We start from the raw sequence: 72,089 nt of genomic DNA, 5'->3' as shown, positions 1-72,089 counted from the left end.
GACATTAAACCTTCACATATGCAGGACTGAAACTGTGCTTCCCAGGATGAGGCTTAGATATCAAGTTAATTACAAATGCAGACCACCTTAAAACAAATGGTCCCAGGCTATAATTTGGTAGATGAACAGACTAAAGGACTGGACTGGACAGAGCCACTGGGACCGAGAGAAAGAACTTCCCACCCATCTCCTAGTTATTATGCAGAGAACTTAGTTGCTTTTTCTTTAGGAGTAATTAGTATAAGTGATGCCAGCAGCAATCACTCCCAGGTACCAGTCAGATGCTTCTCAGAGGCCTTACAAGGTTGCTGTGGAAGTTTTAAATGGAAAACAATAGCCAACATTGGTTTGGGGGGAGTTAGAGAGACGACGTGCTGGCTGTCATAGATTACGTCACCGCCTTGGTGAGAGTTGACCTCGTCCATATAACACTCCTCTCAAGCACACATGCAGGTTTGGATAGCTAGAGTGCCTACCAATTAACCTACTAGACAGCGACTGTGGCAAAGCTCAATCCCTGGAGTCAGGCAGCCCAGCCCATGAGAACCGGGACACGCCGAGAGCTCACGTTGAGAAGGAATGAGGGGACGTACGTTAGGAGCCACGGAGGGCTCAGTGTTATCTGGAGAGTGGCCAGTGGCATCTTTGCCCAGATAAAGCTCAGTGAGAACAGATCCAGTCTAGGAAGCGGTTCGAGTTTCTCAGTGCTGAGGGGTGGGTTTGCCATCAGCTTTTGACCTGCAACCTGGAGCTAGGGAAATATCAGCATGATGTGCCCACCCAGATGCACCTTACGGGGCTTCTGGGAGGAGCAGGCAGGGGCAGCTTCATGTGGACTGAAGGGCCCAGGGCCCCAAGTGAAGAAAGTCAAGTGTATGTTGGAGGTCTGTCACCCTCCTGCTCTGTGGAGGTGTGATGTGCAGTCGGTGGCCTGTCGTGCAGTGAGTCACTGTCACCTTGGAGAGAAAAGAGTATGTCGTCTGTAGGGCAGCTTCTAATTGCTCTCTAGAGAGCTATGCAGGTTAGGTGGGCTGTCTCGCCTACAAGCCTGGGAAGGGAAGGTGGTAGGAGAAATGGCATTGTTGCCCACAAAAGGTCAAGCATGACTTCCGGATGCCTTGACTGAGGTGATTTCTTTCTTTCCATTGTCTTTTGATGACCTCTTCACCCTGCCCTGGAACTCATGAAGTCAGGGTAGAATTTGTTCATGACCCGGGGTGGTGCTTAGCAAGCCTCTAAAATAGGTATGGAATGCAGAATTGGCTTGCTCGCCCTTGGCTTTCTCTGAACACTACCTTAAGTGGCGTATTATTCCTTTAGCTGTTATTATCCTCAATCAGATTACTATGCTCAGCATAATGAGCCCGTGTACCCTGGCTCCAGGCAATACAGATTGATTGTGCTGCACAGCTCCGGGTATTTCCCAGTAGCTGTCAAAGGCACATCGTCTCATGCTGTCCCTGGTCATGTCATCTAGGAGTAAAACCAAGGCTAAGACTGGGGACATAGAGAAAGGACAGAATCAGTGGTAAAAGACAAACAGACCCACTAGGTGTCCAAGCATCAAAGAGCCCCAAGTCAGCCCAGCAGCCTGCTGTAGACCCCCACCACTCAGAATGAATGCCGCAGAACTCCTGGGCACCCAGTGTGGACAGTTAGAAAAGCAGGCGCCCAGTCCTTGAGCTCAGGCACTGGACTATGTGAACTTGTGACCAAGGTGTGCTTAGCAGGGCATCGATGGCATCACCAAGGAACTTAGTAAGACTATGACATCCTTTGTGTTTTTCTCTCACTTCCTGTTTTCTCTCTTGTCATTGTCTCCCACAATTTTCTTAGAAAGAGCAGGGGTTCCTTTCTTTCCTCTTTTCAAATTCTCAGCCCAAGCTCAGTGTCATTTCCAAAGCTGTCCCTTTTATGCCTACCGCACCCACAACCCTTGGTGGCTGTGGCACATAAAGTTACCCCTCCAGTCTGTTATCATGAAACAAAACTAGAACCAAGGTCCAGAGCCAGGTAGACTTCATGTGTCTGACTTCCGGTTGCTCAGGAAAGCTGAGTGATTTCTTGGAGCCTCTGTTTCCAGATCTGTCAAATGGGAGTGCTACTACTTACTGGAGAGATCGTAACAGAAGTGCAGTGCTTAGAATGGTTGCTGGGCATGAGGATGGGGTGTAACCGGTGGACAAGAGAGCTCGGGAAAGATAAGAAACGCCAGAGTACAGCTCACGTTCTGTGCTCTGAGCCACTGGTTCCGTTCATGTTTCCTCTGCTAGTCTCTCGACAGATCTCGAACTCCGCTTCTGTTTCCTCTGTGTGAGCTGAACTCGATTCAGAATTGTTTTCTGTCTCCACCTTATTTTTGCAGACCAGCAGGCACCACCCTTCTCATGAAGAGGCATCTCAGTCTTGTCTTTACGCTGTTTGTATTAACGACCTTTTGCTTATGCCCATTTGATGCAGAAGCTAAATCACCACCTTGGTATTGTATGATTCCAGCCAGGAGGCAAGAGGAGAAAAATGCCGGGCTACCTCAGAAGCAAAGAGCTTTCGCCAAGGCACTCAGAGTCTGGCTCCTCCCACACCCGCTCTGTAATCGCAGAACTGTATTTAGGCAACACATTTAGGTAATTGCATGTTTATATGGCTCGTCTTCCCTAAGTCATAAGATAGTGTCTGGTCCATGTTCTGCACCTCAGAGCTCAGAAAACGTGTCCAGTCTCTTGTGGGTGTAAAGTGCAAATTGTTGACAAAGTGAGGTTATTAGCACACATCACGTCGAATACAGCATAAATCAGACTAAGTTTTAAAATATATAGTCTGTTAAATTTACACACGTTTTCCTACTTTTCCCCCCAATTCTGGAGGTGGGACCCAGAGTCAGTTCCTGCCAAGCAGATTGTGCCACTGAGCTATCACCCCACCCCCTTCCTTTACATTTTGTTTGTTTGTTTTAAATTTTGAGACACAGTTTCTGTAAATTTCCCTAGGTGCCTTTGAACCCACTTTGTAGTCCAGGGAGATCTTAGAACTGCAATTCTCCTGCCTCAGTCTCTTGAGAGTTACAGGCCTGTGCCGCCAAGTCCCGCCGAATGGCAAATGGGAGAAGGAGGGGTGGAAATAAGGATAAATATAATTAGTACTCATATACGGGATTTTCAAAAACTTTAAAATTTTAAATTAAACAGTTTTAAATGTCAAAGATTTAAAAATAAAGTTTAAAAATGAATCACATTGTTTATAAATAATTGAGTTATTAGCATTATTTTAGTTTTATTAACTATTTACTCATTTATTTTGTGTGTACGGATGTTTCACCTGCATATATGTATGTGCACTTTGCGTGTGTCTGGCACCTGCATGCAGAGGCCAGAAGAGGAAATCAGATCCCCCTAGAACCAGAGTTACAGATATTTGTGAGCCACAGTGTGGGTGCTGAGACTAGAACTTGGATCCTCTGAAGGCATAGGCAATGCTTTAACCACTGGGCAATCTCTCTGGCAACTTAGGGGATTACTTTAAATATCAAAGTTGCCATTGTCAAGTTTCCAACTCAGGACACGTGGCTGAAGTGCCTATTTAACATATCAAAGCTGACCAGGCCACCAGGCTTCCCAGCATCCCTCAGTCTCTACCTCTTACTGTGTAAAGCTGGCATTCCCTGCCCTCTACCCTGAACTCTCCAGCCCAGGGGCTGGGGTGCTCTTTCCCCCAAAGCTCTTTATAAAATCCAGATATTTCGGTTACCCACCTCTTTTGTACCTTTGGTTGTGTTTATGAGGTCAGCCATAAGTCACAGCTATCGAATGGAGCTTGAGTTCATGAGAGGCTTGTGTGATGAAGCATGCTCCACCAACGATGGTTCTGAGAGACATCGTGAAACACTTAGAGGTGGTGACTAGCTAAGGGGGTTAGCCCGTTGTAAGCCATGCCTTTCGTGGACTGTGGGCTGGTAGTCGCCTCTGTCCTTTTGTTCCTGTGTCACTGTCTGCCTCACACCAGCTGGAAATCAACCGAGGAGAGTGACTCGGAGTGGATCTCTGAAACCATGGGTCAAAACAAACTTTCTTCGTGTTGCGTTGTTCGCCTCTAACCCTTTGTCACAGCGACAGAAAACCTGATTGACTGATTATCCTGGAGTATCATTGCTTTGAGAAAGATTAGACTTTTTTACCGAACCAATCATTAACACTTACTATGATCCTTAGCAGTGGTTTCTAAATGCTTCTTACCTTTCACGCAATCATAAATAAAACACTGAATAGCAATCTCCAAGCGAATATTTTTTCATTTTGTTCTAAGCATGTTGCTGTATTAGTGCATTTTATATATCAAACACACATCAAATAGATACATTGAAAAGATGAACTAAATTAGAATAAACTAATGATGGTCTATTAGTTTTATTTATGATGCTCATCTTTTCCTAAAAATGCTATCATAGCCAGAGTAATAGAATTGACTGGCTGGCACTGTTTTTGAAAATTGTTGGCTGTGTATCTGTGATAACTGCAATCCAAAGGTCTGTGTTTCCATTTGGTTTCCTTTGTCATTGGTTTGAGTGGCTGTCATAATTGAAAAATACATTTCACAAACACAATAGAAACTCGATAGGCACAGCTGAATGAGATGTATTTATATGATAGCAGATACACTTCCATATCTCTGTTAGTCAGCAGAACACTTTCAGTTTTGGGGAGCAGCCTCTTGTCAGACCTCCTTAGGTCTGAAGTCAGAACTTTGTGACCTCACTGAGACAACCTGGTCTAAACACACAAAGAAGCTCACTTTGTTTACTTTAATACAATTTTCTAAAATATACTTGTATAAATTTATTTGTGAGTTTTGCCTTGCTTGCATAAGTGGTCCCCCTGTGCATGGGATGTCCTCAGAGGACAGAGGAGGACACCAAATCCTTGGAACTGGAGTCACAGATGGCTGTTCACCACTATGATGGTGCTGGGAACCCAATCCATGTCCTCTGTAAGAACAGTATATATTCTTAACCTTTGAGCACACTGGAGAAACAGGAATGTTCTGGTTGCCCCTTTGTGCTGGAAAGCTCTGCTCCCCACCAGAGAGCTGTCCCCCGCCTGGCTGTCAATCCATAACACGAATATTCATATTGCATAGTTTCCTTATTCTTAGGATAAATTAAAAATATTCCAATATTTGTTCTCATACTCCAGTGATGGTGTGAAGAACTGGCAAGATGCACACACACACACACACACACACACACACACACACACACAGACTTCTCTTTGGAGACCTTCAAACTAGACAGCAGGCTGTCCTTCTACAGAAGGGTCAGGGCACAAGAACTGGGACAAGACACCCTGAGCTCAGGAAATGGCCCATTTTCCCTTACACATAAATCCCAGCTCTCTACAGAAAACCAACCATTATGTTTCAACTCCACAGCTTTATTCTTCCTTTCCAGATCTTTTGGATAAAATATTTAGATTTCTTCTGCCCAATTCCCCAAGGTTCTCTAAGTCTTCTTAGCTTTGCATTGGTAGATCCGTTAGGTGTGAGATTAATGCTCTCTCTCTTCCCTCCCCTGTCCACAGTGTGACACACGGCTCCACGGCCTGAGGAGATCCATACATAGTCTTCATGCTAACATGCCTAAAGAGCAGATGGAGAGCCTGTGTCTTCTGTCTTTACTTCTCCAAATGGAATGCTGTACTCTTTAGGATTCCACAGAACCCAGGACAGTCAGTCATAGAACTTGCTGCAGCAGAAAAATGTTATATCTTTGGCCGGTCTCTGAACCCCAGATGGGCCCCCAAATGATCTACCACACAGGGCATTCTTTACATCCTTGAATTGTCTTGAGCACATTGGTATGACATGAGCCGTCCGTTTCATCTCTGAATTTAGTAACTTTCATTGTCTGTCACCTAGCAAACAGGGGTCACATTTGAATCTGCTGTTAGCAAACTTTTTCTAGTCAACAGCTCTGGTGAGAATCTACATAACTTGTAATAATGGGAAAATGTTCTAACACATCAAATACATGCACACTGTAGATCACCTTGTGAAGTTCACCTTAAACAAGGATGCTTTCCTCAAAACTAAATTTGTCCTAGGAACTGATTCATAATGGAATTGGTTGTTTTAGAAATTATTTAAATTATTATTTCAAATTGTTTTTAAATTTATTGCCTTTACTTTCTGCCTCCCTTGTTTTTAACAAGTTTGAAATGTCTAGGGTATGTGTTTTTACACTGCCTTGCACAGTTAAAGACTGTTCCTTATGGCAGAAAGTTTATCATTAGACAGAGTTACAAAGACCCCCTGCTTCGTGATTTGGTTCTCACTGAAGCTTGTACACAGGCTCTAAATGTTTACCCCAAATCAACTTCTTCCCTTCTTCCTTACCAAGGAACCTTGATTTTGTTGGGGGTGGCAGTGTGCCCAGCTGAAAATTTACATCTGCTGGCCTCCCTGTGGACAGGGGTGGTGATGTGGTTAGATTCTTGCCAGTGCAAATTCAAAATGCTCGTCAACAGCGCTGCCTCATCTGAAGCGTGCTGCTGTGTATCCACTCTGTGTATCCATCCTTTCTTCTTATCCACAACTCAAATGTCATGGCTGCAGCACCCGAGGATGCCCTGCTGCTGTGAAGCAACCTTAGGAAGCCCTGAGTGCAGACTGCTGGAGAAAGAGAGTGGCAAAAACCGAGAAGCTCCTCAGCTCAGATCTCTCCCCAGCCCTGCATTCCCCCCACTCCACTGCTAACTGGTCTTCAATTTACATAAGGGGAAAACAAATCTCAAGTTGTAGGTCAGATAAATAAACAAATAAATAATGTACATGCATATGTCCACAAAAATAGATAAATTTATACTAAGTCAACCTCCCTATATATCTTTTTAAAAAATTATAAACATTAAATACAAAGATATTTCCCCAGGAATCCAAAATTTTAACCAAATTTAGTGGTATGCTTTGAAAGTGAGTTTATAAACAGCTCATTTGTATGACAACAGCAAGAATATGTTTCAAATACAAGTAGCATGTTTTAGAAAAATTTCCAGTTTGGAAGAATTAGTGTCCGTTAATCTAGTGTTCTTCCACAAAAGTCACATCCCAAGAGTAAACACATCTTTTTTCTGTGGCTGCTATAACAAACTACTACAGACTTATAATTTATACATCATACACAAACATATACACATATATAATACATACACACATATATACTCAAACATAGACACATACATATATACACAAACACACACACATATATACATACATACATACACACATACACACACAAACACACACACATATATACATACATACATACACACATACACACACAAACATACCAAGTTTATTTATTATCTCACAGCCCAGAGGTCAGGAATGAGAACCAAGTCTTCCTAGTCTGGGATCCTCCCAGAAACTATGTGAGAAGATGCTTCCTGCTCTGGTGACTCCAAATGCTGTTAGTCTCCTGGCCTGAACTCTCCTCCATCTATGAAGCTGACATGGCATCTTTGTCTTTCTCATGCTACATTTCTCTGAACCCAGCTCTTCTGCCCCCTTGTTCACGCAAACAGGCCCAGAAATAACGTCAGCTCCTCACACAACCCAGGCTAATCTTCCTTCAAGACCCTGTATTTGCTCATGATCACAGACTTCCTATGGCCGCATATCATCGGAACACAGTTGGTAGGTTTGCAATGACCAAAAGGGGGGCACGTTTTAGAACCACTCACAGCCCTCTCCCACCGTGACTCCAAGTTAGGTGTGTCTCCATGAAGACTCTCAGGGTACATATTCAGTTGTATTTGTAACATATTTTTATCAGAACAGGGTTCCACACTCTCTCTGCTCGCTTGTTTTCCATTTAACAGCAGATGACACGCAGCATTTCTAGGTTGACAAAGACCCAGTGCGCTACGGTTTCCCTTTTGAGAATGTGAGGAAATATGGTTTGTGCTATTGAAATGGAAAAAAAAATGAGTAGAAAAAATGGAGAAGAAAGATTTGGGGAGCTCCTTCCGAGGTAGGTTCCAAAGCATCATCTTCACTGATCTGCAGCCCCCAAGGTGACCTTGGCATTTTGACACACAGCTCAAACTGTATTGCAGTCCCCAACTTGGTTGCAGAAGCTGGAAGCCCTCCAGTGTAAGGTCTCCCTACTCAGAGCATCTCAGTTCTCTTGGAGATTACCATTTCTCAGCGGAAGCTTTATAAAGGGCTAAAATAGATGCTTTGTGCAGTCTCCTTAGACCAGGGCAGTCATGGGGCCTAAGCTATGACAACCAGGAACTCCTCTTAAATCTAAAATTTAGACATATTGACAAACTGAGAATGATTAATGTTCATACCTTCATGGTAAAGTATTAAGAACGAGGGGACTAATCAGGGAAGCATAAAGCAAAATTCAGAGGCCAACCTTGAAGCAAGTCTCCAGAACTGTGTAAAACATTGTCCTAGGAATTGTCAGTCTTAATGCTTAATGCTAAAGTGAAAACTGCAACAAGATCATTCATTCACTTTTGGGGTAGAACCATCAGAGTGGGAATTGCTTAGACACTCCCGAGAATGTCGATGTGTTTCAGTCTCGGTGACAGAAACGGAAGTGATGGCATAATTTCTGCCATGGTGCCTGCATGGGGCACTTCCTCCTTGCACTCTGAGCCCAGTGGGCAGCATCTTATAGCTTAATGCTCATCTGACCTGAGGGGCAGCAGAGAAAGAACACCAGTGGAGAACTACGGTAAGCCATTTATTAGAAGCCAATGACTATATCAAAAGGAAACGCTATAGAATTCTTGTCCAATTAAGCAGCTGGTTTTATAACTATTTAAATGAAACAGCAGAAAATGTCAATGAGGTTTCATTAGTCAGAACTCTTGCCTGTAAGGACCAGCAACTCAGTGTTGTGTCCTTTGAGCAGAAAAGAGGGATGATGGAACAGATAAGGGAGGAGGTCATAGGGAGATAGAGGACTGACCAAACCCAGAGAGTCTGGTGGAGGCAAAGATGGGCTGTGGGAAACCTCACACAGTAGACCCAAGTCTCCATTCTGGTCCTCAAGAACCTCAGCAATACAGCTTCTTCCCTTAATGCCAGCTTTCTTTTTGTGGCAGATGTGACCATTTCAGCTCACATCACCAGAAAGGAAAGAGCTCCCCTGTCCACCCAGATTCCCAGAGAAGACCTTGAAATGGCTTAGCTTTCTTGGCCTCTTGAAGGAATAACCGTGGTATGTACATAGTGTGCGTGGCCATCTGTAGCCCTGCTCTTGTGACACAGTTGTCCCAGTAAATCAGAAGAACTTTGCACTAGCATAGAGCAGTACCGGTCAGACAAGCCACTCAATGAGGACTAAGCATGAGGCGTCTGAGTATCCCTTAGGCCCATGGGCGGGCTAAGCTGCCATCACTGGGTCCAGACTCACACTCAGCCAAACTGAAAACAGGCGAGATGTGATTTAACCAACAAATATTTGTTTAATTTCAGACAAGCCCGGTTTCCTTGTTCCCAATGTTTGGCCACTCGATGGCTTTCTCTGGACACTGCTGACATTTTCCTCCACGAATGCCTAGGCCCTTCTAAGTTTTCCTGAGTAGCATCATTCCTGGAGGGTTTCCTAATATGTGAGGGAGATAAAGAGCTACTGTGGACTTGCCCTTGGGGTGGCTTTTTATGCAAGTTACATTCCAAAGCTAATACTGTCTGTACTGCCACAGGGGAATGTATGAATCTACAGAGCCACACTTCAAAAATGCTCAAAAAAAGTATGTGTCTGCATGAAAGTGTGTGTGTGTGTGTGTGTGTGCGTGTGCGCATGTGTATGCATGTGTGTGTACATGTGTGTGCATGTGTGTGCATGTGTGCATGTGTGCATGTGTGTGTGCATGTGTGTGTGCATGTGTGTACATGTGTGTACATGTGTGTGCATGTGTGTGCATGTGTGTGGATGTGTGCATGTGTGTGTGCATGTGTGCATGTGTGTACATGTGTGTACATGTGTGTGCATGTGTGTGCATGTGTGTGGATGTGTGCATGTGTGTGTGTGTGTGTGTGTTTGAAATCTTTTGTAAAGTGAATGATAGAGGGATGAGTGGCAGGACAAGAAACCTAAATAGCTCTGCAATTTTAAAGGAAAGAAGTTCACCCACTAAGACTGACTCACTGCATTTATTTTACCACCTCTCTGAAGGTGTTGAATTCATTAATCATCATGGTTGGTCAATGACAGCAATTTCAAAACAATCTCCTAATAGTTGACAGTCTTGCCAACTATTTATATAGTTAATAAAGTATTCCGATTTCTTTGGGATAAATGTACATTAACGAGCCCTGTTAAATGCCCAATTTCTTCATCCTCTACAAGCCGATAAGAACAACTGCACTCCACATTTTTACTAGAAGTACAAATATGTGTAATTTAAGCCTACCAGCTAATAAAGTACTAATTTTCTTGTCAAATTATTGGCAATGTTTATAGCAAATAGCAAACAAACGTGGGCAGATGAACCAGAAAGGAGAACTTACTGTCCTCACTTGGGTTCTCCAAATTCCATCCCATGATGAGGATTTTCCTGTGGATATGAAATTTATGTGGGGAAGCTGAGAACCTCATGAAACAGAGGAGAAAGGAAACGTTTTGCTTGTTTTATTTTATTGTTACTGTTACAAAGAACATTTGAACCAGAGCTTCTCCTTCCCTGAGCACCCAGAGTTCATGTCCATAGTTCTTCTGAGGATTTAGTAGGTCACATGTCAGAAAGATTATTTCCTTTTTTATTGGATATTCTCTGTATTTACATTACAGATGTTATCCCCTTTCCCCCAACCCCCAACCCTCTCCCTCCTCCCCGTCCCATTACCTCCATGAAGGTGGTCCCTCTCCCAACACCCCTCTCCCTCTAAATGCCTTGACAATCCCCTACATTGGGAAAACAAGACGTCGTTGGACTAAAGGCCTCTCCTCCCATTGATGTCAGACAATGCCATCCTCTGCTGCACATGCACCTGGAGCCATGGGTCTCTCCATGTGTGCTCAATGGTTGGTGTTTTAGTCCCTGGGAGCTGTGGTGGGTTTGGTTAGTTGATAATTTTGTTCTTCCCATGGGGTTGCAGACCCTTCCAGCTCCTTCAGGCCTTTCTCTAGCTTCTTCATTGGGGTCCCATGTTCAGGCCGATGGTTAGCTGCATGTATTCTCCTCAGTATAAGTATGACTCTGGCAGAGCCTCTGAAAAGGCATGCATATCAAATTCTGCCAGTAAGCACTATTTGGCATCAGCAATAGTGTGTGGGTTTAGGGGCTGTATATGGGATGGATCCCCAGGTGAGGTAGCCTCTGGATGATCTTTTCTCCAGTCCCTGCTCCTCTCTTTGTCCCATTAGTTCTTCTCATGAGTGTTTTGTTCTCCCTTCTAAGAAGGCTGAGGCATCCTCATTCTGCCCTTCTTCTGATTGAGCTTCATAAAGTCTGAGAATTGTTTCATGGGTATTCCGAGCATTTTGGGGCTAGCAAACAACATCAGCAAAGTGGCTGGATATAAAATTAATTTTGAAGAAGGAAATTGAAGAAGATCTCAGAAGATGGAAAGATTCCCCATGCTTATGGATTGGAAGGATCAACATTGTAAAAATGGCCATTTTACCAAAAGCAATCTACAGATTCGATGCAATCCCCATCAAAATTCCAACTCAATTCTTCATAGAGTTGGAAAGAGCAATTTGCAAATTCATCTGGAATAACAAAAAACCTAAAAGAGCAAAATCTATTATTCTCAATAAGAAAACTTACACAAGAATCACCATCCCTGACCTCAAGCTATATTACAAAGCAACTGTGTTAAAAACTTCATGGTATTCATACAGAGATGGGTAGTTAGATCAGTGGAACCAGAAATTAACCCTCACATCTATGGTCACTTGATCTTTGACAAAGGAGCTAAAAACATTCAATGGAAAAAGGACAACCTCTTCAACAAATTGTGTTGGTTCAACTGGCAGTCAGCATGCAGAAGAATGTAAATCGATTTATTCTCATTTCCTATTACAAAGCTCAAGTGCAAGTGGATCAAAGATCTCCACATAAAACCAGGTACAATGAAACTATTAGAAGAGAAAGTGGGGGAAAGCTTAGAACACATAGGCACAGGGGAAATTTTCCTGAACAGAACACCAGTAGCTTCTGCTCTAAAACCAAAGATCGAGAAATGGGACTTAATGAGATTGCAAAGTTTCTGTAAGGCTAAGGACATTGTCAAGAAAACATAATGGCAGCCAACAGAATGGGAAAGAATCTTTACCAACCCCACATCAGATAGAGGCCTAATATCCAGTATATCCAAAGAACTCAAGAAGTTAGACTCCAGAGAATCAAACAATCCTGTTAAAAAATAAGGTACAGAATTAAACAAAGAATTCTCCATTGAGGAATATCGAATGGCTGAGAAGCACCTAAGGAAATGCTCAGTACCCCTAGTCATCAGAGAAATCCAAATCAAAACAACCCTGAGATTCTACCTCACATCAGTCAGAATGGCTAAGATCAAAAACTCAAATGACAGCAGATGTTGACAAGGATTCACAGAAAGAGGAACACTCCTCTACTGTTGGTGGGGTTGTAAGCTGGTACAACAACTCTGGAAATCAGTCTGGCGGTTCCTTAGAAAATTCGACATAGTACTACCTGAAGACCTAGTTATTCTAATTCTGGGCATATACCCCAAAATGCTCCAACCTATAATAAGGACACACGTTCCACCATGTTCATAGCAGCTTTATTTATAATAGCCAGAATTTGGAAAGAACCCAGATGTCCTTCAACAGAGGAATGGATACAGAAATTGTGGTACATTTACACAATGGAATGCTACTCAGCTCTTAGAAACAATGACTTTACAAAATTCCTAGGCAAATGGATGGAACTTGAAGCTATCATTCTGAGTGAGGTAACCCAGTCACATACACAGAAAAAAAAGCCCGACATAATATGCAGTCACTGATAATTGGATACTAGCCCCAGAAAGTTCTGAGTACCCAAGGAACAATTCTCAGACCACATGAAGCTCAAAAAGAAGGAAGGCCAAAATGTGGAAGCCTCAGTTCCTCTTAAGAAAAAAAAAGTGTATAGCACCCTCTTAGAGTGTGGTATACCTAGACCTTAAATCATTAATAATTCAAGAGCTAAGAATGCAGTATTGTGGCAATCCTCGGTATTTAAAATTTCTTATGTCTAATCTTTACACATTAAAAAATCTTTAACTATTTCCATGTTACTTTTTGTTTTCTATGTAATTTATGCTCATTGTAACTAGTAAGTTTTCAATGCATGCTATCAAACCTTTAAAAATTAAGTACTGACAAAAAAAATACATGCACTGTTTTATTAAAGCAACCAACACATTTTCTCCCTCCTAAAAAGCAAGTCCACATGTTATTCTGTCATTTATCTAATGTTCTATAGGATGTCAAGGTGATCCGGGTCCATTCAGACTACACAGTAACAGAAAAAAGAACCCAGGGCCAGGGAGTGAATGCTGTAGTCCTCTCTCCAAACAGCAGCCTAAGCCAATGAGTGTGAGGCTCTTCCAAAAGCAGCCTGTGGCCACAAAACACAAATGGGAATTCACATCCACCACTGGCAGCCAGTTCCTTTGCTCTTGGTGTGGATTCCACTCAACAGTGTGGCTGCTTCAGGGTAGGTGATATTCTTACATGGTACCTCAGCCACACAAAGGCAAATGTCTACTTAAAAACAGAAGTTTTGTCAACTTTTAGGACCCTGCCTTAGAAAGCATGCAGTGTGCTATTTGGTAGTCAAAGCAAGTGAAATCCCATTCAGGTCAAGGGGAAGCAAATTCAATTTCACTGACCCTTCAGGTGAAGGATGAGAAAGTGCTCTGGAGAAGAGCAATTGGGGGAAGGGATACTGTTCAATCCGCCATCCCTCCTCTAGCAGTAATAGCTGTGTTCTCTCACTCTGGTTACACTGAGGCCTGACCCTAGTTTCCGAAGACGATGAAGACAGGTAGGAGCTGCCCTGAGGGAAAAGGCACTATGGATAAGCCGTCTGCATCTGAGGAGACTCAAGGCCAGAGGACAGTTCCTCAGCTCACAGGCACAGACTCTTTCTGCAAGTCTGAGACTGTGGTCCCAGGTTTTCAGTCTCAGAGGACTATATCTTTTCCTCAGGACCTTTGACCTCTAAAGAGGTCACCTTCCCAGACTGTGTCTTCCCAGCTATTTCATCCTGGGTTCAATTTTTAGGACATTCCCCCTTTAGTTGCAGGCTATGCAACAAATTAGATGCTGTGAGTGGGGTCTTCTGGTCTTTGTTACCATGTTGCAGATTGTTAGTTGGATGATGTAAACCTCTTGCTTTCCTCCAGCTCCCTCAAGGCAGGTAAAAAGACCAGAAGGCTTCCTTATGGCCCCAGTCCCCATAGCTTTGGTGCGTACACCCAGCCTCTTCTTTCATTCTTCTAAATGTCCCATAGATAGAACATTTGTAACTATGACCCTTTAGTGTTGGGGCAGCTACAGAGCAGTCGTGACTCCTCCCATGGGCTTCTCTCTCCATACCATTGACAATGTATTGCTTGGTCCTTCCCTAGTGCTGACGACCTGCAGCCGAGTTCTTCTGAAATCAGCTTTATGCAAAATGCTTTTTAAAATCTGCACATTTATCTCTACTTTAAAAAATAAAGTTGTTTAAATTAAAAAAAAAGGCATGGGGAAAGAGAGGAAAAAGAGAAAATCCAGTTGACGGGTGGGTACAACTGCGGGTAACTTGTATACAGTTCCACCGAGGACCTCAAACAGGTCTTAGCACAGTCCCACCAAGGTATAAGAAAGTTGGCCATTAATCCCAAGCCACCTTCCTTATGCCTTGAAGGTGTTTGACCCTAAACAAATCCAGGCTGCTTGTGAGAGGATTGAGCAAGCTCTTGCAAGGACTGGAGATGTTCAGACAGAGAAACAGAAGGAGGAGGTGCATGTGTCGAGAAGCCATTAGTGTGCTTAGAAAAGGCTCCCAGCAGCTGCAGGAACAGGAAAGGATTGGAGGGCTTCGCAACAAGGAACTCTGGAGGTCTACAGTTCTACTACTCAGCAACTTGGACAGTCCTCCACATCCAGACAGAGCACATGTGCTCCTCACAAATCCATGCAGGAGCTTCTCTTAATGACAGAAAAGAAAGAAATCATTCTTTAACTGCAGAAGGACTAAGAGAGCAGACACGGTGGACAAGAGGCAGCCGTGGGTAGGAGCTGCCAGCAGGTTGTTCCAGTAGGATCATAGAGATGCAAGCAGGTAACAGGCACAGTCAGATCAGGAGAAAAGCCAACAGAGAAGCGGGAAAGATGCTCTGCCCTGGGAAGCAACAGAAGTGGGGAAGCACCATCCCTACTTAAAAATTTTAGCCAGGCTCAAAGTGTGCAAATACTTGTCACTTCTTCCCATAGTTTAGGTCTTTAAAAGGTCCAGATGGTAAAGGACCCTAAGGCCCCACATTGACCCTCTAACCCTCCTTCCTGTATCTCTCTTCTGCGTGCTGCGATTCTGGGCGTATAGCTAACCGCATTGCACCTCGGTGCCAAAGTGACGCATCCACAGATTTCATACCACAGGGGTGTGTCTTCTCTCTCTGCTTTTGTGCCACACGGTAAGTCATTTTACTGTATCGTGAGCTCCCATCCTAACAGGCAGCATCATAACAGGTCAACAGCAGCAAAGCCAGTGGTCATGAATCGGAACTATGAGCTGCAATACCCCTCTTTCCCATTGCATGTTGTCTCGGGAATTTTTTATAGGACCAAAGGCTGGTGATCGCATTTCGGTAAAAAGAATGCAAGGACTGATAAACAGAGACCACAGACAAACTCAGTATCATTCTTTTCCTCGGTGCAACAACCAGCACAGCACCCAAGAAAGTTTTACTTGGGGGAAATGAATCAGAGCCTACCGACTCCACTGACCTAAGCTTGGCAGGGACAGGAGCAGGAGCAAAGGGAGGACTGACTTGTGCACAGATCATCTACTCACTAAGAAGACCCTATGGTGCTCCCTTCTCTTTGGTGAAGGATCGAAAGAATCCCCTTGGACAAACCCATCTGGTTGGAGAAAACATTTAAAAGTCTCATTGTGACTGACAGGTGTCTCTGACTGGTTGCTGTACAAATATTAGCACCTGACAAGGACCACAAAGACACAGACATTGCTTCTCATCCGCCTTTTGATGCTTGCTAAAATATAAGCAAGTCTCGCAGACATGGTGGAAGTCTCCACCGTGAATCCCAGACATAAGTGGACAGAAAATGGATTATTAATGATCTCAGAAACAGGAGATGGAACTGTTTTTGGTGGAATATTTCTGTAGTCCCAGTACAGGGGGATGGGTAATAGGGTCTTGAGCTCAAGGGTATCCTGGAGTACGTACATAGGAAGCTCAAGGCAATACTTTGGCTACACAGTGAAGCTTTGCCTCAAAAATCAAGAAAAGAAAGAGGAGGAGGCAGGAGAAACAGAAAAGATGCACATAACCAAACTGATATTGATTGAATAACCTGCATTTCAAGTTTACTAACTTCTGACAACTTTCCATTCATTCCTTTGAGCCTCCCAACTCTTAACACATTTCTTTCCTTTGGAGTGCAGCATTTTTGATCTGGATCCGTCCACCTTCCCATCCATCTCTCACCATGTGTCGGCATCCAGCTCAGAGCCAATGGCTTGTTATAAACTTTCCCTCACATGCATTTCCAGCTCTCCAGACCTTTCTCCGTTCACTTGATTTTTAGACAAGGACCTGGTCTTGGTTTGATCCAACCCTCCCTCCACTGTTCTATTCACACACGCATCCAGCTGAATGACGCTGGAGGAAAATCCATGCCTGCCCCAGACAGTTCTGCCCGGCAGTCATTAACACATCCGGTGAGCCTTTTGTACAGTTGACTCTCCCTACATTTTGATAGTCTATTCATTGCCCTGAACCCCCTGTCCATTGCTTTTTTCCCACCCCATAAAGGACTCTGAATTTTCTCTTGTTATTCTCCTGTTGTGTCCCCTTGAAGTTACTATCCTAATGTCATAATTCACCAGGGGAATGAGAGCAACCTAAAGGCAGCTCCGTACTATGCCCTGCTGTTTGGGGAACACACACCAGCCAAGCTCTAAGCTAAGACCATCCCTCTGACTGTCTGGATTCTATCGCCTCGCTTGAAAGTTACAGCAACAACTGTGTGTTCTCTCTTCTCTCGTCTCCCATTCTTCTCTCAAATCATTTCCATTGGCCAGCATCTCTGCTATAATGCCTTCCATTTAAAACAATAGTGACTGGGCTTAGTGAGTAAGAGCACTTGCAGTGCAAGTATGATGATCTGAGTTCAGATACCAGCACCACGTGGAAAGCCATGTGTGGCTGTAACCCCAGAGCTGTGGGGACAGAGACAAAGGGTGGCTGGGGTTTGCTGCATACCAGCTCAGCTGTGGGTTCAGAGAGAGACCCTTCCTCAGGTGACTAAGGAGGGCTGTTAAAAGAAGACAACCAAAGCAATTCTCTGGTCTCTACACACACATACCAGAAATATGCACTCAAATTTGTGCATGAACACACACACACACACACACACACACACACACACACACACACACACACACACACACGGGTGGGAGGGCAAGTAGACACACAAACACAGGAATAAAAGAAAACTTTTTTCTTATGTCTCTGCTCTCCTTTAGGATACAATGTAACTGATTTCCGGTGTTCCTCTCTAGTGTTCTCCAGACTTCTGAACCCACTCATGTGTTTCCTGTGTTGCAGAGCTGGCCAGTCACCCAGGACCTCTATGCTCGTGAGTCTCAGCCCCTGTGTAACATCTCAGTCAGCAGCCAATGACATCCTTCATCTGAGTGTCCCCTGATTTCTCCTGTGCAGTCTTCCAGAATCCCTGAATGTAACACATCCACACAGCTCATGTCTCAATGCCAAGACTTTTTTCTTTCTATATCTACAAAATCCTTCATCACATCAGTGTGTGATGTATCTAATGACTTCAAAGCCTGTGTGCTGAGACAGCTTGATTTTCTTAACGCTGTTATCCAGCTACCCACTTGAGTTCTCGCTGTAGATGTCTAACGAACTCTCAAAAGAAGATATCCAGAATGAAGCGGCCCCATGGGCGTGTCCATCTCATCTCCTTTCCACTTACTCAGGGTAAAAACACTGTCATGTTGGGCGCTGCTCTTCCTGTGGACTGTGTCACCATCTCATGCCAGTAATCACAAGCACATCCTGTTGGCTCCAACCTCAAAGCACAACCAGGAGCTGAATGCTTGTGGACACTTTTCGCACTGCTAACTGGAATCCCACTAGCTGGGCACAAGTGTGCTATGGTGTGCCTGGCGTATGGTAGTCGCACACCACCTGACCTTCACGCTTCTGCCTTTAGACAAGTCAGTCTGTCCTCCGTACAGCCTGTGTGTCTATTCCCCGTGAATTGACACTTTTTCTGCCAGTTTATCTTTGTTACCTAGCTTATTAAGAATAAAAGCTTATAAAGACCCTCACTCAATGACAATAGGATTTGGTCACTGATCACTTCTTGACCTTGTTGCTCCCGCTCTTCTCCACAGCTTTCTTGGGTCTTGTTGCTCTACCACGCTAAGCCCCCGCCTATAGGCTCTTTGCAGTAGATAATCACACGCTCTAGATCATCCTCTCAGTGAGCAACTCCTTTACTTCTTGAAGTCTTTGCCATAAACACCATGGTAAGAGAAAAAATAGCAATGCCTGTGGGTATTGTGCCAGAGAGTTTGTCCAAGCTGTGATTCTCCAGATGTCTAGACTGTCAGTCAAAGCTGTGGGTAGAAGTGAAACGCAAATCTCAACAAAGTTTTCTTCCATCTCTTTCATGAAGCTCCTGGATGGTGTGTTCCACCAACATGACCCAATAACCCAAGAAAGGAAACTACACATCTGACACCAAAGGGAGTCAGTGGGAAATTCCAGGGTGATCTTGCTGGGAAGTCTGGGAAATGTCACCGAATCCAGGAAGAGAACACTTCAGAGGAAGAAAGTGGCGTAGATTTGCTAATGCTAGGGATACAGATATGACTTTGTAGACTGGGGACAATAGACAAGCATTTTGTAGAAAGCTGGTGGATGGCTTTCTGTGTAGGGAACAGAGCAGCCACACACAAAATAGTAAACACATTCATAACATCTTCCATGTCTCCTCTCTACAGTACTTTCACAGTCATAAGAATAACCTCGTCCAAAATCATATAATAGCCATAGTAGGGGATATAAGAGGACACAGCCGGGAAGAACCATGGTCATATTCACACAACACAGGAATGTTGGCAGCAGATGGTTTGTAAGATGGTTTGTATGGAACCATAGCGGAAGAGCCTGGACAGTGAGTGGGGCCCAAGTCCCCTTAACAGGTCATCCACAAAACCTGTGTGCAGAGAAATGTTTCAGGAAGATATATTTGGTAGCTGGGTGAAGGATGAGTGAGTCATGGAAAAACTAGAATACTGCTTTATTTAAAGATACGATTTTAAAGGATCGGTGCTTTTGGGTGTGATTTTAAAAAAAATATAAAATGGGGTCAAAGTTAGTTTCATGTCAGCCTGGACAGGGGCCTCTTGTGGAGCTGGATGATCTCCTTGTCACCTTCTAAGTGGAAGATGCTGAACTGACAAATGATGGGAGAAGAGACGGAGTGGGGGCTTTCACTGTGCAGCAGCTCCTGCTTAGCCAAGACCCTTGGTAGACAACCAACCGTGGGTAATACCACACTCTCCATGCATCTTTGTCTTCCTGTACCTGCAGAAAAGTTTATTTTGTAAATTAGATGCAATAGAAGCTTTGCAGCTTCAAATAAGCATAACAATAAAGAATAATTACAGCCATATGCTGTGATCACTTATTTAAATGTTAGGAATGTTTTGCCTCTAGATTTTGTCACATTCCCACTAGCTGCTGGTGACTGAGACTGAGCAGAGAAAGCACAGTATGGTGGGAGATTGTATACAGCCCTGGAAGTCGTCTAACAAAGTTCTTCCTGGATAACCCCCACTTTCCCCCAAGCTCATCATCTGATATACATCCACTTAGTTTCCTTCTATCCATCACTATCTGGGAGAGGAGCCCATGTCCCTCCCATCTCTGTCTGCACAATCCCAAGGAAAGCCAGGCCAGCTACAGAGCTGGCCATTTCATTTCCTCTTCAAAGAAGCTATGGGCTGAGGTAGTGACAGGCCCCAGTGCAGCATGCAGGATGTCCCTGGGGTGGGGGAGGGAAGTGCACCATGAGGTCATCGGTCCAGGGACTGTTCCCAGGCAATGGTGCAGTACAGTAGAGCTGGCCATTGGACTCTTCTAATGGCTGGCAGGAGCTCCAGGGTTACCCACTTTAGATCTAAGAGTTTTCTGAGGTGTACTTTTCTTTGAGCCTTTTCCTGCCCACTTTCCTTCATAGCTGTCAGACCTCCATTGTGACCTGAGGGTTGACCCCTTTGTCTTCCCTGGCTCTTTGATCCAATAATTGTTTTACATTTTTAGTTTCATCTGATACCCACTTCTTAGAATATGGAGCTGTCACAGTTAGAACTAGGATATATACAAGAAAGCAGGTAGGAAGAAAAGCCTGGAGAATGATACACTAGGAAACAGAAGGAGCCCATTTGGAATGGGGGGTGGGGCACAGAGGAAACTAGTGGTCCATTTGCTAAAGTGCTCATCACTGGTGATGTGGGAATTCAGGAGGGGAATGACAACCATGCGGACAACAGTCTTGAAGGATCTCTACGACCTGTGGAAGAATTATGAAAAGGCCCACTAGATACTATGTGTCTTAGTTATTGTTGTTTCTATGATAAAGTATCCTGACAAAAGCAGCACATGGAAGAAAGGAAGGAAGGAAAGAAGGAAGGAAAAAAGGAAAAAAAGGAAGGAAAGAAAGAAGGAAGGAAGGGAGAAAGGAAGAAAGGAAAGAAAAAAAGAACAAATGGAAAGAAGGAAGGAAAGAAGAACCAATGTAAAGAAGAAAGGACGAAAAAAAGAACAAATGGAAAGAAGGAAGGAAAGAAGAACCAATGCAAAGAAGAAAAGTCCAGTGGAAGAAAAGAAGAAAGAGAGGAGGGAAGGATCATGGATGGATGGATGGATAAATACATGGTTGAATGCATGGATGAATGGATGAACAGTCAGACAGACGGATGTACAGATGGATGGAAGGAAGAGTGGGTTTGTTTTGGTTCAGTTGAAGGTTCACTCTATAATGATGGGGAAGCCAAGACAGTGGGAAAGGAAAGCAGCTGGTCACATTGCATCAGTAATCAAGAAGAGAGTAATCAATGCTGGTGTTCTGGTCACATTTTCCTTTTTATACAATCCAGGACCCCAGGGAATTGTGACACACAGTGGGCACATCTTCCTGCCTTAATTAATGTAATCAAGATAATTGCCACCTCTAAAGGTCTGTCTCCCAGGTGACTCTAGACATCATAGATTGAGTGTGAACATTAACCATCAAACTGCATGTGATGCCATTTTGAAATCAGAGAGGTGTGGCTGAAGAGGTGGTTTAGTAGTTAAGAGCACTGGCTGCTCTCACAGAGGACCTGGGTTCAGCCCCCAACACACATATATTGGCTCACAACCACCTGGTTTCTGTGGGCACCTGTGCACATTTATTACATAGCAACACACACACACACACACACACACACACACACACACACACACACACTTATTAAAAGTAGGGAAGAGACTTGAATACGTTTCCCAAAGTAATATTTATGGCAAGAGCATCAAGAACATATAGAAATTCTAATTTGATGGTTAAGGTGAACAATAGAAGTGTCACAAAGTTCTGACAAAGACATGTCACTATTATAACTCCCATGGGTTGCCGGTGATTGCAAATTTAGGCTTCTTTGTTACGAAATTTCCTTTCTAGTTGTTGTTGAGCAGGGTCTCACTGCACAGCCTACACTGGCCTCAAACTTGTGAACTTCTCCTTGGCCTCCTCATCGTTTGCATTACAGCCAGCAGGCTTTGCCAATTTCTAAAACAGAAAAAGTTCCATTGGTAGATGTATGCATATGACCCAAAATGCACATAAGTTCTAAGGACAACTCTGAGAAGTTGCTTCTCTCCTTCTTTCTTTACATAGATTCTGGGGATTGAACTCACTCAGGACATCAGGTTTGTGTGCCAAACTTTTTTTTTCTTCAAAATTCCAGCTTCTTTCTCTTTTAAAATTGAGGTCATTTATTTAATTTGCTTATTTATAGAAGGTTATTATACGTCGTGGCACACATGGGGAGGATAGAAGGACAACCCTGGAGAACTGGTTCTCTCCTTTTTCATGGAGGTTCTAGGAATTGAACTTTGGGTTAGTATTGGCAGCATGACCCTTGACCTGCTGAGCCATCTCACTGGCTAGCTGTTGTTTTTAGAAAATAAAATGAAGCATGCAAAGATGGCTCGGTGGGTAAGAACATTTGCTGCTTGTGCAGATGACCTGGATTTTTAGCACTCACGTATCTCCTCACAACCATCTATAACTCCAGTTCTGGGCATCCAGTGCCCTCGAAGCAAGTCTGTGGGCATGATACACAGACACACAAGTAAAAACACTCATATACATAAAATAAAAATTAAAAATTAATAAAAACAAATTTCCCATTTTAGCTACTTACCCAGGAGGAATGGGAACACTGCCTCTGTAAACATGTGGACATGAAATTTCATAGCAGTTCAATTCATAATCACTAAGAACTGGAACAGATCAAATGCCTAATGGGAAATTGATAAACACATTTTGCTACAATAAAATTTATTGCAATAAGAAGGGATAGACTATTGATATGAGCAGCTCAGATGACTCTCGGATGCAGAAGAGCTTACTTATGACTGCACTTGCGATATTTTAAAAGTCATCAGCATGGGGGAGGAACCAAATCAGTGGCATCCAGGGCTGGGCAATGGAGGGAAGGACTAAGTGGAGAGAGGCACCCTGGGAGACTTTTCCACGGCGGCTCTAGACTCTCAGTTTGGTGGTTGCTCCTCTCTGTTGTGCACAGTTCTCAAACCTGACCGAACTGTACATCCAAATTATGCGGTGTGTAAAATGTCACCTTAATTAACCCAAACAGGAGATGTAGAGGTGGCTCAGCATTGAAGAGCGTTGACCCTTCTTGCAGAGGACCCAGGTTCTGTTCTTAGCACCCACATGGCAGCTCATAACAGTCTGTGGCTATAGTTTCTGAGTTCTAATATCCCTCTCAGGCAGCAAGCATGCAAAAGTTGCACACACATATGTAAAGGCAGCCATACATACACGTATAATAAAAATTAACAAGTCTTTAAAATAAAAGTCACAGTGCCTCTTCTCTCAATACAAGTGTCCTGTTAAGATGCAACACTTTCTCCTGCTGTGAGTTGAGTAAATTGGGTTCCCAGCATCCTTTATGAAGAGACTGAGCCTAAAAAGGGGAAGAGGAGACTACATCCCATAGAAGTGGGAAGCTCAGCCAGCATCAAATAGCAAGAGCCAGGGGACTGAGTTGATGCTGGAAATGTTTGGTGAAAGAAGCTAGAATGCATGACTCAATAAAGAAGGGGCCATAAGCTTGACACACTCAGAGACACTGGGTTTAACACCATGGTATGGATCTTAGGAGACAAGGCTAGGTGATTCCCGGAAACACAGAGACAGTCTTCACAAAGACTATACCATAGAGGAGCATTGAACAAGCATGTTGGAAAATGACATACTCAGCTGATGCTGGACTGCCTTTGTTATTGGATACCCTGATCTGGAATGTCAGGACTAGAATGGATATGCAAGGTAAGGTGGTAGCTAGCCTCACATTTAATGGCATGGATTCCTATAATGAAACTATTGCTGAAACTGATAGTTTGATCTTACACACACACACGCACACACACACACACACACACACACACACATATATATACACTCACCGGCAACTGCAGTATTGCACTATCTCCAGAGAAGAACAACATGCCACTTTTGTGGTAGACTATATTGAGTATCTTCTACCCAAAAGGGCTCATGAATCATTCTCTCTGAAGTCACAGATGTTCTTGTATATGTAGCCCACAGCTTCCCATGACCACCACTGTTCTGCTAGCTTATAGAACTCATGATCTCTTGGTGTGAACCCATACACAACCTTTAACTTGCAGATCCTTTAACAGAGCAGAACACTTCAAGCCCAGTCCACTGTATTCCTAATCACATCAACCACACCATGCAGAGGTGGCCCCCCTCGAAAACACAAGAGCAACTTTCTACCAGATCAAGCCTGGTGCTAACAAAGGTGCTACACTCTGAAGCGGTTGCCAGGGTCTCCAGGATTCTACTGTGCAATCAGAGACTTCTTCATGAAGCTGGTGAGGTGCGTTACCAGCATGATGTGTAGAGAAAACATCTTGAGTATTGTGTGGATGCATCACCTGTCAATTTAAAATCCTATGGCCTATGGCTTAGACAGGAGAGAGATGTGTGGCCTCTGGGAGGCACTAAGGATTGTGGGAGAATGCTAGGCGGGAGATTCACTGGGAAGATGTAATAAGACAGATGCATGGTGCCTGAGCACTGGTACATGACAGTGTATGTTAGAAATGGGATATCTGTAGTTATGGTCTAGTCAGAGTGGGGCCTAGCTATACAAATAAGGTATTCATAAATGTGTCTTGAGTCTGAGTCTTATTTCTGGAATAATGGGCCTGGGAGGCAGAGCCAGCCTAACTTCAAGAATCAAGTCCTTTTGACTTTGGGAATCAACGTGTGGAGACAAGCAGCCACTTCTACCAGCATGCCTCACTATCTCTCTATCCTTCCTGATGACTCATAGGGGACGTTTGGCTTCCTGGCCCTACAGTGGGCTGTGCAGGGTTAGAGTTCCTGTTATGTCAAAGGGAGTGAACTCTTTCCAGGGAGCATAGCTAGTGGAGGCAGATCCCAGGGCATCTTCGGCTGTTTGTTTCCAAAGCCCAGCCAATGAGAAGTTACCATCTTGACCACAGTAATTAATCTTGGTTGGCAAGCTTGGGTAACACTATTCTTATTAAAAAGGGTTTCGCTGAAGTGTGTGTAGAGGACAAGAAATCCCTGGCATAAACCCCACCGTGTGGGGGATGGGCAGGTGTGCACAAGTGTGAATGCATGTGAAGGCCAGAACTTGACACTAAATATTTTCTCTATCATTTTATACTTACTTCCCTTTAGTTGCTCACTCAGTGATGGGCCAGTCCAGCTTGCCAACTTGCCATAGTGACTGTCTCCACCTCTGCCTGCTGGGTGCTGCTATGCCCCAAGCTTTTACATGGATCTTGGGGATCTAAACTCTGGTCCTCAAGCTTGTGATGTAAGTGTCGTATACTTGGAGCCACGTCCCAGGCTATCTTGGCATTTCTAACCCCTCAGCTCCCATTTTCCAGAAGAAGAGCTGGGCTTCCCATCTGCCCTGTCATAACATCCTTCCTCCCCTACAGGCTACTCCAAAAAGCCAGAGCTCTTTTCCAGGCACCATCTGCCTCTACTACTAAATGAACAAAAAGAACTGTCTCTCCACATGTTCACTCCCAGAAACACCTGCATTATTAAGACTGGGGGAGAGTCCATTTATAGAAATGTGACCATTTATCTTTAGGCAAAGCTTGGTCCCACAGCTAGAATCTGTATCTGCTCAACAAGTTTCCCAGAGATCTCCAACAAACAAACGGGCGTTAAGCTATTCCCTTGGGTCTCAGCAAATTTGGTTAATTTCCTCAACACCTTCTAAGGCAGACAAGTCACATTTTCAACTCTATGGCCTGCTAAGGAAATGTCACATTTTCATTGACTGGAAAACAAAACAAAGACGTAGGTATAAAAAACAGCCAGACAGCTTTTGCAGGACTTGCATCAACACATTTAATTACTCTCCAGACCCCAACTTCCTACAGTTTGACGAAGAGAAGGCAATGGCTGTGCCCTACACCACGCATCCCCACTCCAAACTCCCATTCTTCTGTGTGCACACCAGCTCCTCCATCACTGTAGGATAATGACTATAGTACCTTAAATGCAAATCACCTTTCTTTGTGTTTCTACTTCCAATTGGGCTAGATCTTTAGAAGTATTTCTGAAATTTTATAAAGAAAATAAGTTAACTAAAAAAGTAGAATATTTCCAAGTCACAATAAGACAATATCAATATTTTCTCCTACATCATAGCTTCTGATATCTGTTTAAAATTTTCTTATCTTCAGGGCAGTCAAGGTAGCTTAATGAGTAAGGGTTCAATTAGAATTTTATACACTTTTCATTAAAGTGTGTCCAACACAAAACACTACTGAATTGCTTTGCTGAATAGCTATGCATTAATTGTTAACATTAATAATTGACAACATACAATAGGAAGTCAGTTGTGTGAACCACGTAGTGTTTGCAAGATACCCAGACTTAAACATTAGTTGCTGTCTAGTCGGGACACCTAGCACGGTTACCTTGTGTGTATTTATGAATTATTGTCTGTTCTTCCTCTTTCACTGAAGGCTGCAAGGTCAAAAGAAGCTAAGAAAAGCATCTCATCCTGTTTTATTCTTAATAGTTTCCTCAACACTAATACGTTCTTTTGATCTAGCCTGGTCTCACTCTTCAGTAAGAAAAAAACAACTCATTCAATGAAATAAATTGTGAGTTTTTTTTATCTTGAGACTTCATTGTATCTCCAAGGACCTCAACCTCAGCTCATACCCAGTGTACTGGCTCCAGACAAACTAGCATGATTCTTATAGACCTCGTGGGTATTTATACAACATAATGCCAACTCCCTGCAGAGCTTGGTCCTTATCTTCAAAAACAAGGTCTAAGTGCCTAAACACAGGTTTTGATTAATAACAAGTTCAGGAAATTAAATATTGTGAGACAGGCCTTTTAGAGTGGTGCACACAGTATTTAATTGCTGAGTTTTGACACCTCCTCTCTTGCTAAAATGTGCTTCTTATATGATCTGACATCCTGCTCCTTAGAGCTCTTGGCCCAGCACAGAGCAGGTGAGTTTGCAGCTACTTCTCTGTTAATTCACTGTATGCTGTGGAGAGTTATCAGTTGCTCTCCCCCTTGTTTTGTGGGAAGGGAGATGGAGTTATACGGACATCAGAGAGATTTGCCATTACTGTTATGTGTCAATGTAAAGGGTTTTCCCATCCATTTTTTTGCACTTGAAAGCCAATATTTGGAGGCAGTTTCATGAGAGCCTTTAAGTGATACTAGCTGCAAGAAATCAGCCTAGGAAAAATACTTTATATTTATTACAGTTCCCAGGACCCCTGAGTATTCCGCAGCTCAGCACTCAAGAAGTGAGTCATAAATTCTGAGGTCCATTTCACACTGAGAGAAGTGATTGAAGTCAGCAGTCATTAAAGGTGAGGAAAGCGATAAATCCAGCCCATGTCTCCTGTTTATCACCACTACTTATGCGCACCAACCAGCAAATTAATAGATGGTGCCGGTGTTGATATTTCTATTCATTAAACAATGTATTTACCTATTCGCATAGATGCTCACAGAGCAAACGGGTGCCTTAAATATAATATTCCCATTCATTCTTTGAGAGTTTTAAAAATGTCTCCTGACCACATTCAATCCCACGTCTTCCCTTAATGCCTCCCAGATCCACCCCTCCCAACATTGCACCCTCTCTTTGTTTTTTGATAAGCCCTCAAGTCGGCTTGTGCTGCCCAGTCAGGGGTGGGGGCATTCACTGGAGTATTGTTGGCCTTCCAAAGGGAGAGCTTTAATTAACTAAGTTCATTTTATGAGATAAGGGCAAATGAAATTTAATTATTTAATAGTCTTATGAGCTGTGATTCTAAGAACTCTAAGTGAGTGCTGAGATCTGCTCAGTCAGTCCCCAAACCTGGCCATCATTACTGGAATCATTTGATCAATTTTTTAAACTGCAAGCCTAATCCTCAGACATTCCACATCCAATAGACTTGAGTTGGTAGCATAGGAATCATTGTTTGAAAAGCAGCTCCCACTTTGTCAGATGTAGATAGATTTTGGTAGCACTAGGTTAAACAGACAGGTCGGGGTGATGAAGTCATTCTAGAGCTCTCATCCAGTGCTTCCAAAGGGACAATTTCCCACAGGCCAATCACTGCGAAGACCTCATTCAAGGAAAATGCCTAAGAGTCGATCAGCACATGAGGTTTCTTTTGCAGACTGCTGACCCATGACATTGGCTATTAATTAAATATGTCCCTGCATGAGTGTATGTTGGAGCTGGGAACAATGGTTCTGGCCTGTAATATTAGCACTCAAGAGGTAAAAGCAGGAAGGTCCCAAGTTTCACAGCCAGCCTAGGCTACCTAATGAGACCTTGTCCCAAATGCAAACAAAATGAAGTCTGTTGGTCTATTGGAAACTTACATTCCTACAGTGATAGCTCTGGGATATGGGGCCTTCTGCGTGGGTTTAGGTTATAGGACTTGTGATCACAAATGGATAGATGCTCACTGTGACAGAGTTTGAAATAGCAAGTTTCAGCTCTTATCCCCCTGCCTTCTCCTTTCTGCCACGGATTAATGCAACATGGAAGTCCCTGCAAACCTGAGTCCCTTGCTCTTGGGCTTCTCAGCCTTCTGGACTGTAAGAAGCACCCATTCGCTCCTCTTAGTCACCTAGTCTCAGTGTGAACGGTCATCTTCATTGTCAACCTAAATGAATTTAGGATCACCTAGGAGACACACCTCTGGGAATGTCTGTAAGGCACAACCAGAAAGGCTTTTTGAGGCTGGGAGACCTACCCTGACTGTGAATGTTACCATCTCATGGGCTAGTCCTAAAAGAAAGAAACAGAGTGCTAGCATCCACCTCTGCTTCCTAGCTGTGGTTGCAATGGGGCCAGCTCCCTTATGCTCCTGCTGCCATGGTTTCTCAGACAGGATAGACCATTCTCTCAAACCATACCCAGAATAAACCTTTGCTCCCTTCAGTTGCTTCTTGCCCAGTCTTTTATCACCACTATGATCCACAGATGTGCCATGGCAGAAAAGCCAGTATGCTACCTTCAGAAATAGGTCCCCTCTGGTGTGCTACCCATCCTCTGGAGTTAGTCACTTTCTCCACCTTCCACACCATCTCCATCCATACCTCCTTACCCCCAAAACCTCCTCCCACTGGGGGAACATGAGCTAGGTGCGAGTGTGAACCCAGAGGCTGTATGGGTAAGTCACGGGCCTCAAGCACTTGAGGAGGTAACATGGGTCCTCAGTATTCAGAACATCTAGACTGTCCTTTAAAGTAACCACCCACACGGACAGAATTTCTCTGTTGTATCACTTCCTGCTGCTCGTTGTCTGTTTAATTCGCACATCGGATCATCAGTATCTTCTGAAAGCTGTTCTCGGTTTTTCATTATTAAACTCGTTTCTCCAAGTTCATCCTTTGCTCCTGTTTGTTCGGGTTTCATAGACTGTGATTCAGTTCCTCCTGCATCTGTGATCCCTCTGCACCCCACCAGCTTCCCACTTAATTAATTAATATGGTCCCCGGTCTGTCTTGTAAGCTGCTAGCTATTATTATAATGAGATCTTAATGAAAGTACGTTAAAATATATCGTTGCAGTTCCATATTGGGACAGACAGAACTTGCTTGGTTTTAGCTTTGCAGTTTAACTTTTGATCAGTTTCACATTTTTAAAAAGACTTTTATTGTTAAGATTTTGTTTTTAGACTGTTTGAATGTTTAAAATTCTGTGTGTGTGTGTGTGTGTGTGTGTGTCTGTGTGTGTGTGTGTCTGTGTGTGTGTGTGTGGTGTGTACACATCCCGAGTGCAGTGTCTGCAGGAGCCCGAAGAGAATGTTTTGTCTCCTGGAGCCGGAGTTATGGGAAGTTATGTGCTGCTTGTGAGCACCGGGAACCGAACTTGGGTCCTCGGAAGAAGCAGCGCCATCCTTCCTGCCAAGCTCCCCGCAGCTCCCTCATTTGTCTTTTACTTGCATGATTCATGAGACCACAGCTGACCTCTGAGTGTCGTACACAGGAGAGTGTGTTCTCACCACTGTGAACACTATCACAAAATGTTCACGTTGAACTTCCCGGCCTCCAGAGCATCCTGGTCCACCAGACAGATAAATCCCCAAGTTTCCTCCATTCCCATTGGTTAAGGTAAAAAAAAAAAAACACAAACAAACAAACAAAATTTAAGGCAATGTTAAAATGATGTAAAGCCTCTCACACAGCACTACAAATTCTCAACATTTATAGGCAAGTCTGACACCACATCCCAGATTCATTCTCTGGAGTCTTAAGTTCTGGTCGATGCAGGATTTTTAAGTGTCCCCCGTGAGCAGCTTATCACAGATAGTTACTGTACACAAAGGGAGTGGGTTAAGATAAATTAGTGTGTTAAGATATAGAGATCCATGAGCTTTCTGGCAATTTCAGTCAAAATAGTATATATCTACATAAGGAAGATAAGCCCAGGGTGACTGTCTGCACTTGCAGTTTCCGCTCACAGATTTCAGCAGCTTCTGGAAACACTAAGCTTCAGAACATTTGAGGAACTAAGCTTAGCAAGGCTGTTCTGTATTTCCACGTGAGGATGAAGAAGAGCGAGGGTTTTTATGTGTTCTAGCCTCCATCTGTCTCCCAGGCAACCCCCAAACCTCCTGCTCTGCTCACTTCCTCAGTCCCAGGGCTCATTGCTCAGCTGGTGTGATGTGGTGTGCACACACAAGTATGTGTATGCATGTGTATGTGCGTGTGTATGTGTGTCTGCATGTGTGTATATGCATGAGTGTACATGCATGAGTGTATATGTGTATGTGTGTGTGCATGTGTATGTGTGTATGTATGTCTACATACATGTGTGTATGTGTGTCTAAATGCATGTGTATGTGTTTCTGCCTGTGTGTATGTGTGTATTTGTACATGTGTGTATTTGTACACATGTGTGGCATGTAGGGGGGCATGTGTGTATCATGACATGCTTATGAAAGTTAGGAGCCAGTTCTCTTTCACCCTTCTTATGCATGTTCCAGGAGTTGAACATATGCTCAGACTTGTACAGTAGTCATTTGCCCCTGCCGAGCTACCTTGATTGTCCTCCATCTTATTTTTTGAGACAAGGTCTCTCACTGAATCTACAACTTGATAGTTTATGATGGCTGCTGGCCAGCAAGCCCCAGGATCCCCCTGCCTCTGCCTCCCCAGTGCTGGGATTACAGGCATGCAGTGCTTCTCCCAGCTGCTTTTTGTGGGTTCTGGATGCTCTTGCCTGTGTGGTCATCAACCCAGACCTTTACCCGGGCTTTTGTTGGGCTGCAAGTCTCGTCTTTGTCACTGGCCCAGTTTTCCTGTTAAAAGTCAGTCAAATGAAGAAGGTTAGACATATTTAAGGACATTTAAAGGAAAGATTTGAGAATGGGGTTAAGAGGAAGAGTAAAGAGGATCTGGGAGTGGATATAGGCTTCTCCAGAGGTAGCCACGGTTAAGAGTCCTTACTGGGTGACTTCTGAAGATACACTGCAAAGGGTTTTTGAGAAAAATGAATGATTGCTGTGCATTGGGTCAGATTACAGCTGATAAATTAAACCTTAGTCATAAAACTTGCAGGGAAGTCAAGATGTCTTTAATATAACAAAGGTTAAATTTATTTTCTTTTAAAAACTAATTAATTTAATCACGTTTCATCCCGATCACCCTCCCCCACCTCTCCTGTCTCATCCCAGTCCCACCCTTACAAATCCCTCTCCCCATCCATGGCTCCTTCTCCCCAGGAAAGGAGACCCCCAACCATCTCACCCTGAGATATCAGCTGCAGAAGGACTAAACACATCCTCTCCAGATGAGGTCCGACCAGGCAGTCCAGTTAGGGGAAGGGGGTCGGTTGACAGGGACAGAGACCAAGACAGTCTCTACTCCAATTGTTAGGGGACCCATATGAAGATTATGCTGCACATCTGCCACAATGTGTAGGAGGCCTAGGTCCAGGCCCTGCATGATTTTTGGTTGATGGTTCAGTCTTTCTCTAAGCCTCCATGGCCCAGCTTAGTGACTCTGTAGGTCTTCTTGTGGAGTCCTTGACCCCTCTGGTTCACCCAGTTTTATCCTAACTCTTCAACAGGACTCCCCAAGTCCCACCTCTTGATTGACTATGTCTCTCTGCATCTGTTTCTATTCACTGCTGGGTGAAGCCTCTCAGAAGGCAGTTATGCTGGATTGCTATGGACAAGTATACCAGAGTATCATTAATAGTGTCAGGGATTGGTTCACTAACATGAGATGAACCTGTCATTAGTTGGCTGTTCTCTTAGTCTCTGCTTCATCTTTATCCCTGTACATCTTATAAGCAAGACAAATTTTAGGTTGAAGGTTTTGTGGTAGGTTAATGTCCCTCTGTCCACTGGAAGTCCTGCCTGGTTACAGAAGGTGGCCACTTCAGTCTCCTTATGCCTTGATGGTAGGAATCTCACCTACAGTCACCTTCAAAGACTCCAAAGACCCAACTATATCCCAGGTCTCCAGCTACTCCCAGAGATGCCCCTCCCATTGCCATTCTCACTCCCAGCCTCTTCCACACCCTTTCCCCCGACCTGGTCCCCATACCCCTTCTCATCTTCTCTCCCTCCCAATTCCCTTCCTCCATCTACCTCCAGTGACTATTTTGTTTCCCTACTGAATGAGATTCGTATATCCTCCCTTGGGGCCTCCTCGTTACTCAGTTTCTTTGGGTCTGTGGATTGTAGCATGGTTCATATGGGTAATGCCCACTTATAAATGAGTACATACGATGTGTGTCTTTTTGGGTTTGGGTTACCTCACATGATATTTTCTAGCTCCATTCATTTGCTTGCAAATCTCATGATGTCTTTATTTTTAGTAGCCGAATAGTATTCCATTATGAAAATGTTCTATATTTTTTAAATCCATTCTTCAGTTGAGGGATATTTAAGTTATTTCCAGTTTCTGGCTATTATGAATAAAGCTGCTATGAATATAGTAGAGCAAGTGTCCCAGTAGAATAGAGGGTCATATTTTGGTATGCCCAAGCAAGCTTGGTATAGCTGGGTCTTGAGGTAAAACTATGCCAAAGTTTCTGAAAAATTGTCAAATTGATTCCCAGAGTGGTTGTACAAGTGTGCAATCCTACCTGCAGTGGAGAAGTGTTCCCTTTGTTCACATCCTTGCCAACAAGTGTTATCACTTGAGTTTTTGATCTTAGCCATTCTGGTAGGTGTAAGGTAGAATCTAAGGGTCATTTGCATTTGCATTTTCTTGATGACCAAGGACTTTGAACATTTTTTTTAAGTGCTTCTCGGCCATTTGAGATTCTTCTGTTGAGAATTCTGTTTAGCTCTGATTAACATGATGGATTTAGTTTGTTTGTGTCTAATGTCTTGAGTGCTTTATATAGTTTGGATATTAGTTCTCTGTCCTATAGGCTTGATGATCTTTTCCCATTCTGTAGACTGCCATTTTGTCCTATTGGTGGCATCTTTAGCCTTACAGAGCTTTTCAGTTTCATGGGGTCCATTTATTAATTGTTGGTCTTAGTGCTTGAGCTATTGGTGTTCTGTTCAGGAAATTGTCTTTTATTCCAATGTGTTCAAGGCAGTTCCCCACTTTCTTTTCTATTAGATTTAGTGTATCTGGATATATGTTGAGGTCTTTGATCCACTGGACTTGAGTGTTGTGTGGGGTGATAAATATGGATTGTGGTGGTTTGAACATGTTTGGCCCAGGAAGTGGCACTATTAAGAGGTGTGGCCTTATTGGAGTAGGTGTGGCACTGTGAGTGTGGGCAAGGAGACACTCCACCTAACTACATAGGAGCCCAGTCCTCTCTTGTTTGCCTTTGTAAAGAGATACAGAACTCTCTGCTCCTCTTGCACCATGTCTGCCTGGATGCTGCCATGTTCCTGACTTGATGATAATGGACTGAACCTCTGAACCTGTGAGCCAGCTCCAATTAAACGTTGTCCTTATAATAGTTGCCTTGGTCATGGTGTGTGTTCACAGCAGTAGAACACTAAGATATGGTTCTATTTGCATTCTTCTACATGCACACATTCAGTTAGGCCAGTACCATTTACTGAAAATGCTTTACTTTTTTCATCCAATGGTTTTGTCTTCTTTGTCAAAAATCAAGTGTCTGTACATCTGTAGGTTTGTTTCTGGACCTTTGGTTTTATCCCCTTGTTCAACTTGTCTGTTTTTGTGCTGATACCATGCAGTTTTTATTACTATTGCTCTGTAGTACAGGTGGAAATCAGAGATGGTGATTCCTTCAGAAGCTCTCTAATTTTACAGGATTGTCTTAGCTATTCTGGGTTTTTGTTTTTCCATATGGAGTTGACTTCTGTACTTTCAAGCTCTGGAAAGAATTGTGTTAGAATTTTGATGGAAATTGCATTGAATCTGCAGATTGCTTTCGGTAAGATGCCTATTTATACTATGTTGATCCTACTAATTCATTAGCATGGGAGATTTTCCATCTTCTGGTGTCTTCCTCAATCTTCCTTTAGAGACTAAATTTTTTGTCATTTAGGTTTTTCACTTGTTGGTTAAAGTTACACCAAGATATTTTATATTATTTGTGGCTATTGCAAAGGGCATTGTTTTCCTAATTTTTTTTCCACCAATTTATCATTTGTATAAAGAAAGGCTACTGATTTTTTTTAGTTGATTTTGTATCCAGCTATTGTAAGAAAAAATTAAATCCTGGTGCACGGATTATTTAATGACCCACATTAAACCATTTATGTTCCTGGATGAAAGACACTCACACCCTTTATTTTTTAAAAATGCTTTAGGCAGCACAGTAGTTGGTCAAACTGCCTGTCCTACATGCTGTTAAAATTTACTTTCTTATTGTTAACCCAAGTTATTACTTAATATGTTTCATTTAAGCTTCTCTTAGCTCCAACTGACGATCCCACATGGCCAGGTTTTATGGTTCAGGTAATCAATGCTGGTACTTCTTTCTTCTCTCCTGCACGTTCTTCTTCTATCAAATGATGGCTTCCCCTCTCCTTCCCTCCCTCCTGGTATTAATCCCCAAAAACCTAAACACTGCCTATGTCTCTTCTCCCCAGCTATTGGCTATTGAAACCATTATTTACCAATCAGAATTAACTGGAGGCAGGGTCCCTATGTGCAGACTCCAAATCTTGGAGACCAGTTTTTAGCATTACAATAAACAGTAAAGGACAAAACCTCAACATCCAGCTACTTTGTTGAAGGTGTTTATCAGGCGTAGGAGTTCTCTGGTAGAATTTTTAGGGTTGCATTTATATACTATCCTACCATCTGTGAATACTTTGAGTTGTTCCTTTCCAATTTGTATACCCTTGGTCTTTTTTAGTTGTCTTAATGGTCTAGCTGAACTTCAATTATTATGTTGACTAGATAGTGAGAAAGTAGATACCCTTGTGTTGTCCCTGATTTTAACAGAATTGCTTTAAGTTTCTCTCCACTTAATTTGATTGGCTATTGGCTTACTTTCATTATGTTTAGGTATGTACCTTGTATTCCTGATCTCTCCAAGACTTTTAACATGAAGAAATGTTGGATTTTGTCCAAGATTTTTTCAGCATCTAATAAAATGACCATGTTATTTTTTTCTTTCAGTTTGTTTACATGGTGGATTATGTGAATTTGTATTGAATAATCCCTGCATCCCTGGGATGAAGCCTAGTTGATCATGGTGGATGATGTATTTGATGTGTTGGTGAATTCTGTTTTCAAGTATTTTATTGAGTATTCTTGCTTCAATATTCATAAAGGTGATTGGTTTGAAATTCCTTTTCTTTGTTGAGTTTATAGTTGATTGATTTCACTCCTAATTTTGATTATTTTCTGATGTCTACTCCTTTTCTTCAGTATGTGTGCTACTTTTTCCCCTGACATTTTCAGGTGTACTTTCAAATTGTTAGTATGAGAATTCTCTTATTTCTTTATGAAGGCACTTAGTGCCGTGATCTTTCCTCTTAGCACTGCTTTCTTTGTATTCCCTAAGTTTGGGTATGCCGTTCCTTCATTTTCATTGAGTTCTAGAAAGTCTTTAATCTATTTCTTTATTTCTTTCCCAGCCCAGAGATTATTGAGTAGAGAGTTGTTCAGTATCCATGAGTTTATACGCTTTCTGTTGTTTGTGTTGCCATTGAAGTCCAGCTTTAATCTATGATGATCTGATAGGAATTATTTTAATTTTCTTATATATGTTGAGGTTTGTTTTGTAAGCAGCTGTTTACAAAAGGTTCTGTGAGATGTTGAGAAGGCATATTCTTTTGTTTGGGTGAAATATTGTGTAGATAACTGTTAGATCCTTTTGAGTAATGACCTGTGTTGGTTTCATTATTTCTCTGGTTAGTTTCTGTCTTGATGACCTACTTTTTGGTGACAGTGGGGTATTGAAGTTTCCCATTAGAAATTTATGGGGCTTAATGTGCAAATTAAGCTTTTGTAATGTTTCTTTTATGAATGTGGGTGCATCTGCATGTAGGACATAGATGTTCAGAATTCAGACGTCCTCTTGATAGATTTTTTTTTTTAAATGAGCTTGAAGTGTTCTTCCCCATCTCTGTTTGTTGTAGTAAATATTGAAAAACTAAGGCTTATCTTTATATTAGCCTAGTGGTCTCACTCTGAGAACCTGCTTCTAGTAGGGAGCTGGCACATGGCTTCTGTCGTTCAGTCTGAACTGCCACCCAGGTCTCACTTTGCTCACACAACTCCGTTCCCTTGGAGGGTTTCACTGCCTGTTTACTGCCTCTATCCTGGGGTGTTTCTTTACCCCAAATTCCAACACAAGTATAACTCTAACACCTGATAGCTTTTCATACAGGTTTATATATTCAATTCTCAATTTACAAACCCTCTACATAACAAAATTACATCAAATGGACAAAGATACAAACTGCCCTTCTATATGAGATATTAGACTTAGAAAATCCTTAAATGTTCATAGCTACTTATCACCAGTAAAGCCCACCTGGATCTAGTTCATCTTTTGTGACCTCCATCTTGAAATTCTCCCCTCCTTCCTTCTCCATCCTCTGACCTCTCACATCGTCCGACCTCTGACCCTCTATCTCTCCACCTCCTTCACCCTGCCCAATCACTGGCTTTCACCTTTATTTCACTAATTAAAATGGGAATATTTTGATGAAGTCCTGAGTACTAGATGTGACTAGTCAGCACTTCTTAGGGAAGTAAAATTAGCATTAAAATATGAACAGCTTTAGGACAATCTGCATCAGTTGATTGATTTTAGTTGAAAGGCTATTTTATTAGATATTAGAATGACTACTTCAGCTTGTTTCTTGGACCTGTTTGCTTGTTCCAGTCCTTTACTCTGAGGTAATGTCTTTGTTGCTGAGATGTGTTTCTTGTAAGCAGCAGAATAGTGTATCCTGTTTATACATCCATTTTGTTAGCCTTTGTCTTTATATTGGGGAATTGAGTTCACTGATGTTGAGAGATATTGATGACCAAAATTTTTAGTTCCTGTTATTTTGATGGTGGTGGTAGTGGTAATGGTGGTGGTGGTGGTGTTGGGGTATGTGTGTGTGTATGTGCTTCCCTTATTCTGTTTTTGCTAGTGTGATATTGTTTATTTCTTGTATTGTCTTGTGTTTCGTTAACCTCCTTGGATTGGAATTTTTCTTCAAGTATTTTCAGTAGGGCTGGATTTGTGGATAGATATTGTTTAGATTTGGTTTAGTCATGAAATATCTTGTTTTTTTTCATCTATGGTGATTGAGAGTTCTGCTGAGTATAGTAGTATAAGTTGGCATCTTTGGTTTCTTGAAGGCTATAACATATCCATCCAGGCCCTTCTAGATTTTAGAGTCTCTATTGAGAAGTCAGGTATAATTATGATGGGCCTGTTTTTGTATATTAGTTAGCCTTTTTCCCTTGCAGCTTTTATTAATCTTCCTTTGTTCTGTAGATTTAGTGTTTTGATTATTATGTGGTGAGAGGATTTTTTTCTGGTCCAATGTAACTAATCTGTAAGCTTCTTGTATGTTTATATGTACCTCTTTCTAAATTTAGGTTGAATTTTTTTTTTCTATGATTTTGTTGAGACTATTTTCTGGGCATTGAAATGAGGCTCTTCACCTTCTTTTATTCTTCTTATTCTTAGGTTAGGTCTTTTCATAGTACCCTGGATTTTATGGATGTTTTATGTTAGGGATTTTTTTAGATGTAACATTTTATTTGATTGATGTATTCATTTCTTCTATTGTATCTCATAAGCCTAAGATTCTCTCTTCCATCTCTTTTACTGTGTTGCTGATGCTCTGGCTGTTGCTCCAGTTTTCTTCCTTAGGTTTTCCATCTCCAGAATTCCCTCTGATTATGTTTTCTTTATTGCTTCTATTTCTATTTTCAGATCTTCCACGGTTTTATGTATTTCCTTCACCTATTTAATTGTATTTTCCTGTATGTCTTTAAAGAATTTATTAGTTTCCTCTTCAAAGATGCATTTGATTGTATTTCCTATATTTTTAAGGGGTTTATCAATTTCCTCTTTAAAGGCTTCTGTTATCTTTATAAGGTTGGATTTAAGGTTGTTTTCTTATGCTCTGGTTGAGTTAGGACATACAGGGCTCACTGTAAAGAGATAGCTTTGTTCTGAAGGTATCACATTGCCCTGGCTCCTGGTGATTGCATTTTTATGTTGACCTTTAGCCATCTGGTTGTCCCTGGATGTTCCAGTGTAGCAGGTATCAGGAACTGGATGTTCCCTATGTAGCAGGCCTCTGGTAGACAGCCTTGGGTTGGTCAGTGGAACTTAGGAGGCAGTACACTTCTCAGAGCAGCTAGGTGCTGCGGTAAATATTAAATAGATGGCTTAACCTTTTATTGGCCCCCAAGGTCTCACTTTATGGATGCTGCTCTAGTGTGGAGCCAAGCGCACGGACTCTGTCACTCAGTTCACAAGCTGTACTCTCCACTTGGTACCCATCTCAGGAAGTTCACCCCACCTGCCCTGTTGCTCCTGTCCCAGGTGAATACAAGTGCCCTGGCATGTTCCATTCCTCCACTGCCAAGCACAAACATGACTCCAAAGTCTGGTAGCTTATCAAGAAGGTTTATATATTAAATTCTCAATCCGCAAGCCTTCTACACAGTAAGTCTACGTCCAATGAAAAAAGATACAAACTGTCCTTCTATATGAGATAATAAAGATCTATAGAAACCCTTTAAAATATTCATATCTACCTGTTGCCAATTAAGACCACCTGAATTTAGATTTTCCTTTTCCAACTCCATTTTGATTTCTCCTTCTCTCCTCCTCTTCGGCCTTCCTAGACCTTTCCCCACCTATTTCTTTTATATCCAATCATTTATCACCTTAACATAAATCTACAGCTAGGTGTCCTCCAGGGGGCACTGTAGACAGGGAATGGAGGGTTCTAACTGGATAGTCTTGATGTAGCACTTCTGGTGAAGGTGGCTGGACGATGGAGCTCAAGGGATAGCATAAGGCTAGTTCAGGGCAGCTGGCCATGCCCCTGGTGACTCGGCAGACAGGGGATTGGGCAAACTGTTGGAGGACTGAACCTGAATGTTCTTTGTGCAGAAGGCCTAGTGGGGCTGGTAGAGTGGTGGCCAAACAGATCTGAATGTCATTCCTGAGGTCCCCAGAACAAGTCAGACTAGCGAGTGAAGGCTACTGTGAAGGTGCACAGGCTTTAGACTTAAGTATGGCTCATTGTTACTTTAACCTTCCTCTCTCTATAAAAGGAATGTTGTCTCTACATTGAGAACCTTTCATGGTGATATTGTTAGTTGTGCTATAATATTTATTCTCAAATGGCAAGAAGTTTCTACAAGACTCTGGATTAGAGATTTGCCCAATATTAACACTTTATTTCTCAGCAACTTAAAATCTGCCATTTAGAACCTCCTCCCTACAACTGGCTTTGCTAACTGCCACTACTGCGCATTTGTCTAGGTCCAGTCTCTAAGCCATGCCATCTCAGAAGAACGCAGAGCCTATTGGCCCAGAGATCATCTAGAAAAACTAGATGGTAACATGAGCATGCAATCACAAACCCATGGGTGTGAAACAAAGAGTGTGCTCATTTCAAATAAACAAATTTTGTATGTAGAGCTGAGTGATGTGGTACTTCTCCTACTTCTAAGCTGTGAGGCATCTCTCTCACCCATGCCACTGTGAAGAAGGACAGTTGACAAGCGGTCTGTAATTTTCTAAGTACAAAAGGCTCAATTATTATTGAACCAAAATGGACCTCAAATGTCAATTTGTTTAAGGTTTTCAATTACTGGAGAGACAGTCTAAGGCAGTTCAAAGATGGTCTTCAGAGTCTTTCCCAATTTCAACATGTGTCAGAGGAAGGAGGGGGGCTGAAACCCGTGAAGCTGAACCTTCTCTCTAACAGTGTAATAGATATAGCCATGGAGTAGCCAAGTCACTGTTCTCGATCTCATACCAGAAGCTACACACTCATTCTTGGTCCAATCTCCTTCCTCTACTGCTATCTGATATCACAATAACAGTGTGTCTCTGTGTCTAAGGATTGGGAGATAAGGGCTATGAGTTAATTATAAAATGCCAACATCCTAGAGAAAAATGACAGCACACTAGAAGCTTCTGAGATCTTTATTGGTGTATGGCATTTTAAACTGGAAAGAACACCTGTGATACCAGCACCCAGGAGTCTGAATCAGGATTATCACTGAGAGCTTGTGGCCAGCCTTGACTGCAAATTAAATTCTAGGTCATCTTGGGCTACAAAGTCAAACTGTGTCTCCCAAAAGAACAACAACAAAAGACATTCTTGTCCACTTTACTCCAACCAAATAAGAAGACAATGGGTCTCCCGTATTATTACACTAACTATCTCTTGTTCCAGGTTCTATACAGAACTCTTACTTGTTTGGGAGGTGCATGTGAGCATGGCTGAAGCATCCGCTCAGAGAAACAAACTAATCTTAAAGTTTGTCATGTCATTGTCATTCACTGGTGTTGCCTCTTCATGACGCCAAACATCTTCATTCATACCCTACTTCAATAAAATCACAAGAAAGCAGTCTGATCCATTAAAGGCTCTAACATAATGTTTGAAAACAGCTACAGCAAACAGCATACCCAAGACTGCTCTTCTCACTGTGGTTCGTGCAGTAAATGGTTAAGACCATGTTTAATTATTGATTGAATGACATCTTGTCATTGTCTGTAAGGACAGCCACTACTAGCCTGTGTTTTCTGTACCTGGTTTCCAAGTTCCATGTCTCTTGACAACTTTGCCTCACCACACCCACCCTTGTTCTTAGACCAGTCCCATCTCAGAGGCATTAGTGATTGATGGTTCTTGTTGTTGCAGTTTGTCTAGTGATCATGAGCAAAAAGATAAGAAGATGAAACTGGATATCCTGATGATGAAGGCTAGACTTTCCCCAAGGAACTTTATCAGCAGGAAATAGATTGAAGAGGTCTACATCCCCTCTCTCCTTTCCCCTCTTTTCTCTCCTACCTAGTGCTGGGGGATTGGAAGGGTTTGGAATGGAATAGGTGTTGAATGGTGGTAGGTATAAGAACCCAATGAAGAAGCCCAAAAAGTCGGCCCATTCTTTCCTCTTAAATCCTTCCACTGACAGATAAGGCTCACTCAACATCATGTAGTGTGTGCTGGTTTACTCTACTGGATCAATGATATTCACACCTAAAAAAAACCAAAAACCAAAAAACTATCAGAACAATTCTGTGAGTATTTTTGAGTGAGATGCTGTCCACGCATCTGGAATTCTCTACAGGTTGATGTGTAGAGTTAACCATCAGACCAGCCAAGGCTAAGGTATACATGTGAAGCAGTAACCCTCATGCCTCAGGAAACACTACTTGTTCAACAAGTTCACAGCCTTTCGAGCTGTGCTCAAGCTGAAGCTACCTGACAAAAAGAAAATGGGTTTTTCTTTCCATTTTTTACATTAATTTTTTTCCACATAAGTTCCTTATTATTTCCTGGATAATCCTCATTTGAAAATTTTTAGTTCTTCGCTGTTCCCCTGAATTCCCCAGTGTAGCTAATGGGTGAACGCTGTTGCCCTGAATTCCCGGCATTTGGTGGGGACAGAGCAACACACAGAAGGGGCTTTAAAAAAAGAAAAAAAAAATTTTAGTTCTTACAACAAATAACTTGGTTTTAAGGAAGGTGGCTTATAAATTAAACAAAACAATAAAAGAGACTTTGAGCATCTCAGAAGAGAACTCCTTCGGGGCAGAAAGTTCAGCTACAGGAATATGAGGTCTAGAGCATCTTGTCATGTTGTAGTGAATTTCAGATGTACCTATCTTTTCCCTCTACTCTTGTTTCATATAGATATGATGTACACAGCAGTGTAGCAACTCCCTCTGAATTGTAACATCTCCTCCTGGAGACAAGAAGGAGGCTTATAAGAGGTAGGAAAGTAAACAAACAAACAAAACCCTTCATGACTCATGAAGCTCAGAATTCCCAAGGCTCTCCCTCAGTTACAAAATGGGTAAACAAACCCTCAAGAAGAGAAGGCACTTTGGTAGAACTGCCCATACGTTGTGCTGGAATCTCCAGGGATGCTGCTTTCATGAAACTGTCGCTCATTCTGGGGTGGAATTTTAGGAGATGAAATTGTCTGGTGTACCCATGTGCCTGAAAGTAGTATTTCTCTCATGCTCCTGAAAGTAACTCCAATGAATGCATTGGTTCGCCAAGCTAGACTTGGACAGAAAGTGTCGGTTTATTTTGGGGTGGAGATACTATATTAGAGGTTATTAAGTGTCTTTCTTCCATGTCCTTATATAGGCTGAAGGTTGTCCTAACTCAAGACTCAACTGAAGAGTGAGGCTTTCATTTTAAATGATTTAATTAGAAAAAAGTCTCCACAAGTGTACCCAGCTGTCTGGGTTTTATTTCACTCCAGTTGACACCAAGGATGGTCATCACAGGGATCTTCCTCCCATCTCCATAGGAAAGTGCAGTTCCATTACATTAGAACATCCTCCATTCTTCATACAAGATCTGAATTGTCACTTTGGAACCTGGCGAGATGTTTCGTTAGGCAGGTCCCTGGTAACTGGGGTGAGGGTACTTCTTCCCCTTGCTATGCTGATGGCTATGTGGGTTGCTGAGCTCTGGGAATTACTGGAGGTAGCTGCAATGGTGTCAAAAGTCATAGGGTGGAAGTGAGGGTGCAGGAACAGCAGTTCTCTTCAACCATCATGCTGGACCCCAGCAATGCTCCCTTGCAAAACGGTTGTTCCTGGGGCAAAGACTAATTTTGGTGGGTCAAAACCCTGGCTCTAGCTCACCTGGTCACAAGTGAGTGAGCAAAGGTCTTACAATGTACTTTCTTTATAAAGCAGCTGAAGTCACTGCTCACTGCCGGCCATTGAGAACCCTCAGACAGGGTGAATCCTGCCCGGGGAAGGTGAGTTCGTCTCTGTTCTGTTTCTACCACAGGAATCTCTACTAGCTTAACACAAAGGTCCTCTGAGGTCTTGGGCTCCAGATCCCTTCACAGTTTTTAAGACTTACTGAGACACTGAAGAGTATTAAGTCACCCAACTGGAAATAAAAAACAGAAAATTTAAGTTACCTACTAATTCATTAAAATAAAATTATAAATCTCATTTTTATTACATATAACTTTTAACCAAATGATTGACTTACTCTTTTTAATCTAAAATTTTTATGTTTAGAAAATTTTATACATGAGTATTTACAATGTTTTTATATTATTTCTATATTTCCTTCCCTTCTTCCATCTTCTCCCAAGACCCCACCCAACTTCCTCTCAAGTTGATGACCTGTTCTTCTGCTATTGTTACACTGAGATGCATGTGTGCATAGGCAGACATATAAAGCCTACTGAGCCCATTTATCACTTACCCTCTCAGCCATTAATTGTTCATAGTGTGTCTTCTGTGGAAGAGCCCTTGTGAAATTTCCCCCAATCATTCGAGCATGACAGTTGGTGTCCTCATTAAGCAGATTTCTCATATCTATATTGTTGAGATTTTATGGGTGCAGTTTCCCTGTTGTATATAGAAGGCAATGTCTGTGCTCAGTCTCTTACAATCTTCCCAGCATCTCCCTTTTCTTAATCATGTTTATTGGATATTCTCTGTATTTACATTTCAAATGTTATCCCCTCCCACCCCATTACCACTCCCACTCCACCCACTCCTACCTCAGTGCCTTGGCATTCCTCTACACTGGGAAAACAGCCTTCACTGGACCAAAGGCCTCTTCTTCCATTGATGACAGACAATGCCATCCTCTGCTACATATGCAACTAGAGCCATGGGTCTCTCCATGTGTGCTCAGTCGTTGGTGTTTTAGTTCCTGGGAGCTGTAGATAGATTGGTTGGTTAATATTGTTGTTCTCATGGGGTGGCAAACCCTTTCAGCTCCTTCAGTCCTTTCTCTAGCTCCTTCATTGGGGTTCCCATGTTCAGGATAATGGTTATCTGCAAGCATCCTCAACTGTATCTGTATGACTCTGGCAGAGCCTCTGAGGAGGTATCCATATCAGGCTCCTGCCAGTAAGCACTTTTTGGTATCAGCAAGATGGATTTGGTGGCTGCAAATGGGATAAATCCCTAAGTGAGGCAGTCTGTGGATGACCTTTTCTTCAGTCCCTGCTCTTCTATTTGTTCCTGTATTTTCCCCCATGAGCATGTTGTTCTCCTTTCTAAGAAGGAGTGAAGCATCCATATTCTGGCCTTCCTTCTTTTGGAGCCTCATAAGGTCTGAATTGTTTCTTGGGTATTCCAAGCTGTTGGAGCTAGTATTCACTAATCAGTGAGTGTATACCATTTTAGTTCTTTTGTGACTGGGTTACCTCACTCAGGATGATAGTGTCTAGTTCCATCCACTTGCCTAAGAATTTCATGAAGTCATTGTTTTTAATAGCTGAGTAGTACTCCATTGTATATATGTACCACATTTGTTTTGTATCCATTCCTCTGTTGATGGACATCTGGGTTCTTTCCAGCTTCTGGCTATTATAAATAAGGCTGCAATGAACATGGTAGAACATGTGTCCTTGTTATATGTTGGAGAATCTTTTGGATATATGCCCAGGAGTGGTATAGCTGGGTCTTCAGATAGTACCATGTCCAATTTTCTGAGAAACCACCAGACTGATTTCCAGAGTGGTTGTACCAGTTTACAACCCCACCAACAGTGGAGGAGTGTTCCTCTTTCTTTACATCCTCACCAGCATCTGCTGTCACCTGAGTTTTTGATCTTAGTCATTCTGACTGATGTGAGGTAGAATCTCAGGGTTGGTTTGATTTGCATTTCCCTGATGACCAGGGATATTGAACATTTCTTTAGGTGCTTCTCAGCAGCTACTTAATACATGTTCCCTAAATATCAGATGTAGGGGTTGCATTGTAGAAGTGCCAGTTGGAGCCAAGAACCCCATGGCGCTCTGCATTTTGACCAGCCATGAATTTCTGCAGTAGCCTCTGTGAGCTGAAGAATACACCTCTTTAATGAGTCATGTGAGCTATACTTAGCTGTGGGCAAATGGAATGAAGTTAAAAACTAGATTGACTTAAATTTCTTTATTTTCTAAAACACAATTGTTATTGAGAATGACATCATTACACTTTTCCTTCTTTTCCCCTTTCCTCTCTCTTGCTCTCCTTTTTTCCCTTCTTCCTTTGTCAAGGTCTTACTATGTCACGTAAATTCAGTATTGTCCGCCTTCAGCCACCTGGATGCCAACATCAGAGGCAAGTGTTAGACAACTCCACTTTGCTTTGCATTTGACCAACATGTTGAAAACCTGTCTTAATAAAAGACAGTGATGTTTTCAGATGCTCCTCTATGTTCATCTGTTGTGACACATTTTTAAATTCAAGCTTCTCCAAGATTTGTAGCAAAGAAAGGAACATTTTAATAGTCGTATCATACTTGTGAATATTCTCTAACACTGTCCTGCAACTTGACAGGTGGTGTTTTCCTAAAGGTTAGCTGCAACGTGGAATCTGAAACCATGTCAGGAAACAATTCATGTTACGTTGCTTCCGGCTTTATTTTAAATTATTTTTGTGCCACACATTGGTCACTTTGAAAATGCAGGTTTGCTGAATAAGCAGAAATCTCAAATGTTGATGGAACCACGTTCATTATTGTCAGCACCATACTCATTTTTTAAAAAAATCTTCAAATATCGGGAAAGCATCAGGCTAAGGGGCACACATGTAAGTTTAAAATTCATGTTCTGTGGGGATTACTGAGTCTTGTCCCTGGCAGCACACACTCAGATGTTTCTTCAGTCAGTAAAGTTTACAGTAGTGGGACAAACTTAAGAACACACTTGTCCAGTATGGTCAGAAAAACCACAAGTTACTGAGTGTGATGTCACATGTCTGTACTCCCTGCTCCAGAAGGGCTGAAGTGGGAAGACTCCTCCAGGTTTAAGGATTTGAAGTGATGTATGTAGTTCTGTGACAGCCAGGATACATGAAAGAAGCCTGTCTCAAAACCCTCACCAAAGGACAGGAGAAGGACGGGAACGGAGAAAAGAAGAGAGGAAGGGAGGGAGGAGAAAAGGAGAGGGAGGGAGGGAGGGAGGGATGGAGGGAGGAAAGGAGGAAGGGAGGGAGGGAGGGAGGGAGGGAGGGAAGAAGGGAGGGAAAGAAGAAGGGAGGGAGGGAAGAAGGGAGGGAGGGGTGGAGGGAAGGACAGCTTATGTACCTTATTAAGTAAGGATGGCATCAAATGGAAACCCCAGACACCAGCAGTGGCTCGGGTGCTGATCCTGAGCCAGCTGCTACACTCAGGGTACAACAGCATCATTTTATGTATGATTCCCATCTAGAACATTCTAAGTCATCTGTGTCCAAGCACTTAGACTTAATAAAATCAATCATTTCTACTGCTTCATCAGGGCATACGTCAGTGGGTCTGACATGTCCATCTCCAACTGTGTGGCCATGAAGGGGCTGGGGGAGTATTGACAAGTGCAGCCTGGAGCCAGTGCCTTCTCTCCTGTCACCGACTTTGCAGTCAGCACACAGACTGTGACAGCGGAGAATTATTATCAGGGCTTCCTGGAGCCTGTGAGGTATACATGGAGTGTGCCTACGTCACATGAAAGGGGCTTTCCAGGCTTTTAGCACTGCAGAATCAGGCCATGAGGTCACAATAAGATCTAGCAGCCTAGTCAACACTAGCTACCCAAATTCTTGTGTTGGGGTTGGTCTGGTGCTGCTATCTATTCAAATACAAAATTCTAAACCCCTAGATCTGGTCGCCCCAAAAGTTAATTCTTACATACTCAGCTTGTGTTGTGCAAACTTTGCTACCCAGGTTCAATAAAAGGTTAAAGCCTGTGATTGAGCAGTAGAGAGAGATGGGTGGGACTTCCTGGAAGGGAGAAAAGAACTCCGGGAACAAGAAAGAGGAAGGCTTTTTCCCCAGGAGGGGCGGTGGATGTGACTCTGAGTCTGGAAAGTACAGTTAACCACATGACTGCATGGAGCTAGGTGGTCAGATTAACTTAGATGAGCCCAGATAAGACATTTTAAAAGAATTCTGGGTGATTATTTGGGGCAACTAGCTGCTTCAGGAATAACTGTTGCCATATTAATTTTCTACATTAATTAATATATACAGAATATTAAAAATCATTTTATACTCTTGTAAAATTGTTTTCCTAGGATTTGAAGAGTTGAAATGGGTACCAAACACCTTCCTGCCTGTTTATTTCATCATTTCCTTTCATTTTAAGATAAATTTAAAGCAAACCATTCAGGTTGATATCTCTGTACCTCATACCCATACCTCATTCCCTACCTTCCCTTTCTTTTGCTCTTCTCACCCCACATTGCTTTGTTTCCCTACACAATGCCAGCTTCACCCCATTTCTTGAGACTATATAAAATCTAGAAATCACAATTGAAAAAAAACCCGGCATTAATCTTTCGAGTATTGGTGTAACCCTCTTAATACATCATTTTTGGTTGCATCTGCTTTCCTGCAAAAGACATAATTTCGCTGTACCTTATAAGCAAGAAATATTTCACCACACAGATATATATATATATATATATATATATATATATATATATATATATATATTACACACACACACACACACACACACACACACACACACACGTATGTGTATCTTGTGTCTTCCGTCCTGCTGCTGCATTGGACACCTCGCCTGGTTCCGTGGCATAGACCTTGTGAACTGTGCTGCAATGAACACGTGACCTGTGGCGTGTGGGCCTGAAAAGCAGCTCTAACCCGCTCGGGGAGGCAGGGCTGGGAGGCTAACTGACTTGAGTGTCTGAAGTGATCTGCAGCTCTACAGGCTGAGATCACAGAGATTTCAGGGGGCCAATCAGAGAGACCACAGCTGAAATCCAGCCCTGGTGGGCTTGGGTACCTTGACTAAAGGCTTTTCAATTCAGTGAACTGAGGGGCGCCCGGAGAGGTAGAGACGGCATTTCTGCATGAGCCGGCTTGAGATGACACCACAGGAAAGTGCCTAGTGGACCTGCCTGCCTGCTGGGTCCTGAGGGCTGACCATGGAATTGAGGCCACCAGTGAAAGTCCTCTTTCCAGCTGTAAGATATTAGAGCAGCGAGCCTGTAACAGATCTGCCTTTTGTGCAGAAAGATTTTCCCCTGGCCATTTGTAAAATGTTTATTAATAGTGAAGCCTATGTTAACATGTAAAATACTAAGTATTATTTAAGAATCAAAAATAAGATGTGGACCCCCACCTGATGAAAATTAAAGAAAAACACAAAAGTGAAGCAAATGTGCACAGTTCCCACGGGGCCAGAAGAAGGTGTTGGATCCCCTGAAATTGAAGTTACAGATGCTATGAGCTACCACTTAGGCTCTGGGAATCTAACCTAAGTCCTCTGGAAGAGCAGCCAGTGCTCTTAATGGCTGAGCTGTCTCTCTCCATCGCCCCCCAACATTTATCAACTGCATAGAAATAGCCAGTTCAAAACACCCCAAGTGAAAATGCGTGAGAGCCAGTGAGATGGTTCAGCCAGTGAAGGCTCCTGTTGAGAACCCTCCCTGAGAACCAACAGTCCACACGTACTCTGTGATGTACACCAAGACACATACTTACTCACATGTGAAACAAACAAACACATCTCTCTCTCTTTCTCTCTCTCTCTCTCTCTCTCTCTCTCTCTCGTGTGTGTGTGTGTGTGTGTGTGTGTGTGTGTGTGTGTGTGTGTGATTCTGAAGAGCTAGCTAGGCATGGTGGTACAGTACTTAAAAAGTCAGGGCATGGGGGTTGCAAACTTGGAGCTACTTTAGGGATTCCTGATTACAAATGCAACAAAACAAAGAAAAAGAAAAGAAAACGGAAGGGATTTGCACAATTAGCCAAAGCACCCTCTCATTTCTATTCCAATGCAGCCAAACTGTAAAGAGTCGCTGCTACATAAGAGACTGGAAACACAAGCCACCAAACACCCCTCACACTTAGTGTGTCTAAAATCGTCCTTCATTAGATAGTGGATGTCTGCATGTCTTGACTGGGTCTGTAATTCCAGAATTCAGAGCCTTTGGCCCAGTGCAGTTCTGAGGTTTGGGGCAGCCTGTGCTCTCCTGAGGCCTGCACGTCATGAGAGAGACCTTCGTGGCTGGTGGGGCAGGCATCGGTACATTTTGGAAAAGAACTTGGCAGTGGGAAACACCCAAAAGATGCATGTATTAGTCCGCTCAGGCCACAGACAGAATACCTCAGGCTGAGTGCTGTAGAGGATAGGAATTTGTTTTTTTCACAGTCCTGGAGGCCAGCATTTGAGTTCAAGGGGTCAGAGAAGCTTGGCTTCTGATGAGGGAGGGCTCCTGTCCAGGCTTTTCCCCGACCGACCAGTGTCCTCACAGAGCGAGCCTCTGCTCTTTGTATGCCCTGGCTGATGAGGCAAACAGCCTGATCGCCTCCGTTCTCCAGTCTGCTAATCCTATGGGATCACAGCCTCACCCTTAGAACTCTGTCTACTCTTAAAGACAGCCTCCTCACAAGTGCTATCTCTAAAGCCAGACACATTAGGGCTTAGGGCTTCGACACATGGGTTTCAAGGAGACAATCCATAGCAATGCAAATACCTCAGAACTATGAAACTGCACTTCTATGGTCCAGTTATTTCCTAGACAAATAGGCCTGCTCACAAAGGAATATGTAGAAAAACACCCCTTGTTGCATTATTTATAATATCAACACTTTAAAAAATCTAAATAGCACTTTTCCACCTGGACCAGCGGAGAGCTGAGGATCAAGCCCCGTGAGGTTGCGTCGGGAGTTCTCGGAGTTCAGAGAGTGCTATGCTCACTGGAACAAGGTGCTTTCCAGCCCACAGTGAGGGCCTGGCCCCTGTCAACGGGAATCGAGATCTGCCCCGAAAGGCTGTGCTTGCAGACCAGACACACGGGCTCTTTTCCACCTGGACCAGAGGTAAGCCTGACACGTAGGCCCGGTGAGGTTGCATTGGGAGTTCTCAGAGCACAGATAATGCTATGCTCACAGGAAAAAGGGTCCTCTTTGGCCTAGAGAAAGAGCCAGTTTGCCACCAGTAGGACTCAGGACCTGTGGGCACAGGACTGAGCTCCCAGAACAGCCTCACAAGAGCTCCCACCCCTGAGCTCACGAAAACAAAACTGAGCCACTGCCATCAGAAATCGCTGCTTGCCCACAAAGAGGCGAACACTCAGAAGCAATTATCTTCTTGAGCCCACAGGGCCCTCAGATCCACAGGAGAGAAAGGTGCCAGTCAGTGACAAGATAATCTTGTTAATCACAGATAACAAGATGGCAAGAGGAAAGTGAAAGAACTTAAGCAATGGAAACCAAGAAAACCTGGCAACACCAGAACCCAGCTCTCCCACCACAGCAAGTAAGTGGATTGCCAAAAACACCAGAAAAACAAGACTTAGACTTGAAATCAAACTTCACGATGATGATGGAGATCTTTGAGAAACATGTGAATAACTCCCTTAAACAATTACAGGAGAACCAGGAGAAATCACTCAAAGAACTACAGGAAAACACAACCAAACAGATGAAGGAATTGAAAACAGAAGTAGAAACACGAAAGAAAACATAAAAAGAGACAATCCAGAAGAAAGAAAACCTAAAAAAGAAATCAGGAGTCACAGATGCAAGCATCACCAACAGACTACAAGAGACAGACAAGAGAATCTCAGGCTTCAAAGACAACATAAAACACATAGAAAAAACAGTCAGAGAAGATGCAAAAACCAAAAAGCTCCTAGCCCAAAATGTCCAGGAGATCCAGGACACAAAGAGAAGACCAAGCCTAAGGATAATAGGTGTAGAAGAGGGTGAAGAATATCAACTAAAAGGCACAGTAAATATCTTCAACAAAATCATAGAAGAAAACTTCTCTACCCTTACGAACAGGATGACCCTGAGCATAAAAGAAACCTACAGAACTCCAAATAGATTGGACCAGAAAAGAAATTCCTCCAAACACATAATAGACAAAACACCAAATGGTCAAAACAAAGAAAGAATACTAAAAGGTATAAGGGGAAAAGGACATGTACCATATAAAGGCAGACCAATCAGAATTACACCTGACTTTTCAACAGAGACTATGAAAGGTAAGACTAAGAAGATCTTGGACAGACATCATGCAGATTCTAAAAGAACACAAATGCCAGCCCAGGTTACTATAGCCAGTAAAACTCTAAATTACAATAGATAGAGAAACCAAGAAATTCCAGGACAAAACTAAATTTACACAATATCTGAGTACAAATCCAGAATTACAAAGGATAATAGTTGAAAACCCAACACAAGGAGGGAAACTACAAACTAGAAAAAGAAAAAAAAAAAAAAAAAAAAAAAACTAAGCAAGAAAACCAAAAGAAGAAAGACACACAAACATAATTATACCTCTAACAACAAAACTAACAGAAAACAACAATCACTATTCCTTAATATCTGTTAACATAAATGGACTCAATTCCCCAATAAAAAGACATAGACTGCTTTTCTGCTTTCTCACACTGCCGAGGAAGCATCGCTGAAGGTTCTCATCGCCCTGCCGTCATGTCTAAAGTCAGTCTCCCCAGGAGCCGGAACAGCTGTGGAAGCTCTTCATCGGAGGGCTGAGCTTCGAAACAACCGACGAGAGTCTGAGGAGCCATTTTGAGCAACGGGGAACACTCACCGATTGTGTGGTGATGAGAGATCCAAACACCAAGAGATCCAGGGGCTTTGGGCTTGTCACATACGCCACTGTGGAGGAAGTGGATGCTGCCGTGAATGCAAGACCACACACGGTGGACGGAAGAGTTGTGGAACCCGAGAGAGCTGTGTCAAGAGAGGATTCTCAGAGACCAGGTGCACACTTACCTGTGAGAAAGCTCTTTGTTGGCGGTATTAAAGAAGACACTGAAGAACATCACCTACAAGATTATTTTGAGCAGTATGGGAAAATTGAAGTGATTGAAATTATGACTGACAGAGGCAGTGGAAAAAAGAAGGGCTTTGCTTTTGTCACCTTTGTTGACCATGACTCTGTAGATAAGATTGTTATTCAGAAATACCATCCTGTGAATGGCCACAACTGTGAAGTAAGAAAAGCTCTGTTGAAGCAAGAGATGGCCCGTGCTTCATCCAGCCAGAGAGGTCGAAGTGGTTTCGGAAACTTTGGTGGCGGTCGTGGGGGTAGTTTTGGTGGAAATGACACTTTTGGTCAAGGAGGGAACATTAGTGGGCATGGTGGCTTTGGTGGCAGTCGTGGTGGTGGTGGATATGGTGGCAGTGGGGATGGCTATGATGGATTGGGCAATGATGGAAGCAGTTTTGGAGGTGGCAGAAGCTACAATGATTTTGGCAATTACAACAACCAGTCTTCACATTTTGGACTGATGAAAGGAGGAAACTTTGGAGGCAGGAGCTCTGGCCCTTATGGTGGTGGAGGCCAGTACTTTGCTAAACCAGGAAACCAAGGTGGCTATGGTGGTTCCAGCAGCAGCAGTAGTTATGACAGTGGCAGGAGGTTCTAATCACAACCAGGGCACAAAGCTTAGCAGGACAGGAGAGCCAGAGAAGTGATAGGGAAGCTACAGGTTACAACAGATTTGTGAACTCAGCCAAGCACAGTGGTGGCAGGGCCCAACTGCTACAAAGAAGACATGTTTTAGACAATACTCATGTGTGTGGGCAAAAACTCTAGGACTGTATTTGTGACTAATTGTATAACAGGTTATTTTAGTTTCTGTTCTGTGGAAAGAGTAAAGCATTCCAACAAAAGATTTTTACTGTAGACCTTTTTTTTACCCATGCTGTTGATTGCTAAATGTAATAGTCTAATCATGACACTGAATAAATGTGTCTTTTTTTTTTAATGTGCTGTGTAAAGTTAGTTTACTCTGAAGCCATCTTGGTAAACTTCCCCAAGAGTGTGAAGTTAGAATTCCTTCAGGGTAGTGCCAAGTTTCATTTGGAGTTTATTTGTGGTTGCTTGGGTGGAGAAGCCATTGTCTTCAAAAGCCTTGGTGTTGTTAAACTTCCAGTTACTGTTGTAACTTAATGAGTTTCACCATTGAAAGGGTCATCCAAGCAAGGTCACAATTTGGTTATAAAATGGTTGTTGGCACACCCTATACAATATCAAAAATGAATAAAGGTATCAGATAAAAAACAGATGGGAATGAAGCTATCCAGTGTATCATCCATTATCACGTGTACTCAATAAACAATTTAATTCTCTTGAAAAAAAAAAAAGACATAGACTATCAGACTGAATACGCAAACAGGATCCAGCATTTTGCTGCATACAGGAAACTCATCTCAGAGACAAAGACCGACACTACCTTAAAGTAAAAGGCTGGGAAAAAACCTTCCAAGAAAATGGTTCCAAGAAACAAGCTAAAGTAGCCATTCTAATATTGAATAAAATAGATTTTTAACCAAAAGTTATCAAAAATGATAAGGAAGGAAACTTTTTACTCATTACAGGAAAAATTTATCAAGATCAATTCTCAATCCTGAACATCTATTCTCCAAATACAAGAGCAGCATCATTCATAAAATAAACCCTACTAAAGCCAAACAAATATTGCACCACACACAATAATAGTGTGAGACTTCAACACCACACTTTCATCAATGGCCAGGACATGGAAGCAGAAACTGAACAGAGAAGCAGTGAAATTAGCAGAAGTTATGAACCAATTGGAATTAACAGACATCTCTATAGAACATTTCATCCTAAAACAAAAGAATACACCTTCTTCTCAGTACTTCACGGCACCTTTTCCAAAATTGACCATATAGTCAGTCACAAAACAAGGCCCAACAGATATAAGAAGAATGAAATACTCCCATGCATCCTATCAGATCACCATAGACTAAGGCTAGTCTTTAATAACAACAAAGACAGCAAAAAGCCCACATACACATGGAAGCTGAACAATGCTCTACTCAACCATAGCATGGTCAAAGAAGAAATAAAGAAAAAATTACAGATTTTTAAAAATTTAATGAAAATGAATGCACAACATACCCAAACTTATGGGATGCAATGAAAGCAGTACTAAGAGGAAAACTCATAGTTCTGAGCACTACCAAAAAGAAACTGGAGAGAGCAATAGCAGCATGACAGCACAGCTGAAAGCTCTAGAACAAAAAGAAGCAGATATACCCAAGAGGACCAGACAGCAAAAAAGAATCAAACTCAGAGCAGAAATCAACCAAGAAGAAACAAAAGGAACCATACAACGAATCAACAAAACCAGGAGCTGGTTCTTTGAGAAAATCAACAAGACTGATAAATCTTTAGCCAGACTAACTAGAGGGCACAGAGAGAGTATCCAAATTAACAAAATCGGAAATGAAAGGGGAGACATAACAATAGAAACTGTGGAAATTCAAAAAACCGTCAGATCTTACTACAAAAGCCTATATTCAACAAAACTGAAAAATCTGGAGAATACGGACAAATTTCTAGACAGACACCAGATACCAAAGTTAAACCAGGATCAAATAAACCATCTAAACAATACCATAACACCTAAAGAAATAGAAGCAGTCATCAAAAGCCTCCCAAACAAAAAAAGCTCAGGAACAAATGGGTTCAGTACAGAATTCTATCAGATATTCACTGACGACCTAATACCAAAACTCTCCAAACTCTTCCACAAAATAGAGTCAGATGGAACACAACCCAACTCATTGTTTAAAGCCACAATTACTCTCATTCCTAAAACACACAAAAATCCACAAGGAAAGAAAACTTCAGACCAATCTCCCTCATGGACATTAATACAAAAATACTCAATAAAGTTCTTGCAAACCAAAGCCAAGAACACATCAAAACAAATATTCACCAAAATAAAGTAGGCTTCATCCCTGGGACTGCAGGGATGGTTCAATATATGGAAATCAATCAACGTAATCCACCATATCAACAAACTCAAAGAAAAAAAGCACATGGTCATCTCATTAGATGCTGAGAATGCATTTGACAAAATGTAACAGCCCCTTCATGGTAAAAGTCTTGGAAAGAACAGGAATCCAAGGCCCATACCTAAACCTAATAAAAGGAATATACAGCAAACCAACAGCCAACATTAAACTTAATGGTGGGAAACTTGAAGCAATCCCACTAAAATCAGGGACTCGACAAGGCTGCCCACTCTCCCCGTACCTATTTAACATAGTAATGGAAGTCCTGGTCAGAGCATTTATACAGCAAAAGAAAATCAAAGGGATACAAATCAGAAAAGAAGAAGTCAAAATATCATTATTTGTAGATGACATGATAATATACTTAAGTTACCCCAAAAATTCCACCAGAGAATTTTTACATCTGATAAACAACTTTACCAAAGTGGCTGGATATAAAATTAACTCAAACAAATCAGTAGCCTTCTTCTACTCAAGGAATAAACATGCTAAGAAAGAAATAAGGGAAAAGATACCCTTCACAATAGTCACAAACAATATGAAATACCTTGATGTGACCATAACTGAGCAAGTGAAAGATCTGTATGACAAGAACTTCAAATCTCTGAAGAAGGAAACTGAAGATCTCAGAAGAAGGAAAGATCTTCCATGTTCATGGATTGGAAGGATCAAAATTGTAATAATGGCCATTTAACAAGAACAATCTATAGATTCAATGCAATCCCCATTATAATTCCAACTCAATTCTTCATAGAGTTGGAAACAACAATTTGCAAATTCATATGGAATAACAAAAACCTAGAATAGCGAAATCTATGCTCAACAACAAGAAAACTTTTTCGGGAATCACTATTCCTGATCTCAAGCTGTATTACAAAGCAATTGTGTTATAAACTGCATGGTACTGATACAGAGATAGGCAGGTAGATCAATGGAGCAGAATAGAAGATCCAGAAATGAACCTTCACACATAAGGTCACTTAATTTTTGACAAAGGAACTGGAAACATTCAATAGAAAAAAGACGGCCTCTTCAACAAATGGTGTTGGCTAAACTGGCAGTCAGCATGCAAAAGAATGAAAATAGACCCTTTCTTATATCATTGTAGAAAGCTCAAGTGCAAGTGGATCAAAGATCTCTACATAAAAATAGGTACACAGAAACTATTAGAAGAAAAAGTGGAGGAAAACTTAAAACACATAGGCACAGAACACCAATGGCTTATGCTCTAAGATGAAGAATCAATAAATAAGACTTCATGAAATTGCAAAGTTTCTGTAAGGCTAAGGACACTCTCAAGAAAACAAAATGGCAGCCAACAGGCTGGGAAAAGATCTTTACTAATCCCACATCTGATAGAAGTCTAATATTCAATATATACAAATAACTCAAGAAGTTAGATTCCAGAGAATCAAACAATCCTATTAAAAAATGGGGTATAGAACTAAACAAAGAATTCTCAACTGAGAAATATTTAATAGCTGAGAAGCACCTAAGAAAATGCTTGACATCCCTAGTCATCAGGGAAATGCAAATCACAACAAGCCTGAGAATCCACCTCATACCAGTCAGAATGGCTAAGATCAAAAACTCAGATGACAGCAGATGCTGTCGAGGATGCTGAGAAAGAACACTCCTCCATTGTTGGTGGGTTTGTAAACTGGTACAACCACTCTGGAAATCAATCTGGCGATTCCTTGGAAAATTGAACATAGTACTAACTGAAGACCAGTTATTCTAATTCTGTGCATATACCCCAAAGATTCTGCAACATATAATAAGGACACATGCTATACCATGTTCATAGCAGCTTTATTTTTAATAGCCAGAAGCTGGAAATAACTTAGATGTCCTTCAGTAAATGAATAGATACAGAAATTGTGGTACCTTTACACAATGTAGTACCAGTCAGCTCTTAGAAACAATGGCTTTATGAAATTTCTAGGCAAATGGATGGATCTAGAGAATATTATCCTGAGTGAGGTAACACAGTCACAAAAGAACAGACATAATATGCAGTCACTGATAATTGGATACTAGCCCCAGAAAGCTCTAAATGCCCAAGAAACAACTCACAGACCATATAAGTCTCAAAAAGAAGGAAAGCCAAAAAGTAAAAGCCTCAGTCCTTTTTAGAAAAAAAAATATAAGTGCATAGCACTCTCTCCGAGTATGGCACGCCTAGACCTTAAATCATTAATAATTCAAGAGCTAAGAATGCAGCCTTGTGGTAATTCTTGGTATTTAAAAATCATTATGTTTAATCTTTGCACACCAGGACAACTTTGACTATTTTCATGTTATGTTTTATTTTACATGTACTTTATTCTCATTGTAACTAGTAAAATTTCAATGCATACTATCAAACCTTTAAGATAATTAAGCACTGACAAAAATATATTCATACAGTTTTATGCAAAAATGTTTTTAATATCTGTACATTTATCTCTGTTTTTTAACATAAAGTTGTTTAATTATAAATTCTAAATAGCTATTGTCTGGAAGTAGAGAAAGAAATTGTAAAATAATTGTAAAATATTTAAACAATAAAATTAGCAGCAACAATTAGCAAGACCAAACAAGAGAGACAGTTCTGGATGAGAGTGCTTTTTGCAAAAGTGTAAGACCCTGTGTTTAGGTCCTAGCATCCACAGGTACATGCCTTTAATACCAGAATCTGGGAGGCAGAGACAGACAGATCTCTAAGAGTTCAAGGGAAGCTTGGTCTATATAGAAAGTTCCAGGACAGCCGTGGCCTCATAGTCTGGTCCTGTCGGATAGAAGAAAAAAAGAAAAAAAAGGAAGAAAGAAAGAGAAAGAAAGAAAGAAAGAAAGAAAGAAAGAAAGAAAGAAAGACATACTAGCAATGAATGGAAGGGGAAAGTAAGGAAGAGGAAGGAAGAGAGGGAGAGACAGAGACAGAGAGAGAGAGAGAGAGACAGAGAGAGAGAAGGGGAGAGGGAGAGGGAGAGGGAGGGAGGGGGAGGGAGAATGGGAGGGAGAATGGGAGGGAAATCTGTGTTGCTTGTAAGCCCATGATGTAACTTTGGTGGTGGATGGAGACTTGGGGCTCTCTGGGCTTGCTGGCCACCAGCCTAGCTCTAGGTTCAAACCCTGAGATCAGGGAATTAGATGGACACCAGTAGAATAAGAAATCCAACCACCTCCTTCAGCTTTGAGTGTATGCATAGGTGTGTAGACTCACACACACCAGAAAAAAGCAGAGGAGGAAGAGGAGGGGTGGAAGAGGAACTGTTTAAGCTGTTTAAACTTAAAATTCAAGCTACAAAAAGCACCCATACACCATGATGACATCGGCATAGGAAGAGAAGCAGTGTCTATTTTCTTGGCAAGAATATATTTGCAGCACCACAGGCGGATGGCACTGTCTCGGGATAGCAGTTGCCTTAGGAGAAGATAGATGTCAAAGGACAAAATAGTATTTTGTCTCTTGCATTTTATTCTGAGGCACAGCACAGAGTCAGTACGGTAGAACGAAGTATCTACTAGGTGGGAAATGGGCCTGTGGTCAATGTAAGCATAGAGCTACCCAGCTCAGAATGGCTTCTCTTGAGACTTTCCACTTTATCAATATGAAAAAATGTGCATAAATAGAAGTAATACTTTGGCACTTAAAGTTTGATCTCTTTCTGGGTTAGTTATATCGCAAGATCCTCCCCAGCAATGCTGGGAAGCAGAAGATGGGGAGTGGGGGATGGGGGAACACTAAGGCTCCAACACAGTCACACCTTTGCCAGTGACCTGCACAGAGCTGGTACACCCTTCCTTCCTGACTTTAGCCCTTCCTCATCTCCAGTGTTTAATGTGTGCATGCATACATGTGCGTCAATAATTCATAAACGCTTTAAAGTGCAGGCCAAGCATTGGCAGGGTGGGAAATCCATGGGCTTGTTCCATGTCAGCACAAGGCTCTCTTGCCCTGAAAGCTCAAGCAAACCAGACTGTAATAAAAGTGGAAACTAGTTTAAGTTGAGAAGTGCTTGCTGATTGAATTCTTACAAGTACGCATTCAATTTTTTTATTTTACTTTAAAGTTTTTTACATTTATGTTTTGCCTCTATGTATGTCTGTGTGGGGGCATCAGATCCCCTGAAACCGGGATTACAGACACTTATGAGCTGTTATGTGGTTGATAGAATTGAACCTGGGTCCTTTGCAAGAGCTGCCAGTGTTCTTAACCACTGAGCCATCTCTTCAGCCCCATGTGAATTCATTTTTATGTAGACTTTCCTGTCAGTATAACAAAGACAGGTCTCTGTGGTCATCTTTACGTTGTCCTTGCTTTCAGAATACTCATGAAAATCCAGAAACTTCATTTGAATTGATATTCTCCATTTTTTTTCAGTTGCCATTGAGCTAGTAGAAAAGGTAACAGAGTTGAGTTTCTACCTCTTTTTGTCTCTTCTATACCATCTGTTGCAGAAAGTCACAAATGCCACTTTGTGGGGCACAGGGGAGGTACAGCATTGATCACAACAAGGTCACCATTTTGTTTGCTTACAGATTTGCTTGGGCCATCCTGTCAACTCTATATTCTAAATGATGAAGTATGGCTGTGAGCTCAGCCCAGGCTGCGTCTCAGGGGAAGCTGGGACATTTCTTTTCAGTTCAGTTGGCTTCTCGAGCAGAATGTAGTTGTAAACACAGGGTGTGCAAACATCCCCATCTCTAAGTGAGTGTGCACCACTACCCTACCTGCTCAGAGACCAGCCGCACTTACCTCTTCCTGCTCTGAACCTTGACAAAGGCCAGTGACATTGGATTTCTGAAACATGGCTGAGTAAAATTACATTCCCTATTTGTCACAGTCACTACTATTGTGAGAACGCATTTCTTCACTGCATCTGAGACTTGTTTGTGACTAACTTTTCAGGCTGTGTCCTATCAGCAAACAGAAGTAAGGTCTATCTAGGACCATGGACCTAGCTTCTGGATCATTCCGTCTCATATGTTAGAATATCTAAAACTATGATTTTAAGACCATATAACATGGGATTATGGTTTTCATAGCAAAATACAAAAATATAAAATAATTGGTATAAAAGAAAATGTTACAAAATTCTGAGGAAAAAGGGGAAATATAAATGTCAAAATACCAGTAGCAATACAAAGTAAAAATATTAAAAGATTTTATTACTTTGGAGCTGTCCCAAATGATTCCCTCTGTTTTTGGGTGTTATGTGTCTAGTGGCTCTCGGCCTTCCTAATGCTGTGACCCTTTAACATAGCTTTTCATCTTGTGGTGACCTCCAACCACAAAATTATTTTGTTGTTACTTCACAAATCTAATTTTGCTACTATTTTCAATCATAATGCAAATGTCTGACATGCAGGATACCTAATATCTCAGCCCACAGGTTGAGAATCACTGCTCTAGACTAAGGGAGTATGTTATAACTGAACTTGAAGTAGCTAATCATGGAGAGAATAATCAGGAAAAAGGACTGCTTTGTGTCTAGCTTTTCTGTTACTGTGATAAAACACTCCGACCAAGCTGGGCAATGGTGGTGCATGCCTTTAATTTCAGCACGAGGGAGGCAGAGGTAGATGGATCTCTGTGAGCTCAAGGCCAGCCTGGTCTAAAAAGTTCCAGGATGGTCAGGAATATGCAAAGAAACCCTGACTCATGGAAATGCAAAACAAAACAAAAATCAAAAATCTACTCTGGGTCTCTTGTGTTCTTGCTCTTTGCTCTCCTGCTCTTGCTCTTCCCCCCTTACCCCTTCGCTCCCCATTCTCTTTCCCCCTCTCTCTCCACGTGCTCATGGCCTATGGCTGCCCTCTGCTTCTCTACTTTTCTCTCTCTCTGCCTCTACCACCTTCTTAACTCCCCTCCCCATGCCCTGAATAAACTCTATTCTGTACTAAAAAACAAACAAAAGCAAGCAAGCAAAAAAAAAAAAAAAAAAAAAAAAAAAAAAAAAAAAAACAAAAAACGAAAAAGCCTACTCTGACCAAAAGCACCCAAAGGAGAAAGGGGCTCATTTCACTTTACCCTTCCAGGTGACAATCAATCACTGAGGAAACTGAGGGCAGCCACCCAGGAACAGGAACCCAGGCAAAAACTCAGGCAAGAACCCAGGAACAGGAACCCAGGAACCCAGGAACAGGAAGCCAGGAACAGGAACCCAGAAACAGGAAGCCAGGAACAGGAACCCAGGAACAGGAAGCCAGGAACAGGAACCCAGGAACAGGAAGCCAGGAACAGGAACCCAGGAACAGGAACCCAGGCAGAAACCTAGGAACAGAAACCTTGGAGGAATGCTGCTTCCTGGTTTACTCTATATTCTTTTGCCTAAAAGGTAGCAGTACTCACAGTGGGTAGGGCCTTCCATACCCATCACTAATGAAGACATGACCTCAGGACCAGCTGATAAAACTGCTCTTTAATGAGGTGCTCACTTCCATGGTGGCTCTAGGTTGTGTCAAGCTGACAATAAAAACTGACCAGGACAATTACATATCTTCAGAGCAGTATATTTGTACAGAAAACTTCTAATCCATGCAGTGACCCTTGAAGAAGGCCTTAAAGTAAAGAAAGAAAAGGGCCTCTCTGGCTTAGAAAGTCCAGAGTCTCTAAAACTATCATTAATCCAACACCAAGTGGACCATAATCTTATTTGAGGTACAGAAAATGGCAGTCCTCAGAGAATGAGTCTATAGGACAGGGAAGGTAGAGTAAGGTTCAGTGGGCTTCTCCTGGAGAAAATGAAATGAAATGAGGGGCTCAGTGGCAGAACAACGGCCTGACCTGCGTGAGAGCCAATATCCAGTGATGGGGTGGGGCTCAGCAGCAGAACAACGGTCTGACCTATGTGAGAGCCCTGGTCTATAGCCTAGCACTGCAAAACAAAAACAAACAAAACACAAACAACCCAATATACAATGGATAGGACTACTGGTCTGTAGAAATTACCGAAAGAAGTGAGTCTAGTGTGGAAGTAAAGCAGTCTTCCCACTGTGGAGTTTCCTTTACCTCAAAGGTGAAGTAAGGCAATGCTCTGTGGAAGCAGGATGGAAACACAGTTCAGGTGGCAATCCGTTTTTCCACCAGCAGACACCCTTCAGGAGCACAGCTCAAGTGGGTATTGCAGTTTAGAGGAAGAGCACAGGAAGTAGACAAGAGGAGGAATGGGAGGGGGAAGCAGAAAAGGAAAAAAGGAAGGGTGGAGGAAGAGGAAGAAAAAGAGAAAGAAATAGAACAAAAAGAAAAAGGAGGAAGAGAAGGAGGAGTAAGAAGAGGAGAAGGAGGAGGAAGAGGAGGAGAAGGAGAAGGAAGAGGAGGAGGAACAGGAGGAGGAGGAGGAGGAGGAGGAGGAGGAGGAGGAGGAGAAGGAGACACAGCTTTGTTAAGTAGACTAAACCCTAAAGATTCCCCTCCCTGTAAACCAAAAGAACTTAATGGATTCATTTTTATCTCTAAAAGTCTTTGATTTACAATGATGGGTAAGGACAAGGACAGATAGAAATCACCCCTTTCCATGAATGGAAGTTCTCTCTGTCACTGTATGTGTGAGCGATACCCTATAGCTGCAGGGAGATACCATTGTCTTCCAAATACTCTTCTTTGGTCCAAATAGAATGACTTTGATGTAAGTAATGCTGGACAGTTGTTTTAAAAAGTGATTTGGAGATGAAGTTCTTGACTTTCATAGTCAAAGTCTACTTTGGATCCTTCCATTTGAAGTTAACAACAACAGATTAAAAACAAGTTTGTACTAAAAATTCAAAGTAGAAATGTCATTTGACATAAAATTTTATACACTTTACAATGCAGATTCGATAAGTCTTTAGGGGGCTGAATGTTAATATTATCTTTCTTGTGCAGAAGAACAATTCTAGAATGGTAAGTGTTTGGAGTGTCCCCTAGCCTGCTTTCATGGTACATTGATGGCTACTGGCTTGTAAACCATTAGTAGGTCAAGTTCAATGTAAGTAACTACCATATTATCCTAACCTCTCCCACTGACCACAAAGCAAATGAACCAGAAAATAAAACTCGTTTCTGGATCATTACTATTTTCCATTCTGGCAAATTTATATCTCTTCATATGTAGCAAAGTAGCATTAAGCATTATAATTTTAAGAACTGAAGCGGAGCTATTAAAGTCAGTGGGTGATGAGCAGCATGGTTTGAAGTCAGTGGTAATGTCAGCTCTAGAATTGCTTCTATTTGTCCATCCTGATTGGCCCAGGCTGAGGGGTGACATCAAATACTTAGACCCACAAGGAACTAACGTGAAAACCAACTGCCTGATTCCTTCACAGTGACAAACGTTGCTCTTTAATGCCCCATATTTGAGAATTTCTCTTTGAAGAATCTTGGTTTCTGAAGGCTGAATGGATTTCACAAATTAATTTACTTTATTTGTGATGGTGACTTCGCAGCCTACGGGAACAACAAACACACCAACTGAGGAAGTCAGGGTCCAAGGTCCAGCAGAAATAATAATAACTGCCATTATTATTATTGTAAAAGTTGAGGGAATAAGGGATCAGCCAGTAGGAGACGGAAACAGTTCTGCCTAATACAAGAAGCAGTTCCTGAGCTGGATGCTAAGGAAGAACAGCTCATACTGGAGAGGCTGCCAGCTACTGACACGCCCTGCCAGAAGAGCTCACTGGAAGCCTACTCCTTGGACAGATAGACATGATCCACAGAGAGGTACGACCCCTCTGAACTCACTGCAGAGACACTCAGACTCAGGTATTCCAGAAGGCTGTTAGCCTCTGTGTGCTTATGGTGCTAATACTGATTCTGAACTTGATGGCACCTGGGTGACACATCTCTGGACATTTCTCTGAATGATTTTCTAGGTTGGGTTAATTGGGAATGGAAGACCCACCCTGTATGTTGGTGCTCCAGCACCAAGTTAAATAAAAGGGAAAAAGCAGGTTGAGCTGGGAACCACTGTGAATTACCCTCTGCGACTTGACTGTGGCTTTTGTGTGGTCAGCTGCTTCAAGCAGCCTCTGTAGTCTCCCTACTGTGACGAAGTGTACCCTCCAACTGTGAGACAAAACCTTCATATACACAGCCTTGAGTTTGCCAAGTGTTTGTAATCAAAGCACCAGGACGAGTCACTACTGCACTGTGATTGGCTAGTACTTGCTGCGGAAGGCTGCCTGTGGACACGTCACACACACTGAAAATTCCCCAAGAAGAGGAAAGACCAGAATGAGGAAGGAAAACAGTTCCATCTGTACTGTCCCTCCCATACCCTCCAATACGTATAGCATCAGGTTTGAGGTCAGAGGGGAAACACTTACAGGGTTCTGCCCTATTCCCAGCCAGCAGATGATAAAATGGCCCTGGAGCTGAGATGGTGAGGAGCATAAGTCAGTACACGTGCCATTAATCCACAGAAACGTCGATAATGTTTTTAAAATACAGCGTTCAAGGCAAAGGGAAGCCTCACAAACTCTTCTTGTCCCAGAACAGAGCACGCCTCTTTACTGAGGGATATGGTTATAGGTCCTATTCTCATCTCCGTGGGAAGCTGTGGACAAATATTATTCCATTTTTGGCACCTTTTCTTGGCTCTTTTACGAGCCTCTTTCTGTTTGGAAAGAGGATAACAGTCACTGTAACACTACTCTTTCTTAGGTCTTATTGGCATCCATGTTTTGTATCTCTGACACTCCATTGACTGTTTCCTCTTGTGTCTGTACTCTATCCAGTCTTTTCTTGTTACCTATAAGTACTTAACTCTCCCAAACCAGTGTCTCAGATCTCCAAATAACAAAACACCTCAAGCTTTCAAATGGACTGCAAATTCTCTGCAACTTCGTCTGAGGGAAGCAACTTGTGTAACCTTCTAGACCAACCATGCTTGACATTGTCAGTTGTTCAAGGCCTTAATCGTCTTCCTTTCTTATTCTCTAGGGTAAGCTCTGTGAAGGGAAGCTGGCAATTTAGAAGAATACATATTCAGAAAAGACAAGCATTTAATAGTTCTGTAACACTAGACCGGATGTGAAGGCTGATATAACCCTGTTATAATCCAGTCAGTTGAATGAGTAGACATGAATTATAACAGGGTTTGTAACTGCTGGTGCTGGTCTAAATCTATCTGCATCGATTGCATTCACGTGGACTATGTGAACCAAGCCCAGGGGGTGTTTCGGAAAGGCAGTCTGTCTGTTGAGGGCCTTCAAAACAGGTCTTCAAAGGGCTGTGACGGTTTGAGCTGCAATGCCACTAGATGGCGCGGTAGAGCAATTAAGCTTGGCTTGTAAACCTGTGCTTTTAAGATGAGGTAGTCAGTCTTCTATGATCACTTCACAGTTAATTATGTGAACCGAAAATAGCGTCGATATCCTCCCCAGGGTTTTTATTCTCAAGCAGCCAGTAAGGTGAAAAGGAGAGTCCCTGAAAACAAGTGTTTTTATGGGAAGAGTGGGTGCTTAGGAAGATAATTGAACACAAGCCAAGGCCACACTCAGTGTCTGGTTGTGATCACTACATGGTAACAATGTGATTATTGTTCAAGGTCAAATTGTCAACCGTAAGGTTAACACAACTGAAGTGACAATGTGTAATAAGTACACACATTAGTGTTGGGGCATTCTGAAGGAGATTCTGTTGTTTGTATCAGAAAACCCAACAGTGTATCTGATGCTTTACTATGTGGTTCACACAAGCAAAAATTAATGAAGTTAGAATGTATTTCTAGTCTTGTGTTGGATTGGTATTTTCACTTTGTGAAGGGTGTGCTTCAAAGAGAACTCTAAGAATGACATAAACGATTACATACATTTTTTAAAGGCCTCTATTTTTATTATCTTCAACTTTGGAGAGGGGCATATGTGCATGTGAGTATAGTTCCTGATGTGTGATGGGACTTGAACTTGGGTCTTCCTTAAGAGCCTATGGACTCAGCCACTGAGCCAACTCTCCAGGTCCCGGCCAAGCATTTTTAAGGCAGCAGAGAGAAGCAAGTAACGGGGCTGGGAAAGGGTGGGAGTTGGTTTATGGATGTGTGTTAAGAACTATAGAGAAGACACAGCCCATGTTTGAACTTTTGAGTCATGCTAGAGTAGGGTTAAACCAGTTCATCCACTTGTTTCTTCAAGCCTCTCCACTATGACATCTTTATCAATTTGTAAACCAGGCGCCACAGCACATGGGGGTATGAATTCCATCCCCTCATTCTGTTTACTGGACTAACCAGAGCTCCAGGTGGGTTTTTAGCGAGCCACAGCATCAACAAGCCGATTGCACTTGACCTACAGATAAATGGCTTTAGCAGGGGCTCAGCTGGGTTACAGAGCACTGGCTACCGTTACTAGACACTAGACATGGTGAGAAAGGAAACGGTGTGACATCCTTTTATAAAAGAGAAACGGAGATAAGAGATTTACAAGGCCAAGAAATGGAGAACAAATATAAAGGAGATTATTCTTTAGCTTCAGGAAATTACTGGTTCTTTCCTGGCAAGCTGGAGCCTTCAATAGTCAGAGATGTCTGTGCAGTGTCAGGCTGTGGAGAGCATTTCAGTGACCTGGGCCTCAGATGCCCTTCAGTTCCATTAGAACTGTTAGAGTTCTACCATGTAGACTTAGCTAGATTGCTAGAATTTTATTAATAATTCCTCTTCGTCTTCAGACTATTAAGGGTGAATTAGGTATAGAATCCCTATTTTAGATTTTGCCAAATTAACATGACAAAAATGTGTGACTCTTAGGTGTTGCCTCACTGGCCAAGACTTGGGTAACAATTCAGTCCAAATATCAGTGGTCCAGTAATATGACAAAAAGTGAACGCCGCTTCTGTCGGCTGGCCTGAGAAAGCCCATCTTTGAAGAGGATTTTTCTGAGCCTGTTAGGTTCATTATGAGCAGAAATAGGACCACTTAGTCCAAGAGCTGCCCATGTGCATTGTGGGAGGCAGAGGGAGAGGATCAGATGCAGGTGACGGGACACAAATGACCTCTGCGATCCATCAAACATGTAAAGTTACTCAGCACAGCACACTACAGTTCGAAGATCCTCCCTAAACTGCTGTTGAAACTCGATTGCCCTTGTTACAGAGTCAGCGGTGGGACCTTTAGGAGGTCATTTGGTCACGGGGGCACTGTCATGATGAATAGATGAAGGTCACTGGAATGATCAGTTTTAATTGTCAGCTTGGCATAACCCAGAGTCACCTGGAGAGTGAGTCTCAGTGAGGGACTGCCTCAGTCCAGTTGGCCTGAGAATACCTGTGGGAGGGATTCTGTGATTACACAGAAATGATGTGGGAAAATCCAGTCTGAACGTGTGTGGCACCATTCCCCTACTCCCAGTGTCTAGGGTTAGAGAAGGTTGGCGGGCAGTAAGTGTGCATGAATTTACGTCTCTGTGCTTTGTAGCTCTGATGTGACCAGCTGTCTGAAGCTCCTGTCATGACTTCTCTGAAGTGACAGACTGCCACCTAGATCTGTGGACTGAAATAAAACCTTTCTTCTCCTCTGGTGGCTTTTGTCCGGATGGTCTATCACAGACCCTTTGGCTTGCTGTCCATGGGGCAGATACAGCAAAAGAGGCCATAACCTGTGCTCACAGACAGAAGACAAAGGGAATGTCTAAGACCCCTCCCCTCACATCTTGATGGAGAAGGAAGCAGAAAGAACAGACAGCAAGTGGGCTGGGCTATAAATCTTCAACCCTCTCCCCCTCCCTGGGGAACTTCTTCTGTTAAGCTTTTACCTCCTACAAGGCCCACACCTCCCCAACCAGGACTACCAACTGAGACCCAAATGTTCAAACACACAAACCAACGGAAGACATTCTGCATCCAAATCATGCGGCACATAAAAGGAGAGGGTTCCGCCCCCTTTTTCTCAGTGGCTTTTCCCATGATACGTATGACACAGCATTGGAGGTGGACCTCAGTTTTAGATCTCACAGCCTCCAGGAGTCAAATAAACTCCTGTTTCTAACTCACTTTGTCTGCGGCGATCTGTAAAACAGCAGTCGTGATTTGAGACACATAAGTTTGATGGGATAAAAGCCACTGAGGAGAAGGGTGAAGAGAATAGGTCTTGTACTAAATGAGCATGTTTGAAGTTAGGGGATGAGGCACAAGCCAGCCCTGTAGGAGAGTAGATGGAATTACAACCTCTGCTGAAATGCAGTCATTTAAAGTTAGCAATACCACAAGACCACTGTATAACTTACCTGACTCTGTGGGTGACAGGCCAGAGGCCTCCTTCCCCCAACCCTCTTTATGTGCACGCAGCCTTACTGTTAACCAGAAGTTCCCTCTCCCTGGGCCCAGGGGCACTGAGCAACTGACAAATTACAGCCCCACCCTGTTGCCTTATTTTTTTGGCACTGAGAATTAATAGAATATCTCTTCTGAGGTGCAATGATGATTATTAAAGCCCTTAAACTATGGCCTGCCCAGTTTGGAGAGTGGCCTTATGTTAGAGCTGTTATTAAACAATGATCTATTAGCATTTCAGTCAACACGATTGCATTAGTCAGCTTTCTTTCTGTCACCGTAATAAAATATCCGAGACAGTCAACTTATGAAGACAACGCTATGTATACGGTTCTGAATTGGTTTGGCTGCGGCTTCAGCTCTGTGGTGAGGCAGCTTATCTTGGTGGGAATCCATGAAGAAAAACACCCACTTACACTAGCAATCAGGGAACCAAAAGAATGAGGAGGGGCTGGGGTCTCACAGTCACCTTAAAGGGTACACCCTGGTGACCTGAGGACCAGCCACAGAACCCCAGCTCACAAAGGCCCCACCAGTCCCCAGAAGCAGAATGCTAGGTGCCAATGTTTTAACACATTGTCCTTTGGGAGCCATTTAAGGTCCATATGGCTATATGGCTGATCTCCCTTGCTCAAGCCTTCTCTAGCCTCTGACTCGAGGCTTTGATTTTTAGCCGTCAGCAAATGGACCAGCTGTGCTGCTTCCAGAGCCTTGGTAGTTTAATGGGAAAAGACCCAGAGGTCTTAATGCCAGGCTGTTCACCCTCTAGCAGCAGGCACTGCGGCCAAGTACCAAGTGGTAAGGTATTTCAGGCTAGAGGAAGACTGGAGCCAAAGCAGGAGGAACTGAGCAGGGGAGAAGCCATCTTAACGACAGCCGGTTATAATTAAACAGCACAGAATAAAACGGAGCGGTTTCTGTTAGACTCTGTGAGTAATGTTAGTACTTTGAAGCGCTTAAAATATTTAAGGCAAAGAAAAAAATGAAATGCATGACAACCAGTTGGGGTCATACATTTAGGACAAAATGATGAAATATTAAAATGAAAGAAATAAATGTTCTGACTGAAATACTCAGAGTCCTCGGACATGAATTATTCACAGTGGGAACATGAGACCTGCGATCTCTTATGCAACAGGGCATGTGGCAAAGTTCAGGAGCTGAGCAACGGCGAGGAATGGAGGGACTACAGGTGAGGCTTAGTGTCACCCTAACTCCATGCTTGAACCCCAGGGGAGGAGAAGTGTGACTGGGTCCTGCAAATAAAGTCTGGAGAGAGAGAGTCTGACCTTGGGGTTGATGTTTTCAGTCAGGACTTCACAGTGGTCAGGCTAGCCCAGGCTACGCAGCAAAAACAAATAAGACCAAGTGTCTGGCTAGCCCAGGATATGCAGCCAAAACAACACCCAGTGTAGGCTCAGAACAGCACAGCTTCATGTCTTGCTCAAAGAGCACATTCACCATGAGCTAATGGTACTGATGTAGGGTTAATCCTGACTGTTAAGTGTAGGCTCTAGGCTCTAGTGGTGCACACCACATACCAGTATTCAGGAGGCAGAAGCAGGAGGATGTCTGAGTTTGAAGCCAGCCTGGTCTATGTATTGAGTTTCAGGACAACCAGAGAGACCCAGTCTCAAAAGAAATATTAGTTGGCTCTAGCATCAACCAAGAAATACACCTCTGGGAGTTTGGGGGGCATATTTCCAGCTGAGAGAGGGTGATTCTCTTCCAGCATGAGCAGTATCTTCCTGCAGAGGCCTGGATATGGCTTGGGGAAACGGTTGTTGGAAAGTGAGCTGCTTGCTGACTTGGTGCACTTCTTGTTGCTTAGTGTGTCTGTCCTGTTGATGTGGCAGCTGCTTCTGTCCTTTCCTACCATCGGAACCTAGCTTTTATGGCCTTTGATGCAGATTTAGTGTCACTGGCTCTTCACAGCCACATTGGGTTCTCAGCCTTTCCAGAATACAGGCAGCCACTGTTGGATTATCCAGACCATATCATAAAACCAACCTAATAAATCTTCGAGATATATGTTTATCCCACAGTTCTGTTCCTCTGCAGAGCCCTGACGGATACAGCAAAGCACTTCACGTTACAACCGTGCAAAAAAACCTGAGCCTTTTCCTCCCAGTTTTAGGGGAAAGTGAGAGCCTGGCATTACTCAACAGATCACACCGAGATCTGGAAATCACTCCAGACACGTCCACCCCAACTCCGTTCATAGTCATGTTACAAAAAGTGGGAGTGAAGTCTGAAAATACACTATAACCCTCTGCCCAGAAGTGAGAAAGAAGCAAAGTTTGGCACCTAGCAAGCATCCCTGCTGGTTCCCATGGCTCCTATATGATGCCACTTAGTTCCTTCCCCAAGTGTCCTTATTTATGAGAAAACAAGCTGGTTATCATTCCTTAGCACATCGAAAAATACGTGGCTGAGACAACTGTCAACTTAACTTCAGAATAAGGGTTTTGGGTTTAACATTAGGAAAAAGGGTTTTAACTTTAATTTTAATACTAAGCAATATGAATGTAATGGAAACCTAATAGACTGTGGGAACCAGAGAGCACCTAATCAGTCATTAGTCTTGGGGTCTTGCACCTTTAGTGCTGTAAGGATCAACATAAGCAAATGGAAGGACCAGATAAGAGGGCATAGACATTGTTTATCCATAGACATTGTCTAACTTTTGTATAAGCAACTATGACAGTGACCTTGCTGGAACTTCTTGGTTTTTTTTGTTTGTTTGTTTTGTTTTTTGTTTTGTTTTGTTTTGTTTTTTTAGAAGCTCTGCTTGTGCTATGATTATTTTTCCCACATTTTGGGTAGGAATACTTTTGGTTTTCAAACATTGGCTCAAGATTCCAAAAGACAACACCACGGCATTTAATACCAAAGAAACACAGCTATGGCCGATTTGGGGGAAAGAACTTTGCTATCCCTTTACCCGTTGGCTGTAGCAACAATGGGGCAGAGTCTTCTGTTTGTCAAAGGCGAGCTCCAAAGCTCTGTATGCAAGAAGAGATACCCTGGGAAGTGCTCCAATTAAAGCTAAGGGTGCTCTGTCCCAGAAAGTCTTCTCCCAGGACTTCCAGAGCTTGTGAAAAACCACTGCTCAGACACTCACCGGGCATGCTTGCCTGGGCTGCGCAGAGACAAGGTTTTCTCAGCCCCACAGAGAATCTACTGCTCATGGCTACTGCGAGTGATATGCAGGGAATTCGTGGTTCTAATGATACTGAAGCTGACTTCTAGGAATTATTTCTCAAGTGTACCTTTGCATTTGGGAAGCCAGAAACAAACACCCAGGGGCTATTCTCCGAAGATAAAGTAATGGGTGCAGTCAGAACATTTGCTCCAGTAGTGTATTAGCGTAGGTGCAGTTTGT

At 42.6% G+C, this 72,089-nt stretch overlaps 1 protein-coding gene across 1 annotated transcript; it reads left to right on the top strand.

The window, feature by feature from the left end:
• Positions 1-52,124: 52,124 nt before the first annotated feature.
• On the top strand, positions 52,125-53,072 carry LOC308435987 (heterogeneous nuclear ribonucleoprotein A1-like; the record flags this gene model as incomplete). The annotated part of the gene is made up of 1 exon (XM_080936734.1): positions 52,125-53,072. Exon 1 carries the CDS (start codon positions 52,245-52,247, stop codon positions 53,070-53,072), a length of 828 nt encoding a protein of 275 aa, XP_080792860.1. The 5' UTR covers positions 52,125-52,244.
• Positions 53,073-72,089: the final 19,017 nt, after the last annotated feature.

Source organism: Micromys minutus (assembly GCF_963924665.1).
Source record: "Micromys minutus genome assembly, chromosome: 24".
Classification (NCBI taxonomy): Eukaryota; Metazoa; Chordata; class Mammalia; order Rodentia; family Muridae; genus Micromys; species Micromys minutus.
The sequence above is the reverse complement of the archived record's forward strand: the minus strand, read 5'-3'. Positions and strand labels throughout refer to the sequence as shown.